General features: G+C 50.9%; 3 protein-coding genes across 3 annotated transcripts; 2 read left to right on the top strand and 1 right to left on the bottom strand.

Annotated features, from left to right (window-relative positions):
* Positions 1-265: 265 nt before the first annotated feature.
* SLC52A2 (solute carrier family 52 member 2) lies at positions 266-12,261 on the bottom strand. The gene is made up of 7 exons (XM_033156036.1): positions 12,163-12,261; positions 11,716-11,848; positions 6,736-6,831; positions 4,886-5,024; positions 2,278-3,136; positions 869-992; positions 266-497 (listed from the first exon to the last, which is right to left on the bottom strand). Exons 4-7 carry the CDS (start codon positions 5,013-5,015, stop codon positions 285-287), a joined length of 1,326 nt encoding a protein of 441 aa, XP_033011927.1. The 5' UTR covers positions 5,016-5,024; positions 6,736-6,831; positions 11,716-11,848; positions 12,163-12,261; the 3' UTR covers positions 266-284.
* Positions 12,262-14,084: 1,823 nt separating this feature from the next.
* FBXL6 (F-box and leucine rich repeat protein 6) lies at positions 14,085-22,692 on the top strand. Its single transcript, XM_033156025.1, has 10 exons — positions 14,085-14,145; positions 15,192-15,764; positions 16,024-16,179; positions 16,370-16,433; positions 16,837-16,968; positions 17,116-17,223; positions 18,531-18,644; positions 19,157-19,388; positions 20,374-20,623; positions 22,232-22,692. Exons 2-10 carry the CDS (start codon positions 15,244-15,246, stop codon positions 22,398-22,400), a joined length of 1,746 nt encoding a protein of 581 aa, XP_033011916.1. The 5' UTR covers positions 14,085-14,145; positions 15,192-15,243; the 3' UTR covers positions 22,401-22,692.
* A 1,277-nt stretch (positions 22,693-23,969) lies between these two features.
* On the top strand, positions 23,970-31,473 carry TMEM249 (transmembrane protein 249). The gene is given in 7 exon segments (XM_033156173.1): positions 23,970-24,025; positions 24,137-24,316; positions 25,500-25,597; positions 25,723-25,915; positions 28,829-28,866; positions 28,868-28,915; positions 31,321-31,473. Coding segments are annotated over 6 exon segments (657 nt in total). The 5' UTR covers positions 23,970-24,025; positions 24,137-24,189.
* Positions 31,474-69,635: the final 38,162 nt, after the last annotated feature.

Genomic DNA, 69,635 nt, shown 5'->3' with positions numbered 1-69,635 from the left:
CAAGATGGCTCAAACTAACCCATGGAGAGCAGAGGAGAGAGAGGCTGCGATCAAGCAAGGTGGGCTGGGGGCCTGTGTGCTTCGCCCCATAGTCTCTCTCCTCTGCCTGGGGGGCAACAGCATGAAATGGTTCAACTGGCAGTGCTGGAGGGGAGCCAGGAAGAGCAGCCAGGTCCTCCCCCCCCCATATGCAGCCAGGACAGCCCCCCCCCCCAAGTGCACACAGCCCTGGAGAGAGGCGGCACAGGGTGGCTCCTCTGAAGCATTGCCTCCTGCTCCTGCTGTCACGACCTGCAGTTGTCCACACAGTCCTTCGCACTCGAGAAGAGCTGGTAGATGCTGGTGAGGGGGAACATGACGAGCGCCCCCAGCAGAGAGCCTGCCTGGATGATGGCGCCACACCAGACCAGGGCGGCGTGGCCAGCCTCGTGCAGCAAACTGCCAATCACCACCTTCAGGTAGGAGAAGAGGCCCATGAAGAGGATCCAGGAGATCACCTGCAGAGAGAAGAAACCCTCGGCTGAAACACCACCACCTGGACAGCTGGGGAGGGGAAGGCAGAGGACGCAGGGTGGGTGGGCTTTGGCCGGGGAATAATCACTTTAAACCGCTATCGTGACTTGGGGATCTGAGTCCACCCTCGTTTTGGTGAACGGAGGGAGACTCACCCTGGGGGCAATGCTGCCTCTGCAGCCTGACCTGGAAAAGGGCCTGCGGAAGAACCTGCAGAATCTGCTCCTGGCCAGAGGAAGGGCACGGACTCAGCCACCGCAGCAGCAGCTCCTCCTTGGGGGAAGGACCAGCATCCTCACTGCCTCCCCCCGTGCCCAGAGATCAGTAGCTCAGCCAGGGAAGCTGCCATACTCACCACCAGAGCAACTCCGGCAGGGCTGCCCACCAGGGGAGGGCAGGGGCTGAAGGCCGCCAGCACCATCAGATAGGCTCCAAACACACAGCCCACGGCAGAGATGATGCCCAGGCCCAGGGACGACCTGGCAAGAGGCAGAGAAGCAGGAAAGCGCTTGACACCTGCAGCTGCTACGGAGAAGGTGGCTTCAACCACGTTACGCTGTCCCCTTCTCCAGGTGTTTGTTGGCGCAAGGGACACAGGCTCCCACCCTAAATTTTTCCCAGCGGTCAAAGTGTCCCTGGAAGCAGAGCCTTTCCCCACTGAAACATTGGCCACATGCTGCCCCCTTGTGGTCCACTGGGGCAGCATCGCCCTACGGTGTTCGCAAGCTGCTCCAAGAATTTTCCTCTAACCTGAAGCAACCCCCCCATATCAGGGTCAAACTGCAGCCTTGGGCAGGTGGGCGTTTGAAGCAGGACTGCAGGGCAGGCCCCCCACCACAGCCCTCATCCCAGAGGTGGCACAGGTCAAAGTGGGGGGGGGGGATCTGTTGGGCCTTTTTCTCAACGCAGAACTCTAGTCATGGTATAGCAGATAAGCAACTTCTAGCAGCTCTCACACCAGGAAGTTGTGTGTGTGTGAGAGAGAGAGAGAGAGAGAGGGAGAGGGATTGATTTGAATCAAAAAACTGTGTTGGGACTAAACAAAATAAAACATAAAACATAAAAAATTCCTTCCAGTAGCACCTTAGAGACCAACTAAGTTTGTTCTTGGTATGAGCTGAAGAAGTGTGCATGCACATGAAAGCTCATACCAAGAACAAACTTAGTTGGTCTCTAAGGATTTTTTTATTTTTTATTTTGTTTTGACTGTGGCAGACCAACACGGCTACCTACCTGTGTTGGGACTGTTGATATAATTGGTCCGTGTCTTGATCAGCCTCCCTGCAAAGTCTGGGTTTTGTTCAGTGTTATCACGCCAGCTGGCATGGGTGGCTTAGAAGCAGGCCAAGGCCGAAGGGCCTAAGCAGGACTCCCCTTCTAAGGACTGTCTGTACATGCAGAAGCCGGTATAAAGCCAAGGCTGGCAAGAGGGAGAGGGATTTGCTCAGAAGAGGAGATGAAGGTGACATGCTGTTTGGTTCAGAAGAGCACAGAGAGCTAAGGGGCTAGTGGATCTCTCTCTTGTAAGACCAGAAAAACTGTATTACAGTAAACTAGTTCACGATGTACCAGTATCTCTTAAAATGCAGCTAGGGTGTTTGTGCTTGTGCCATGAGACAAGGGATAAGAACAATCCTGCCTGATAGATGCCTGTTTTGTGGGAAATGAAAGACGCTGCTGTTCCTGCTGGGTTCACAGCCAACGGCCCAGTGGCCCCCGTTCCAAGGGGACCCCCCCAGCCCAGCCCAGCCTTTGCTCACCCACCTGCACAGCAGGAACATAGCGGTGAAGCAGGCCACGGGGTTGGCGATGTTGCTGAGCACCACAGACAGGTGATAGGCCATGCCCCCATAAGGCAGGCAGGAGTAGCTCTGCACGGAAGGCAGGACTCCGTTGGTGAGGGCGTTGGAGACCCCCAGGAGCACCAGCAAGTAAATGTTTCTCCCCGTCCAGAAGTCGGAAGCCGGCTGCTTGGTGGGCTCTCCGGCCGCGGCACCCTCTGTGGCATGCTTGGAGGAGGGCACGCTCTCCGACTGCAGCGGGAAAGACTCCTCCGTCTTCACGCTGTCCTGGGAAGAGCTCTTCTCCACGGTGCCGCTGCGGCCGTGCCAGAGCACCAGAGCCACGAAGGCCAGCGCCGAGACGACCAGCAGGGCCAGGAGCATCCAGAAGTAAGTGGTGGCCGAGAAGTTCTCCTCCAGAAAGTGCGGCTGGGTGCCGTTGGTGCCGTTCCGGCACTCCAGCTGCCTCACGCCCTGGCCCAGGGCGAGCACGCAAGGCAGGAGGGCGCTGAGGCCCTGCCCAATGAAGAAGGTGCGGATGTACAGCTGGGGAAACTGGTACATGAAGGGCAGGAAGGAGACGTTGGAGGTGCAGCACACCAGGGCCAGCAGGAAGGCCAGCACCAGGAAGGCCAGGCTGTGCGGCTCACCGGCCACCACCACGATGCGGTTCCAGAAGAAGGCCAGGAAGAAGGCCGCCACCACGGCCAAGAGCTGGATGCCGTGGATCAGCCAGCGCTCCTTCAGCTGCCCGGGGGCGAAGTGGTGAGCCAGAGTCACGCTCACGGGGCCCACGTTGCCCAGGGCAATCAGGACGGTCAGGTAGGCAGGCAGGTTCCAGCCTGGGAAGGAGAAGCTCCATTAGGATCAGAAACAAGGTGTCTCTGGCTATTGCATCCTCTCTCTGCAGCTGAACTCCTGCTCTCCAGTCATTCACCAACTGACACACTTCTTGCTTCCCCCCCCCCCAGCTAGAACTCTGCAGAAGCCCAACCACGGCCATTCTTGGAGGCAGTGCAAGGCCAGGACATTTGTAGCGACACGTGGGGAAACGTTCTCCTTTTCTGCTGGAATTACAGAACGTCCCCCGACCCAGCCACGAAGGGTCGAGCAAAATAAGGCAGCAAGAAAGGCCTCCTTTGTCCCCCCCCCCCATGAAGGAGCAAGCATGATGCCTCCACGCAGACGCCAGGCAGGGCAGCTTCTGCCCAGAACAAAGAGTTCTCACAAATAACGGCTTATCACAGGGAGCCTCCCTGCCTTATTTTGTTTTCTAAAGGAAAGCAGCACAATCCCCTCCCTTCCCCAGGCAACATGGCAAAGAACATTCTTGTTTTATTGCAATCACTGGGTTCAGCGTGTGCAGCTTGCGAAGGAAGGAGGGGCCGCCATGGAGACGTCTCAAGTCCCTCGGCCTCGGCACTCGCTCCCAAAGGGCCAGGAAGCCAAGCGTCTCCCTGGAGCTCTCCAAGAGCCTGCTGGATGCGGCCAATGACCCACCAATCAGGTGCCCCAAAGGGAAAGCAGCAAGCAGGACCCGAGTGCTGGAGCAACTGTGCTTTCCAGCCATTGGGATTCAGAAGCATCGCTGCCTCCGACTGTGGGGGCAGAGCTAGGAGCCACCCTTTGCCCTCTCCTCCACGGGTTTGTCTCATTGTCTTCTAAAGGCATATCAGCTGGTGGCCCCCACTGCCTCCTGTGGGAGGGTGTTCCACAGTTTAACAATGCAGCGAATAAAGAAGGCCTTTGGTCTGTCCTCAGTCATCCAACTATCAGCTTCCTTGGAGGGAGGAAAACCTTTCTCTATCCACTTTCTCCATGTGTGCTTAGTTTTGTAAGCTTCTATCGTGTTGTCTCTTACGCACGCTGTGTTTGCATGTCTTTAAGAGGAGAAACCTGTCCCAAGTCTTATGGCTTGCATGGAGGCAGCCTTGGAGGGGGGCCAGCCCCTCACTCTGGACCAAGGGCCGGGGGCCGGATGCAGTCCAATCGCCTTCTCAATCTGGCCCACGGATGGTCCGGGAATCAGCACATTTTTACATGAGTAGAATGTGTCCTTTTATTAAAAATGCATCTCTGGGTTATTTGTGGGGCATAGGAATTTGTTCGTTTTTTCTCTCCAAAATACAGTCCAGCCCACCACATGGTCTGAGGGATGGTGGACGGGCCCACGGCTGAAAAAGGTTGCTGACCCCTGCTCTGGACTTTTCAGAAACATGTCAACAGCAGTTCCTGGTGCCTGTGAGCACCTGCAATTGAGGTGCAAAGTGAGAAGCTGGCTCCTTTTCCACAGGGGGAGGGGAGGCACCTAGAACGCCTGCTTCCAGGCCCAGCCAAAGAGAGTGGGGGCTTGCCCTCTGCCTCTACAGTCCTTTAGGGGCTGCAGCCTGTGGAACCTCCCCAGACAGGATGCCAAAGCCCCTCCCAAGGCCAGGAAAGAGGTGGCAATGGCCGGGCACCCCCCCCAGGGCCCTCCTTCTTTGTGCTGCCCCTCAAGAGCTTGGCTGATCCCTCTCGCCCCTTCCTGCTGCAGCCAAGGCTCCTTCCCTCCCACAAGAGGGGCCAGCCAGCCCCCAGCCCCTGCTCCTCACCTTCTGGCAGCAGTTTCACCATGACGGGGAGCTCCACCCACAGGGAGTTCACGGAGACCCAGGAGCCCATCCCAAAGAGGGCCACGAGGACATGGGAGACCACAGCATGGCTGTTCAGCGAGGCCGACATCCTCTTTGCCTGGGGAGAGGGAGGGAGGGAGGACAGACGACTCAGTGGGCTCCTCGCCTTCACCTGCAAAGGAATCCAAGCCTGCCTAACTGCCCACATGCACCCCCTGTATGCCACCCCGGCCTCGCTGGTCCCTCCCCTCCTTCTCTTCTCTCCTCACTGGCGAACACTAGAGCAGCCACCCCAAGGGGGATATATTGGAGCAGGACCACCACAGGAGGGCGTGTTCTGGTAACCTCTTGGCCAGACGACTGCAACACGCCCTGGAAGATGACCCAGAAGCTGCAGGCAGTGCAAGATGCTGACGGGTGCCCCATAGGGGGCTCATAGGTCCCTGATCTTTAAGGACCTGCAGTGGCTGACTGTTTGCTCCCAGGGCCAATTTAAGGTGTTGATGCTGGAGATTAAAGGCCTGTATGGCAGGTTGGGACAGACTGCCTCTTCTCTAATCTGCCAACCTTCATGCCTTCATGCCTGCAGCAGCGACCAACCAATATAGTTTCGCAGTTAAAGAGCCCGGAGAAGGCCCTCCATGGTCATGGAACCCCAGGGGTGGCGTTTCTGCCTTGTTGTTTCTGGAGTCAGCGTATGACGTACCTTCTCTTCCTGGCATTTGGGGAAGGCTGAGCTGAAGAACTGCTCTCTTCTAATAAAAGACTGATGTATTATTATACCCGCAGGTCTCAGGGCGGCTCACAAGATCCATTACTGGTTTCATGTAATGGTGTATGTCATACTTTTAAGCTTTAGTTTATTGTTTTTAAAAAGGAAGTAATTCAGCTGTGTACTGCCCTGCAAGACCTGAGGTTGAAGGGCAGGTTATAAATGGAATGACTAAATCTGGCTGGGGCTGAAGGGAGCTGTGGTCCAAAACAATTGGAGGGCACCAGGCTGGGGAAGGCTGATTTAGGCAGCGTTTCTCAAACTTGGGTCTCTAGCTGTTGTTGGACTACAACTCCCATCATGCCTCACTAGCAGGACCAGTGGTTGGCCATGTGGGGAGTTTTAAAGTGTTGGTGCTAACCTTTAAAGCCCTAAACGGCCTCGGTCCAGTATACCTGAAGGAGCGTCTCCACCCCCATCGTTCAGCCCGGACACTGAGGTCCAGCGCCGAGGGCCTTCTGTCGGTTCCCTCACTGCGAGAAGCAAAACTACAGGGAACCAGGCAGAGGGCCTTCTCGGTAGTGGCGCCCGCCCTGTGGAATGCCCTCCCATCACAGGTCAAGGAGATAAACAACTATCTGACATTCAGAAAATACCTGAAGGCAGCCCTTTTTAGGGAAGTTTTTAATGTGTGATATTTTTGTATCTGATTTTTTTTGGAAGCCGTCCAGAGTGGCTGGGGAAATCCAGCTAGATGGGCGGGGTACAAATAAATAAATAAATAAATAATAATAATAATAATAATAATAATAATTATTATTATTATTATTATTATTATTATTATTTTAGTCCAACAACAGCTGGAGACCCACGTTTGAGAAGCAGTGATTTAGAGTGCAAGCACCTTGGGGCAGAGCCTCCCTCCCTCCAAGCACACAGCTTTATGCACCATGGGCAGGGGTGGCACTGTGTGAATTCCCCCCTGCCTGCCTGCTTGCACATAGGATACTCAGAGGCCTGCAGAATGCCTGGCAGGGCACATGCAAGCCTGCTCTGTGGGGACAAATGACTTTTGGAAACAAGAGGAATGGAAAGTCAAGAGCAACGCAGCTTTTACCTTGAGTGAAGACAGCCAGTCCGGGAATCTGAAGCAGGGCTGTATCTTTCAGCATAAGCAATGCCAGGAGACTTTATGGGGCAACACTAGCCATCCCTAGAGGGAGGGGGAAAATGCACCTCTATTTAATCAGAGGCCCAATGTGCAGATGATGATAGGAAGCCTTTTTAAGCAGAGCCAGACCCTTGGCCTATCTAGTCTGAGAACATCCAGTTTGGCCGTGGCCCTACCAGGGCTGAGAACGGGCAGAGAGACTTTGGCAGCACCTCCTCTCCTCTACAACCCATTTTCAAACTGGGGGCTGAATGTGGTGCTTGGTGCATGCAGGAAGGAGTCCCAAGTCTCTGCACCCAAAATAAATCAAGCAAACAAAAGCCTGTGTGGTGTAGTGGTTAAGAGCGGTTGACTCGTAATCTGGTGAACCGGGTTCGTGTCTCCGCTCCTCCACATGCAGCTGCTGTGTGACCTTGGGCCAGTCACACTTCTCTGAAGTCTCTCAGCCTCACTCAACTCACAGAGTGTTTGTTGTGGGGGAGGAAGGGAAAGAGGAATGTTAGCCGCTTTGAGACTCCTTAGGGTAGTGATAAAGCAGGATATCAAATCCAAACTCCTCCTCCTCCTCCTCCTCTTCTTCTTCTTCAATTTAGACAAGAATTCTCACTTGCCTGCAGCTGCACTCTGAATCCAACATTAAGAGGTGGCAGCGCATTCTACTTTTCAAGAGCAGTTGTTTGAAAGAGCAGAAGGCCACAACCAGAGTGATACTATAAAAGCCCAGGTAGCCAAAATCTCCCTCATCTGAGATTTTCCAGCAAGCAAAACATAACATCAATACAAAACGAAGTAATCAGTAGAAGACAATATAACACATTCTCTACAGCAGGCACGTCCAACAGGTAGATCGTGATCTACCGGTAGATCACTGGCCATCTGTGGTAGATCACTGGTAGATCACTGGCTCCCCCAAAGAAACTCAACAACTTTGGCTCCCCTTAAAAAAAGCTCATTTTTTTTGCCCTGCACCCGCCAAAAACAGGGCTTTCCTCCTCCCCAAAAAAGCTCAACATCTTTGACCTGAACCCAAAAAGGGGGTAGATCACTGCCAGTTTTTAACTCTGTAAGTAGATCACCGTCTCTTGGGAGTTGGCCACCCCTGCTCTACAGAAACCAAGCAAAATCACTGGAAACAAACACCAGCTTCCAGTTAGTACTTCTGTCTTTCCAAATATGTTGCTGCATGTACATCACTTACCTTATTATTATTATTATTATTATTAAACAAAAGATGATGTGCTGGGAATCAGCTTCTGTGTAGAACGAATCACAGACTGGTAGTTAGCGGCTCTGTCTTTAGTGTCCTTCCATGGTCAGCATGGAGGAAGATGGAGATGGTCACCTGGGCATGAGGCTGCATGGACAGAGTAAGGAGGGGTCCAAGTCAGAGGACTCCTCTGAACTGCTGAGTCAGCTCTTGAAGGAGAAAGGCCGCTCAGTGGCTGCCTGGCAAAGGAGCAGCCAAGCCCTTTGTGCCCACCAGGAGGGGCTCCTGCCCTTTGCTGCCTGGCTGGTCTGACCAGTTGGGTCACCCACGGCAATGAGCTGCTCCAAGCCCTCCTGTGAGTCAAAAGAGGCAGGCGGAACAGAGGAAGCTGCAGTCTGTCTGGCCCAGTGATCTCACCTACGCTGACTGGAAGCAATGGCTCCCGAGGATTTCAGACTCGGATCTCTTGGTCCTCCCTGGAGATACCACTGGGATTTGAAACTGGGGCCTTCTGCATGCAAGGCAGAGATGCTCTGGTCCTTCGCCATCTGGAAGGTGCCCTCATTTGTTGTTTGCTGCACCACCATGTTTTCCGGTTTTGATGTGTCCTCTTCCTCCAGCGAGTTGCAATCCTGTGCACCTCCCTCTCCCTCCCTTTCAGACACACACTCACACAAGTTTCCCCCTTGAATAATATATTTTTTTAAAAAAAAGAACCGTGAAGGTGGCTTCATTTTTACCCTAAGGTTGTAGCGATTAAACACCCTGCATTTAATAATAGGAGTGAAAAAATAATAGCCGATAAGTTCAAAAAGCCTCTGCTCATTTTAAGCTAAGCCTCTGCACGGAAAAGCAGCACAAAACAGGGTTCTTTCCTGCCCATCAACACCCTGCTTTGCCACCCCAATCAAACAACCTTACCTTTGACGAGGGTGTGTAATCAGCAATGGAGAGACAAGAGGGGCGTTTCTTGACTTTCCTTATCTAGAAGTGATGCTCCTCAGCATCATTTTCTAGCAAGGAGCATGAAATCGTTAATTTGCTGCCAAGGAGCATGACATTGCAGATTTCTCTGCAAATCTGTTCCATGCAACTGACTTGCAGCTAATGATCTGTTATGCATTTTGTATTTACTTACTTAAGTGGAAATCATTAAGGGGGCCTTACTTGGAAATATAACAGGCAGAGCAGAGGTTGTGGTGAACTTTACTTCTGAATGGTGTAACAAAGAGTAGTTGCAATTCCCCTTAATTACATGCATAGGCATCACTGCAGGATATGCTGACATGCAATGACATGATGCACAATTCAGTTCAAACCCTCTAGGTTAGCCTTGTAAACAAGCTCACAAACTTTACTAGCCTGGTTTTTTTTTTTTATTCACTAGACTGCTTGTGGCTGGCGGAGGAAGAACACAGATGATAATAATGGTAATAATTTATTATTTCTAGCCCGCCCACCTGGCTGGGTTTCCCTAGTCACTCTGGGCGGCTTTCAACAGAACATTAAAAACAGAACAAAACTTCAAACCTTAAAAACTTCCCTAAACAGCTGCATTTTGATGCTGGGTTTTCCTCCTCTAACTACCTGCTTGGTTTCTAGGCAGAGGAAGGGCAGGGAGTCCCTTCCCTTCTCCATTTACTTGCCTGCATCCAATTCCTGGCTTCCGGGCTTCTGCTTAAAGACAAGGCGGCTGTAGGATTTGCCTCACCTCTGGGTGCAAGGGTTGGGAACCTGATCTGGCTGATAGGCGAGGGTCAGATTCAATGATTGAATTCTTCAAGCACGGTGATTACCAGCCAGCGGGGCTTGCAAAGAGCCCTGCCTGATGTTCTGAAAGGCCTCTGACCCAGTGAGCTTGAAGGCACCACTATCAGCTGATGGCGTCAAGCCTGCTTTGTGCAGTGACTGGCTGTACAATCACGGGGAACTTGATGAAAGTTGTGGGAAGGGTGGGCATGCTTTGAGGGAAACAGTCTCAGGGGGCAAACTGGGACCCGCGTGAGACCACACTCGGCCCGGGGGCTGGAGGTTCACCACCCCTGTTGGATGACATACTTCTGAATGAGTAAAAGACAGACAGACGAAACGGCTGGAAAGAAAGCATGTGTGGAACTGAGTTTATATCACTTTGCCATACACTCAGTATACTTAAAGGCTGTGGCATACTGAGTTCTGTCCTTAATGTCAGGAGGTTCCAGTTCTGTCTGCCAGAAAAGGCTATAGGATGTGCAACTGGAGTTTCTCCTGCGCTAACAGCCCCCCTCCCTCAGCGTTCAGTGCGTACATGGAGAGGGAGGAACAGGACTAGGCACCCCCATTGGCTATAGCTTCAGACTTTTGCATGCAAAGTGGGAAGGCCTGAAGAGGGAAGTTATTGCATCAGAAATCCACTGGGTTTTCTGGTGACATGGGAGGATGGCAAGCTGAACCTGCAGAGATCCTCGCTTCAGATCTCCCTTCTGTATGTGCGAAGGTTGGAGGTGGAGTTGGTTGAGATGGGGGTAGGACTTGTGCATGCGGCCTCGCTCCTCCCTCCACACGTTCTGAGAACATGTCAAGGCAAATGCTCCTACTCTCCGAGTAAACTATGTTCCCTTCAGCCGAGGAGATGGATTGCTAAAGAGAGACTGCTCCACCTGTTCTTGCAAAAGCAACGGTCGCAAAGGAACCAAAATGTTCCCCTCAGTTTCCCCCCAACTTGAATAAGAAAAATCCCCTCTGAACTTTATAAAAATGCATGCTGGGACATTAATGCCACCACTCCCATGTCGGCACAGGCCAATGTAATTCCCCTCCATTTTCCATGATCGTTTACCGTTCCAGAACCACCACCTGTTCCCTGCCTAATCACCGCAGTGCTCTCCAAGTGATGTGTACCAGGCAGTGTTAGAAACGGAGACAGGAAAGCCAGCAGCTAAAGGGCACCTTAAACCAAGGTTATGGGCACCACAACGGAATGTCTAGGCGTACGTTTTTATAACAAGAATACAAAGCTGAAAATCAACGAACTGCAGCTAAAATATTGTGTTCATTTTTCACAGGGTCTGGTCATTCCTCTACCCACCCCCCCTAATATTCCTAAGAGGGTCTCTTCTCCAGTCTTCAGAGAGGAGCTGGAAGTGGGGAGGCAGAAAAAGGTCCTCCTTTCCTTCCACTCTGCAGTTTTACTCTGAAATCTCAGGCACAGGGCTGCACCCAGAGCGCAGAAACTGCTTGCACTAGTCTAGTGAAATTCCCTGTTGCAAACTACGCCTAGAACAATGGGAGTTTCAGACCCTGGAACGAGGCACCTGGATTTGCAGATGAAAGCAGAGGAGGACCTTAGCCTGCTCGAAGAAGCCCCTTGTGCAGGAATAGCTGATGCTCCAGCACAGCTTCCCTTCACCAAAACAAGTTTGCCTTAGAAGGGAAAATGGCAGGCAGGCTGCCTCATCTACCATGGAGCAAGTTTCATCCTGCCTGAAAGGAGTAGAAATTGGGAGTATGTCCAATTCCAGAATGGCACCACAAACATCTGCTCTCCCTGCCAAAATCCAGCCCTAACAGGCAAGAAGCTGTTCTCCCCCACAGCACTTTTAAAATTTATTTCTGCACATTCTAGGGATGGGCCTCATCTGCAGAGATAGTTGCACGGCGCTCTCTTGCGTGTGTGCCTGAAACATTCCCAACTGCAAATGTTGAGGGACACAGAAAGAGAAGAGGCCCAGAAACCTTACCTTCCACCAGTCTCAGGCACAAACCCCTCTGGGAAGGAGAAGCATCACTTCTGAGGTCGGCAACCAAGGAAGAGGACGGAAAGTTCAAGCGATGTCACGGCAACACCGGCTAACTTCTCCCGGGTCAAGGAACCTGGAAGCACAGAGCCTATCAGCAGCAGAATCGAAAGCCAGCATGTGCTGCTGGGATGAAGGTGGTGGCCAGTGTCAAATTCCTGCTCAGCTTGATGGCCTTGGACAGGTTCCTGTTGCCTTCTGCACAAACGGTGCTCCTCCCGGTGTTGTTGGACTCCAACTTCCATCTGCCCCAGCTAGAACTGTCCACAGTCAGGGCAGGTAGGAGTTGGAGCGCATCAATACCAGGAGGACCACAGATGTTCCTTATACTCGCCTTAAGAATAAGGCTAAGATGCAAATGTAAGACGTAAGACCAAAAGGGTAACTCACTCTTCCAATGCATGTCCTCCTTCCCCTGCACTCTCCTCCAGCCAAATCTTCATTCTGGGGTACTACAAAACAGAGTTCTCATCAATCTCTCCAGATTCTCGTAATGCCCTCTGGAGTTCTCTTACTTGCCACCTCCACCAAGCCATTAAGCTAATTTCTCTCATATCCTCAGCACCTAAATCAGGACATCCCTGCTCCCATCAGCCTTTCTCTGAACCAGGCAGCTGCAAGCTCCCCAGCAGCACAGCAGCAGCAGCAGACTTTGCTCCTCATTCCTTAAGTTACTCATTGCCCTTTACAACTCCAAGTGAGAGCTTTATCAAGAGCTTCTGAACAGGAAACCGAGTAAGTCTGCTGCAGCAAAAACAAAGAATCTTTCTACACTTTAAAGTCTACAACGCAAGGGATGAAAGAAAAGGGCCTCCCATGATTTAGCAACTGGGCAAAGAATAGGAAGCAGATGGTAGGAGTAAGCAGACAGTTCCCACAATGGAGGGAAGTAAGAAGTTGAGCCTCTAGTCTAGAGGATCTGTGCTTTTGAACTTGCATGTAACTTATCTGGAGCCAGGAGTGCGCAGCCAAGTGACCTAGTCTGTAGAAAACAACAAGTTATTCAGGATGGCAAAAGGCCAAGTGGCCTCCAGAGATCTCCAAAAGCCCCTCTCCAAAGTGGGTGAATGGGCATTAAAAGGGCAAATACTCCCCACCCCCCAAAACCCATTTGTGTACACAGTCCTGGGGTCTGAACAGGCAGTGACTGACCAGGAAAGTGATCACTGGTGGGTAACTCAATGAAAATGACAAATTTATATGCAATAGCTCAGGGTGAGGGAGAAGGAAAATTCTGTGCTAGGTGTTCTCAGGAAAGGTACCGAAAACATGACTGTCAGAATCTTGGCTATACATAAATCTACGGTGTGACCACACTGGAAACAACGTGTACAGTTCTGGTCACATCTCAAAAAATGAATTGTAGATGCAGAAAAGGGCAACCAGTATGACCAGGGGCAAAGAGCACCTCCCCTACCAGGAAAGATTAAAGCGCTTGGCATGTGTGTCTCATATTTTAAAAGGGGGGAAAACAAGATTAAGGAAAGCCACGATTGCTTACAAAATTATGCATAGCGTAAAGAAGGTGGACAGAGACAAGTTTTTCTCCCTCTCTCATAATTTTAGAACTCAGGCCAGCAAAATTGATTTCAGAGCAGACAAAATCCAGAATTAAATTATGGAACTCAGTGTCCCCAGAAGAGGCAATGGCTACAGGCTTAGGCAGCTTTGAAAGGGGATTAGACAAATTGACGGAGGGTGACAGACAGAACTATTGCTGGCCATAAGCCGTTGTGTCTAAACAGAACCTCCATGTTCCGAGGAACTGTACCACTGAATATCAATGACTGTGCTGTCAGGTGGGGGAAACAAAGAGCCATTATCATTATTATTATTATTAACATTTCTCTCCTGCCTGTCCTGCTTGTGGCCTTTGGCTGGTCCCCGAGGGGCAAAGGGCACTCACTTCCCCAGCAGGCAGACTTTGGCTCTGATCAGGCCCTTCCCTCTGCCCTGAAGGAACTGCCGAGGGAGCTCCCAAGGGCTGACCTGGCCTGACCCCGCGGAGGGCAGCACCCGAACCCAGGGCTTCCAGGGGCAACGGGGGAGGAGGAGGAGGCGGCGATGGGGACTCGGCGTCGGGAAGCCCTTCCTTTCTGAGGGCCACAGGGGTCTCCTGACTGGGAGGCACTGAAGCAGAGACCCCGAAGGCCGAAGCCTCTCCTCGCCCCAGAGTCCCCCCCTCCCCTCCCCTCCCGCGCTCCCGGGAGACTCACGTGCTGCTGCCGGCGGAGGCGGCGGCGGCGACCGGGACGCAGCCTGGCCACGAGGAGGACGGCCTTGAGGCCCCGCCCTCCGCCGGAAGCCCCGCCCCTTCCTCCCGGCTAGGCCCCGCCCCGGCTGAGGGGACGCGGCGGAAGCCCCGCAGGCCAGGTAAGGACCTCCGCTCGGCCCCTTTCCCGGCATCCCCCGCAGCACGGACGCGCTCCTTCCCATAATGCCCAGCGGGCCCTTGGGCCGCCCCCCCCCGTCAGGAAGCTCCTTCCCTCCCGGCGCCCCACGATGCCCCGCGCCCACCGCCTTCCCAGGCTCCTCCGCGCGCGAGTGGTCGCCTTCCCACAATGCCCGGCGGCGCCTTGTCCTGGGCGGCCTCTGTTTCCCCTCCGTCTCCCCCTCCGCGGCTCTTTCCCAGCATCCCCTGCGCGCCCCTCAGCCCTGGCTGCCTTCCCACAATGCCCCGCGGCGCCCTTGACCGAGGGTCCAAGGGAGCATCTCCTCCTTGCCAGAGTCCTCAGGGCTGCCCTTGGTCCCTCTGTGAGGAGCCAGGCTCCCCAGCGAGGGACGGGGCTTGGATGAGGCAGCCTCTGGGCACCAGGGGAGGAAGAGGGTCCTTGAGCTGCCCTCTCCTGCCCTGTAGGCATTCATTATTATTATTATTATTATTATTATTATTATTATTATTATTATTATTATTATTATTATTATATTTATTTATACCCTGCCCGTCTGGCTGGGTTTCCCCAGCCACTCCATTGGCATTTGGCAGGAAAGGGGGCTCTGGAAGGCGGCTTAAACCTGCTTGTGCCCTGGCAGCAGGAAGCCTGTAATCCTGGGTGGTTCAGGTGTGGCCATAATAAAGAAGGGGGTGGCATCCTGCTCTAGTCAGACCTTAGACTTCCTTGAATGTAGAGAAGATTCTAGTTGCAAATAGGAGCTGTGAGGTGGAAGGCCCCAGCTCAGCTGAGTCGTCATCTCATGATGTGGCCTTAAGCAAGTGCCATGGACACGTGTGTGTTTGCGCACGCACGCACACACACACAAAACACGGGAATAATGAGACAGGCCTGCTTTACGACATACTGAAATAGTACATTTCATTGACTTGGATAACTTGGGGGAAAGAACTGTATAAACACCAGGTGTATATGAACTCTGTTATCCCTTCTTGCCACAATGGTTGTTCTTTCACATTTCCCCAGGAAGAATTCACTGGACACCCTCTTATGATCAACCATAAATGAGAAGGCCAGTATGGATGAGAAGCCCGGAGGGAGTGAGCTGTCTCCAGGGATGCCCCCTGCCTCTCTGAGACGGGTTCCCCGCAAGAGGAGGGCAGAAGTGAGTGGGAAGACAGGGCGTGCTGGCCAGGCCCCAGCCAAGAAGAAGAAGAAGGCTCGCAAAGCCCCTCGGAGAGTTGCCCCTCATTACCTTGTGCACGAGACGGACAATGACATGCTGCTGATAGTTTCCAACGTGGAGGAGGCACGACAGCGGCCGCTCCGGAAAGTGCCCAAGAAGAAAGGGAAGCAGAAGCAGCAGAAGAAGAAGGGGTTGAAGAAGCAGGCAACACATGGGAGGAAACGCGTAAAAGGAGAGACTTTGGCAAAGCGGCATGTGGCTGCTGAGGATCGAGGAGAAGAAAGCAAGGCATTCCCCCTCAGCACGCAGCCAGCAACTGGAAGTTCCTGGGGCGAGTGCCTCCCAGTGGAGATCCTGGTCCAGATATTCCATCACGTTGTGGCATCAGAAGGCTCCGTGCCGTTCCTCTGTAGGTAAATGGAGCACTGTGGGCACAGCCAAGGGGAAGGAAAGCATCTTGTCTGAGGAGAAGCAAGAGATCCTACAGAGCAGCCTTTGTCAACCTGGTGCTGGCTTCGTGGTTTGGACTGTGCTGTGCGGGCTGGGACTGATGGGAGTTGTAGTCTGAAACATCTGGAGGGCACCAGCTTGGCAAAAGCAGCCATAGAGCATGCATTATTTTGCACAGTGGCCCCGTGAGGACGTGACAGTCATTGCTGGTTTTATCTCTAGGGTGGCCCGCGTGTGCCGGCTCTGGAATGGAGCAGCTTCCAACCCTGTACTTTGGCAGAAGGTGTCTGTTGGCCACTGCTGGGTAGCCCCAGGCCAAAAACATTCTGTTCTAGAGAAGAAAGTCCTAGACACAATGGGGTGGCTGGTTGCCAACCGGTGAGTATTTGCTTTTCCTTTGTTGAGGGATACAGTCTTCATAGGTGAGGAGCAGAAGTCACCTGCCAGATTTCACTGCCTTTTCTTTGGCAGTGACTCTGTGGCTTCCCTGTCCGACTCCCTGCTCCTCTGGAGACTATATGCACCAGGTGCGGAATGCACAATCATTTTATGCGCTTGCTCCTTGCAGGTTTTCTCTCCTCCGAGACTTTGCTCTTTGCCACTGGAAAAGCCACGTGCCTTTTGTCCTGAAGGTGAGTGAGGCTACTGCAGTCTTACGCCTTTTTACTGGCATACAAAAACCCGAATTTTGGAAGTTGGCAAAAGATGCAAAAAAAGACAAAAGCTACTGTTTCTGAAGAAATGTGCATGCACACGAAAGCTCATACCAATAACAAACTTAGTTGGTCTCTAAGGTGCTACTGGAAGGAATTTTTTTATTTTGTTTCGACTATGGCAGACCAACACGGCTACCTACCTGTAACTGCTACTGTTTTGTTTAATTTTTGTGATATAGTGCTGTGTTTTTCTGTAATATATAGAGTACATTGATGCCGGAGGCAAGGTTAATGTGTTCTTAATGTGTAGAACACCTTGACACCTGAGGCAAGGTATCTTCTGTCAGCTAATCTCCCTTTCCTGTCCTGGACTATTTAGGCAATTGGCAAATCCTGCCCACTCCTTGCATCTCTCAAGCTGTCCCATTGCCGTGGGGTGACCACTGAGTCTCTGTGCACACTGGCCGGATGCTGCCTGCAACTGGAAAGCCTGAACTTGCAGAATTCTCAGGTAAATGATGGCTGTGCTCATGAGGGCAGAGTGCCTGGATCCCACTGGCTTGTGCCTGGATCCCGCTGCCTTCTCTTGTAGATGTTCAGCTGCAAATTGGTTGCAATATTGAGCTCCATAACTGATATCTCTCTTCTGCGTTTCCAGGTTGACCCTTCGGCCGTAGTCAGCTTTCTGGAAGCTGCTGGCTCTCGGATCCGCCATTTATGGTTAACGTACAGCAGCCGGCTGAATGCCATTTTTTCTGTGCTTTTGGTAAACTTTGCTGAAACCCCATGGAGGGATTGGCTTGTCACAGAATAACTATTGTAAACAATGTTGAATCTCTGACTCGGGAGCAGTCCTCCCTGAGGGGGCAGCTCACAAATGATAGAGTTCAGCCCCCTGGGATTCAGTGCAGGACATGCAGAACTGAAACACCCCCAGCAGATGCAATCCTTAGGCTGTGCTTGAAAACCTTTTCCTTTTTTGGAAAGAAAGTGCTTTGCAGTCTCTCATTCAGTTGGCCTCATAGCAACACTTTTGTTCCTAAGGTTAGGGTTGGAGAGAGAGTGTGGTCCAAGGGGTAAATGTAGATCTGGAAGAACCAAGGTAATAGAATTGCTTATCCAATGGACTCTCAGGGTCACGCTGCATTTGTTATGTACCTCTCTTCCTGGGAGTAATGGTGGCCAACTCCATAGAGTTGTAAGGACAGGTGGGAGGGTGTAATGTGCACAAAAACAATTAGGATTATTGTATAAAAATGTAATGCTTTTAATGATGTGTAGTTGAAGTACTGCAGCTTACATTCAAAAAGGAAGTCTCTTAAGGACTACACTCTGGAGGTATTGTGATGCATTTTTTGCAGTTTGTTCAGCTTCAGGATGTGAAAAAGATCCTAGGAAAGTTTGAGGCAAACCACCTGAATGCTTGGCTCTTGTCCACCCTAGCAGCCTAAAGCATTTAGTTCATCCAAGCCCCCCTCCCACGAACTTGTCAATGGAAATACTGGGTGTAAATGTATTTAGTCTTAAACCAGGAATGGGGGGAGGAAGAGGCTGCATCTCCCTCCCATCAACCCTAACCATTGGCCATGTGGCTGAAGCCAATGGGAGTTGGATGTCCCAACACCTGGTGTGCCACAAGTTAAATAAAAAGGTGCCAGAATGAGATTGACTAAATGGGTTCACAAGGTAGGAAATGTCTCTTTATCATAAGGGGAGGTACCGGAGAAGAAAGGTGTGAACCCTTATTCTTTTTGAGCTGCATTGGCTCACAGTCGGTTTCCGGCCCCAATTCAAAATGCTTCTAATCATGTACAACCTCCGGAACGAATTAAGTTCATAACTAGAGGTACCACTGTATTAAGAACAGCTTTGGCTCAGGGTGTCTGAAGGAAGACTTCCTGGCATATGGTGCTGATCACCGGCTGAGATCTTTAGAGAAAGCTTGATTTGTACCCCACTGTTGTCTGAGGCTAGGCTGGTGGGCATGCAGGATCAGACCTTCTCTTGGAATCTAGTCCTGCTGGACCCCAGTGCCACTTTCGGTTGTCATTTATATCTGACTTTGCTTTCCAGAATGGCAGCTGCCCAGAACTGCAGCTTCTAGAGGTGAACACAGAGATAGAGCAAAGCACTCAGCACTTCCAGCTTCCAATTGAACAGCTTCAAGTAGCTTGTCCACAGCTGCAGGTGTGTGTGGATTAACTGGGGTTGTGGGGCTGCCTTCTCTTATTCTGAGATGTGTAACAGGGAGACCTTGGAGCACCCCACAATCGCCTAACCTTGACTCCCATGGGTTCATGTCCGGGGTCACAACCAAGAGTCTTCAGCCAGGACAGGGAAATACTTCTGTGTGGTATATGAGTGTGTGAATGGTTTGGTAATGTGCAGCGGAGAGTCTTTGTCTTTGCTTTGTGGTGTGGAGAGGCAAGCCTGGGGGGGGGGTGTCTCTCCCCCCCCTTCGAATTATCCGGTAACAGATGGCATGGCTTGGCTTTCTTGCTTGAGTCACCTGGAGTTATTAACCGCTCCACAGATGCACAGTGTGTGTGGGATTATTTGTTGGTATGTCTGAGAGAGGAACTCAGGTGGGAAGATTTTCCCTCGGGGCAGGGATTTGGGTTTGGTGTCTCCTTGCCCTGTGGCTGATGAGTAATTCAGGGCTGCCCTCCTGACACTCCTGTTCTGCTTGTTCCTTCCAGGTGTTGCGCTTGCTCAACCTCATCTGCTACCCAAAGCCCATTCCCCGCTCAGCTCCGACTTCCCCTGGCTTCCCACAGCTGCAGGAGCTGTGCTTGGCCACAACCTCTTTCTCCTTCGTCGATGACAGCATGCTGAAACGGATCCTGTGCACTTCGAGCCGACTCCGTGTGCTCGACCTGCGCGGCTGCTTCCGTGTGACACCCAAGGGGTTGGAGCTGCTGCCCTGTCCAGGTGGGTGTGAAAGAATCTGTGGCCTCTGTGTTTTCTAGGCCACTTTCTGGGCAGCCTAATCATCATCATCTTCATCATCCCATCACTCATGCTCATACTTACCTTTGTTGGCAAATCTGCTTGTTTAAAACAGGGCCTGGCTCAGTCATTTATAACATGCAGGTTGGAACTCCTCCTTTTAGGAGCTTCTTTAGGCTGAGTTGGATCATTACCTAATACTGGTCTCCTCTTCAATATGGGTGCCTTGTTTGTGTAGGAGGCCGAGTCTTCCCCTTACGCGTGCATTATCTCTGTTCAGCCACTCTTTCAGGCATTTATTCCCCCAAAAGATTAAAAAACTCAGTGAGGGGAAAGGGGAGTTTGAATGCAAAACCACAGTGAAGTAAATTGTGTGTGGAGCACACAGACCTGCTGTTGTTGTGTGTAGTTTTAAAGTTGAGGTTACACAGATCTTGGATGTAGGAAAGTCCTCTTGGCCACCTCATAAGGGGCCCTTAGCAGAGTTGTCCGGCCTGCAGTTTATGACAAGAGGATGGTACATAGGGTTGGGTGGTGAGACATAATTTTTAGAAGTTATCTGTTGGCACTAACAGGACCGCCCCAGTCAAAACCAAGTGGCGGTAGTGATGGCGATAATTGTTTCAGTGAAACACGGCTGTATCACTGGATAATGTGTTTGGCCTTCCAATCCTGGTTGCTGTAAGATACACCCATGTTCGACATGAGCTGTTTGACAGTGGAATTTGCTGCCAAGGAGTGTGGTGGAGTCTCCTTCTTTGGAGGTCTTTAAGCGGAGGCTTGACAGCCATCTGTCAGGAATGCTTTGATGGTGTTTCCTGCTTGGCAGGGGGTTGGACTGGATGGCCCTTGTGGTCTCTTCCAACTCTATGATTCTATGATTTTATGATTTTATGATTTAATCGTTGTACTACGTTTCCTTGTTGTCAATACGCTTATCCCTCCTGACACCAGATGTCTTCTGCAGACCTAGAGCAACTCTACCTGGGCCTATACTGTAGCGCCAGCCACCTGCACCTGCCCCTCCAAGGCAGTCCCCTCATCACCTGGAAGTGGAACCATAGCTTGAGAGAGCTGGATCTGACCGGGCAGAGCTTCAGCGAAGGTGATCTGGAGCAGGCAATGGCTGCCTTCACTCAGGGAGAAAGCACCAGAGGGGAGCCAGTCCTGCGCTCCCTCAACCTCACGGGAACCAAGGCTGCCCTCCCTACAGTCAGGTGAGCCGGGGGGGGGTGTCCCCCCGATATAATCTTTTCCCCTCCTATAATTAGCTCCCAACCCAGCTCTCTTCAACTCTTGAGGGAAACAATGTGGGGGCCACTTACATACTACTTGGATGCTACCTTCCTTAGAGGAAAGGTGAGAGAGGAGTACAGTTGACGAGTTGCTACTCTTTGAACAGAACCACTTCTGGGCTGTGTCTTGCCACTGTTGAATATATCTATGTAATCATTTAATATCCCTAACCCCTCAAAGTAAAAACAAGCAAACTATTTCACTATGGCTTGAAACATACATCTCAATAATTTTTTTTAAAGAAAATAAAACAGCAAGATAAAATGGCAATAGTCGAAAACAGTTTCACCACTATTTGGATCTTTGGGGAAATGAAAACACGCTCTGTCTGGTGCTGAAAGACAGCAGTGTAGATGCCAGAGGGGCCTCTCCAGGGGAGCATTCCACAAGTGGGGTGCCACAGGTAAGGCAAATGTTTGTGCTGCTGTGGTGGAGAGTGGTGGAATTGTGAGAGATGTTCTGGCTACAGTTCTCATCACAGACTGACAGCAGTACAAAAGCAGAGGCAGTGGGTTTCTTGCAGTTTGTGTAGGGTTATGGTTAGACCAAGTGCCACTCACAGCATGACCTCTGCTGAATGCTGCTCCCTGTTCTGGCTTCAGTTTGCATGGCAGGCAAGTCTGCCCTGGGAATGCCCAGACCCACCACAATTCATTGGCTTGAGCTCCAGGCCCGGAATGCTGCACCTAGCAGAATTCACTTGTTGCTTGGCCTGGCCCAAATAATGGCTGCTTTTCACGCCAGCTTTTCCACCCACAAGCCCCCTGTCCCCGATGGGACGGAAGCTAGACTGGTGCCTGGGAGCAGCCACCAAGACCGCATAACACCGGTCTTGAAAGACCTACATTGGCTCCCAGTACGTTTCCGAGCACAATTCAAAGTGTTGGTGCTGACCTTGAAAGCCCTAAACGGCCTCAGTCCAGTTTCCCTGAAGGAGCGTCTTCACCCCCATCATTCTGCCCGGACACTGAGGTCCAGTTCTGAGGGCCTTCTGGTGGTTCCCTCGTTGCAAGAAGCCAAGTTACAGGGAACCAGGCAGAGGGCCTACTTGGTAGTGGCATCCGCCCTGTGGAACGCCCTCCCATCAGATGTCAAAGAAATAAACAACTATCTGACTTTTAAGAAGACATCTGAAGGCAGCCCTGTTTAGGGAAGCTTTTAATGTTTAATAGAATATTGCATTTTAATATTTTGTTGAAAGCCGCCCAGAGTGGCTGGGGTATAGATAAATTATTATTATTACTATTATCCACATTTCTGAGTAGTTGGGAGGAACTTTGCACTATTTTCCCATTTATGGAATCTCTTATTTTAAATCATTTTGGAAGGGAGGTGGGTTGATCAGGGGAAAAGCACAGGCATGTGAACCCTTTGGAACCCTGGTAGTGTTTCCTCCTGCTACTGACCTTCATATTACGAGTGGCCTTGTGATAATCGAATGTTTTGCCAGTTCCCCACACTAACAAGGTTGAGAAGGAGGAAGCCTGGGGTGCTGCTTAACATAGATCTCCTTTCCTTCTCCCCATAAGCACCCTGATTGCCAGCTGCCCTGCTCTCAGCTACCTCAACCTGTCATCCTGCCGCCATTTGCCACGGGGCATGAAGAAGGCGTACCGGGGTTATGGTGAAATCCGGCAATGTTTGCAGCAGCTCCTGACCAGCTCGGAAGAGCCAGCCACACCAGGGGATGCCTCATAGCCTCTCCAGGAATACTGTAACAGGAGGATCAGTTCTGTCTCTGCTTGCCTCAGCAAGCCAAGTTCCTGTCCTTTTCAGCACCTACACCTTTCCCAGAGGGGTCTTACACCTTTCTCAAGGCAGCAGAGGTGCAGGATCCGTCCCTTGCAAGGAGAAAAGAGACTGTTCTCGCTGCACTACTGGGAGGGGAAACATTCTAGTTGCTCTGTCCCCACCTTTTTTGTAACTTATTTCTGTCGTCTTTTGTATTGTTTGTAGCTCTAAACTCTACCAGAATAAAAGAGTTTTTTTTTTAAATTTCCACAGTGGGTATGACCCTGTTTTCTCTGGGCCTGGGTTGTAGAAAGCTGGTTGCTCAAACAGGAGTTCACCAGCAACTTCCAGATGGTTTCTTATCCTTGCACCTGGAACCCCCAAAACACGTTTGTCCAATCTAGACTAGGAAGGTAAGGGGAGCTGCTATTTGTAACAGCTGGGAGAAGTTGCTCCATTGAACGTTGAAATGTTTTGCCTACCTGTCAGGTTCTCAGTAGTTACCCATGAGTAACCAGTCGGACTCCGCTGTTTCTTTTAGTTTTCTTTATTGTGCAAGTATATACAGTGCAGAGCATCAAAGTTCACGTCTGTCTCATCCTTCTGCAGAATCCGGGAATGACTCTTTCCGGTTCTTTGCCCAACATAAAAAGCCGTGGGATGCGGAACCCCCTCCTACCATCCCTGCGCCTGGTCCCTCTGCGCAAGTGGGGAGACGGAAGAGGTGCGTCTCCCCCTGTGCCTGAGCGGTGCGAGTGCTCTCCCACCTTCCCAGAGCCCTGGTCCGCACCTCCCTGGGCAGTCTCCCCTTCCCCACTAGAGGGACCGCTGCTTTCCCCGCTGGACGAAGAGGAAGCACTGAGAAGGTGTTGCGGGGGCTCTCTATACCCTGAAAGCCCTTGCGCCACTCTACGCTGAGGCGAGGACAGTTCCCTGACACTACCCATGCCAGGGATGTGATTTAGAAGATCCTTCAGCGAGCTTTTAGTGTCATTGGCCCAGTCCTGTGGAACTCTCTCCCACTAGAGATTCAGTGGGTGCCTTCTGTGCCAACTTTCAAACGCCTGCTGAAAGCTTTCCTGTTCCACCAGGCCTATGCAGGCAATTAAGAATACATCTTTCCGCAATAGTCAATTGATGTCTGTTTTTATCTTCCGTTTTATTGTATGGGTTTATGTTTCACTGCTTTGAAGCGCTTTGGTATGTGTTTTAATGGCACAGTGGTATACAAATGTTGTTAATAAATGAATGAATGACTTTCCAGTTTAGCTCTAGCAAGCTTCCCATTCATGTTGGTGGGAGGTGGCCTTATGTTCAGCTCTTGGGGGGGGGGGAGAAAGTGACGGGGGGGGCAGCAGCTGTGGTCTTGTCTGTGGTGTAAGCCCGGTTTCCATGGGGATGAGGGATTCTGTTGGCCACCGTTGCTACGGAAACTGTCCCGTGACTGTCCCACACCTGCTGCAGGACCAGGTGGGAAAAGGTGCACACAAATAATTTGGGCCCTGGCTCTTGGTCCTGCCTTTTCCTTAGCAAAGCCTCCTCTGAAAGACAGAGGCAATCTTTACAAGGAAAGGAAGTCAGAGTCTTAAGGGGTAAGTAAGAATCTGCAAATGCAGATTACCATTGAAAAAGGACTGATAGGAGTTGCAGCCACAGTCTGTCCGGCACGTGACAAGGGTCCTCCTCCCTCTTCTCCCCAGCAGTTCTTTTCCAGGAAGGAGAAAGTGCCGAGACGCTCCCTTAAAGACCCAGCGGGATGGCCAAGGCTATACTCAAGGGTCCCCTGGTCCTCTGGCACTGCAGCTTTGCCAGCAGAGAGAGAAAACTCCCTGAGCTGCTCAAGGAGAACAAGTACTACCCGTTCCAAGTGCAGCAGCCCAAAGGTGAGGAGCAAAGCCTCAGGAAGGCTTCTTGGGTCTTCTTGATTGTGCTGAGGACTGTTGGAGGACTCTCTGAGATGAGCCACTGTTCTACTTGGAGCCTGCTCTAGCAACCATTGCACATATCGTAGGCAACCATCAAACGGGATCTCCCCACACCCCAGCCTCCCCAGTGTTGGAAACTGCAGTCAAACATAACTATGCATGAGGGCTAGTTGATGCATGAAGGAGTTAAGACTACAGAGCCATGTTCCTAGACTCAGCTAGGTCATGCCTCCTCCGTGAGGGAGGAAGTGGAAGTGCTTCTCTTCCTTTCTCACACTCTCTTCCAGCCATGTAACCAACCAATATGGACGTGTCTGAACTTGCACCAAGTTCAGATGGCATGTTTGAAACGATATTGTGCAGTTTGCACCCAAGAGTAATCTGCCTGTGTTATCCTTGCTGCTGCATGGATCAGTGCATGAACCAGACCTTTGGATTTAGTAAGGAAAGCCTTTAAACATACTGAACAGTGTGTGTCATTGCTACAGGGGTAGAGAGAGGGGACATGTGTTTTATGGCAGACTAAACAGGATATGTAGAACCCATGTTCCACACTATGCTGCTGGTTAACTTTGGAGTGTTTTTAACCCTGCTGGGGGCTGTCCTCCCCCTTGAGAGTGTGCAAAGCCCCGCATTTTGAATCCAGGCACCCAGCCGCTTCTTTTGTCAATTTACCCACACATCCCACAAACCCAGCCCTATTCCTGTCTCTTGACACGGGAGAAGATAGGAGAGGGAGCTACTCTCCGGAGTTACTCTCCTGCAAGATGCGTGTCTGGGGTTGGGCAGGGAAGTTGAGCTGCTTAAACCTTCCGTGTTTCAGAATATATTCATGATAGCAAGGGGGAGTCTGTGTCTTAGCTTGCCTAACGTGTCTAAACAGTTCTCCACTGTTGCATGTTTTGTGTCATTGAAATATGGAACACAAGTTCAACTGTATGAGCACCAGGGGCTCTAATTTTGTGTTTTCGGTGCTTCCCAGCTCTGGCCACGGGGATGCTGGGTTCTGTGGCCTGGGCTGAGGGAGGGAGGTTGGGGACTTGGGAAGAAGGCTCAACCCTAGCCATTTCAGCCTGGCGTGTGGCGGACTGTAGCCCTGAATTAGCCCTGAATTTTGCCCTTCCTGCCTCCCCCACTGCAGTGTTTGTGATTGAGTATTACAAGGACATGATCTGGAAAGGAATGGTGATTTTCCTGCTTTGTTTGGTGATCAGCATACTTCACTTCAAATCACCACAGGTAGGCGCATGATTCTTGCTGCCACTATTGATCATCGGGTACCAACTAGATGTATTTGTCATGCCACAATTCAGCTTTCCCCGGAAAGTACTGAGCTAGTCACTTGGCCCGCACTCTCCTTTCAGGGCACCCAAGACTTCACAGCTTTCTTTGTCTTTGGCATGTTGACCGGACTCTGGATGGTCATCAGCAATATCCACAAGCGCAGGCTGATCATCAACCACGTCAAGTCCGTCTACCAGTTCTACATCAAAGGGATACTCTGGCAGGAGGGACCGCTGCACCAGATCTACGTGCGACTCACAGCCCAAACCGATGGTACCACCAGCATGGCGAGGCATGGCGGGGGGGGGGGGGGACGGACATGGAGAAGGCACCCTTGTCACCTTGCCAGTGTGGTGTAGTGGTTAAGAGCGGTAGACTCGTAATGTGGTGAACCGGGTTCGCGTCTCCGCTCCTCCACATGCAGCTGCTGGGTGACCTTGGGCTAGTCACACTTCTCTGAAGTCTCTCAGCCCCACTCACCTCACAGAGTGTTTGTTGTGGGGGAGGAAGGGAAAGGAGAATGTTAGCCGCTTTGAGACTCCTTCGGGTAGTGATAAAGTGGGATATCAAATCCAAAACTCTTCTTCCTCTGCTAAACTCCTCCTCCTTCTCCTCTCCAGGCCTTCCCTCTCCTCAAATCTCTCTCCCCCCCCCCCCTGCTAAGCTACTTGCTAAGTCCCACTCAGTCTTATCCTATTTTTGCATTTTAACTAAAAACATTTAATGACCGTCCGATGGGAATAAAACCTGCAGGGGTGCCCAAACTTTTTTCAAAGAGGGCACCAGATTTGATGAAGTGAACATGCGTGAGGGCTGGCCAAAATTGTTGAGCTTTTTAAAGGATTGACGTTGGTTTACCCTGCGAGCGGCCTGCACGTGATTGAAATTCCACGTTTAAAAGACAATGGAAACCCAACCATAGGTTTAAAAGACACGATTCAGCTTTACAAGTCTGGCTAGGCCTTGCTTAGCAGAAAATCAGGGACCCCAAAGATTACAGCGAGGGGGCACCTAGCTAGTTTCAAGAGGCAGGGAGTTCCCAAAGTGAAGGTGCTGCCACACTTTCCCACTTCTTACAAGTGCGGAATGAGGGCGATGTGGCACTTGAAAACAGCGCCAGCTCCACAGACTGTAGCGGTGACTGGGCACATGGGGGGTGAGGCAATATCACAGGTTAACTGGTCCCAGTCTGCTATGGGGTTTATATACAGTGGTCCCTTGGTTCTCAAACTTCATACCGTTCCGGAAGTCCGTTCCAAAACCAAAGCGTTCCAAAACCAAGGCGCGCTTTCCCATAGAAAGTAATGCAAAATGATTAATCCGTTCCGGATATTTATACACAAGCCCCTAAAACAGCAATTTCACATGAATTTTACTATCTAACAAGGTCCATTGATCCATAAGATGAAAGCAAGAATCAATGTACCGCAATATAAAATAAATTAAGACAGGTATTGTAGATGATAAAAGTTAAAATTATTTTTCTTTCTCTTACCTGCCCTGATGATAGTCATTGTTTGTGTGGGGGGGCTTCTATCCATTTCTGCAGTCACACAATCGATCAATCAGTAGCTGAACTGGGTTCCACGCAGTCACAAAAAACAAATTAGCCGAAAAAAGCCTCAAAAACAAAAACGCAAAAATGAATAGCAAAAGCAAAAGCGCCAAACTAATCCGTTCTGGAAGTCCGTTTGACTTCCGAAATGTTCAAAAACCAAGGCGCACTTCTGATTGGTGCAGGCGCCCCGGAAAACAATAGCCGACAGCTGCATCGGACATTCGGCTTCTGAAAAATGTTCAAAAGCCGGAACACTTACTTCCAGGTTTTCGGCGTTTGAGAACCAAGGTGTTTGAGAACCAAGGTACCACTGTATTAGGAGCAACCTAGGACTTGAGCCGGGTAGCAAAATTGGCCACAGAATGCTGGACTAGATGGGCCATGGGCCTGATCCAGCAGTCTGTTTCTATGTTCTTAGGAAGGCTTCACTTAAGCCTTGCAGTTCTGTTTTTGACTGCAAACCCCCACCAGCCCCCTGAAGGAGGAGGCATGCGCTCTGGGGGTGCTCCTGGAGGTGCTCATTGGCGGAGGCCCAGGTAGGCTCCGTGGCTTGACACGTGCCTTTTAACCAACTGCACCTGGTATGACACCTGCGGGCCGTTCCTGTGTTGCAGCCAAAGGATAACTATCATGCTTAGGGCTAGTTAATGCATGAAGGGGTTAAAGACCACAGAGTGCTATTCCTAGAGCTTCACCTCACCGAAGGAGGAAGTGAAGCGTCTTTCTTCCTTTCTCATTCCACCGTTGGAAACTGGACCACGCAACAGGTCTGGGCTTGACTGCTTCAAGCCCCGACCGTGTGGTCATAAATATTAGAATCATAGAATTGGGCAGGGGGCCCTGAGGGTCCTCTAGTCCAACCCCCTCCAATGCAGGGATCTCAGCTAAAGCTAGCCATGACAGAGTGGCCATTCAGCCTCTGCTTAAAACTTTCAAGGTAGGAGAATTCACAACCTGTCAAAACACCTCTTACTGCCAGATGTTTGAAAAGAGCCTCTGTTCTTCTTGGTCTGCCTGCATGGAATAACACATGAACCTGACCTTTAGAGTTTGTAGTAAAGCATTTAAACCAGGGGTCACCAAACTTTTTCAGCAGGGGTCCACTGTCCCTCAAACCTTGTGGGAGGCCGGACTATATTTTTTTGGGGGGGATGAACGAATACCTATCCCCGCACAAATAATGCACATTCTACTCATGTAAAAACACGCTGATTCCTGGACAGTCTGCGGGCTGGATTTAGAAGGCATTGGGCCAGATCCGGCCCCCGGGCCTTAGGTTGCCTACCCATGAGTTAAACCTACTAATGGTGTGGTCTGTTTATTGAGAGAGGGGTAGAGATGGGGGAGCCCTGTAAGCGGAATAAACAGGATTTTAAAAATGTCCAACAGCCTTTATTCCTCACTCTCACTGTGCTGTGTGATTCTGTATTAATACTCTGCTGGGGTCCTTTCTAAAGTGTGTTTAGCCCACAACTTTGGATCTAGGGATCCAGCCAAATTCTTTCATTAATTACCCCACACAGGTGATTTACACCTAATATATTTCCACCCCACATCCTGGACCAGGAGAGCTCGGACACAGCAAATGGCAGGCCTCCATAGTAACACTCTTTTCCTTCTCATTCCAGCCTACGGAAAACGCTACTACAGCCTGATTATCAACGGATTACCGCTTGGAGGTGCTCACTCTGGCTGCACTATCGGACCAGTTTGAGGTATGGGGGGGGGGGACCTTACTGGGCCAGTTATGGGGCTCTGTGTCTTGACCAGATGCACGGCACATGGAGGACCAAAGGTCCAGCTTTACACAGGGTATCTGATGTATTTATTGGCTTGATATACATGTAGATACTCTGCTTCCTCTCCTAATGGTGTGAAGCACCTTCCAAACAATCTGAATGCTAACTGCAGTAAAGAAGTTGGCCCTAACCTTAATGGTTCTTCATTTCTTGGTCTCTGCATCTAGGAAAGTGGCTGCCTTACCCTTTGCAAGCAACACTCATTATTGTTATTGATATTATTATTGTTTTGTTATTGTTATTATATTCAATTCAATATTTTAAAAGTTATGCTAAATAAAGTGAAAAAAGCAAAAAATATATATATATATATATATATATATATATATATATATATATATATATTGTTGTTGTTCAGTTGTGTCCGACTCTTCATGACCCCATGGACCAGAGCATACCAGGCACTCCTGTCTTCCACTGCCTCCCGCAGTTTGGCCAAACTCATGCTAGTCGCTTCGAGAATACTGTCCAACCATCTCATCCTCTGTCGTCCCCTTCTCCTTGTGCCCTCCATCTTTCCCAACTTCAGGGTCCTTTCCAGGGAGTCTTCTCTTCTCATGAGGTGGCCAAAATACTGGAGCCTCAACTTCAGGATCTGCCCTTCCAGTGAGCACTCAGGGCTGATTTCCTTAAGGATGGATAGGTTTCATCTTCTTGCAGTCCATGGGACTCTCAAGAGTCTCCTCCAGCACCATAATTCAAAAGCATTAATTCTTCGGCGATCAGTCTTCTTTATGGTCCAGCTCTCACTTCCATACATCACTACTGGGAAAACCATAGCGTGATAACAGCAAGAACCTTTGTTGAACTACATAACTGGGAACCAGGGGCAAAACAACTGCTTATATACATTTCTGAAAGCCTGGGCCACTCCCACTCCCAACATGATTGGCTGTCTAAACTTCCAAGCTGCGAATCACAACGTGTAGTTCAAGGGCCAATGGCAGAGGCCCAAATTTTGAAATGTTCTGTGATTGGATATCATGTATCGAATGAGAACACAGGAGCTCAGAATCCTTAGTTCAGACTCAAGCTCAGGCAAACACAGACCACTGGATACATAACAGTATTTATGACTGCATTCCAAAATATCATTAGCCCTCTCAGATAAGAGCTACTATTTTTACTGACCCCACCCCAACCCTGTGATCTAGATGTGGAATTCTAAGCACTAATGCCCACCTGTAGCCTCTGGTCATCCATCATGAACATCTCTCTGTGTGTAAAAGGGGAAAGGCTTTGTCCCACATGCTAGATTTATGAATGAGAAATGGAGGCGGGTTTCACATTATCTTTTCCACTGAATCACGGAATCGTAGAATCGTAGAGATGGAAGGGACCCCAAGGGTCATCTACTCCAACCCCCTGCAATGGTCATATTTTAGTTTTCTGTTACATTGCTTTGAGTGTATGCTCTATATTTGACTTTCTTCAGATTGTTTCATTTATGTTTTATTGAATTAATATGTAAACCGCTTTGAGTTTTTTCTTAAAAATATAAAACGGTATAGAAATTCTTAAATAAATAAATAATATGGGCTGCTATTGGACCGCTATTTTATCTGAAGTCTACTCCTACTGATTCTGATGGTATTCACTTCCCAGAAGCCACCTTGTCTTCATTTCCACTTTTTGATCTGACTAACATTTGTATAAGGGACGCAGGTGGCGCCGTGGGTTAAACCGCAAGGCCTAGGGCTTGCCAATCAGAAGGTCAGCGGTTCGAATCCCCGCAATGGGGTGAGCTCCCATTGCTCAGTACCTGCTCCTGCCAACCTAGCAGCAGCAGAAGAAGAAGAGTTTGGATTTGATATCCCGCTTTTCACTACCCGAAGGAGTCTCAAAGCGGCTCACATTCTCCAAACGTGAATGTTCAAAAGCACGTCAAAGTGCAAGTAGATAAACAGGTACTGCTCCAGCAGGAAGGTAAACGGCATTTCTGTGCGCTGCTCTGGTTTTGCCAGAAGCAGCTTAGTCATGCTGGCCACATGACCCGGAAGCTGTACGCCGGCTGCCTCGGCCAGTAAAGCGAGATGAGCGCCTCAACCCCAGAGTCGTCCACAACTGGACCTAATGATCAGGGGTCCCTTTACCTTTAACATTTGTATGGAAAAAGTGCCTTTCTGTCAAGTAACCGCAGAGGTCTAGCAGAAGGGGCGATGAGGGTTCGGGAGCTCCCTCTGCGTCCCCCGCAGGCCTCAGGTGCCCCCTGGGGCTCGCTGCCCGGCCCTCCCCACCTTTGAGAGTTGGAGGGATGAGAACAGGCTCCATCCTTTTCAGGCCTCCTCACCCTGCCCCACCCTGCCTGTGTCTCCCCCCAGCTTCTCGATTCCGTGGGGCGCCGCATCGCTCGCAACCTCAACCTCAACTTCTTTGACTATGAGGATGTCTCCACGCGCCACGTCATCAGACACCTTCCGCCGGAGAGGGACGAGGACGACGACGACGACTACGGGGACAACATGAGTGTGTGAGGGGGGCGGGCAGGGGTGGGTGGGTGGGTGCTTGGCTATTAAAGGTGGGCACCCTGTTCTAGATGGTGGTTGTGTCCAAAGTGTGTCCTTTGCCAGGCCCTGCCTGGTTCCTTTTGATATAAATAATCCTTTCTCCTTATATGGGGTACCCAAGAGCCCATATAGAGTCCTTTTGTAGGTTCCCTATCAGTAGGAGAAAATAACAGAGGCCAACCAGAGAATATTGAGAAGCAAAGCAGCTAGTAAGCCTGATCTTTATTAAAACTGTTGCAACAGGGTCCTCACTCACCCCACACAGGAGGGGGGGAGGGACCCAGAACAAAGGTGTGCCTGCCCTTATATAGACATTTTAAATTGCCCACCCTGGAGTCCAAGACAACCCCCAGATACATCATACCTACATTACAGAAAAGGCAGTCTACGACAGAAATCTGAGTGTGTTGTTTATCTCCTGTCTGGCAAGTTACCCGATTGCATTATCTGGGTTTTGGCCACTCTTTTGTTATTTTCGTTGTTGTTTAGTTGTTGACTTTTCGTGACTCCATGGACCAGAGCACGCCAGGCACTCCTGTCTTCCACTGTCTCCCGCAGTTTGGTCAGACTCACGTTGGTCGCTTCGAGAACACTGTCCAACCATCTCGTCTTCTGCCGTCCCCTTCTCCTTGTGCCCTCCATCTTTCCCAGCATCAGGGTCTTTTCCAGGGACTTTTGAATTTGTCATTATAACTACTTAATTCCTGAATCTAGGTCACAGGCTCACATCCTGTTCATATCTTGAATGTGTCCTTAAGACAGGATTTGTGAGGAAAGAGACAATGGGGAGGTTTCCCACTTTGACCTTGCAGAGAAATTTGAGCTCAAATTGTTCAGGACATTTTCTATGGGGTTTCAAGACACGTGGTTTATATATACAGTTATGAACATTGCATATATATCACCTTAAAATTCTTATAACAATTTCTTCTCTGTCCATCAGCAGATGTCTTCTGAGCTGCTTTGTGGCCCAGGTTCAATCCTGGGGAGATCTGCATAGAATGGGAGAAGGGGGCATGGCCCAAAGGAACTGGGAGGAATGGTTCCAGCATGACCAGACCCCAAAACCTCTTGGTGCTGGAGTGGGAACAGTCCAAGAGGAACTCCACCCAAATTCATCATCCTGAAAGCCTGCCTGTTGCCCAGCTCCTGTTTAAGAGGCGCTTAACCCTGCCCTGTGGAGCAGCCAGTTGAGTCTGACTCTCCTGTAGTTGCTGCTATCCCCGACTTTTGGGTGACCTACAGCCCCCCAAACAAGGAGAGAAGCTGGGGGGGGTGCAGCAAATGAATGAATTTTTAAAGCAGGCTGTGAGCCCGGGCACTCTGCAATGCTCAGCTCTGCCTGCCCACAACTCGCTGGGGGGGGGGGGGGAGCAGGGCTCGGTTCCTTCCCATTCCTAAGCCCCCTGCTCATTTCGCTAACGCGAATGACAGACTTTGGGTAGCTTGAACCCCAAGCCTCTGAACCCAGGTGTGCTTGCTTGCGTGTGGATTTCAGAACCCTGGGGGGGGGGCAATCGCACTCATTTCAGCGGTCCAGATTGTGGGACTTTTCTCTTCTCGGGCTAAAACTCCCACCGCCCTCCCTGAGCACTGGCCAAGCTGCCACGGGCTGCCCCCTTCTCCCACTAGATGGCGCTCCTTGCCTTTGACTCGGGGCCGCAGCACTGAGAATTTGGGAAATCTCCCTGCTGGCTCCCCAGCCCAGCTCCATCCTCCCTTCCAGCAGAAGGCAGGGACCAGCCAAGGGCGGGCGGACAGATGCTCCGGCCGGGCATAGGGCACTTGCCGTTGGCTTGGGCGAGGCGAGGGTGGGGAAGGGGGCTTTAGGAGAGAGGGGCTGGAGGGGAGCAACTTTCTCTTTCTGCGCGTGGGCCGTGGGGTCCCCGTGGCCGCCCGCGCACCTTCCCGAGGCGCCTGCTCAGCTCTCCCACTGCGGTCCATTGCAGCACTGAATCCGATCTCCTCCCCACGCTGCTGCAGCGCGTCGTCCTCCAAGCACCTCTGTCTGGCAGCTGCAGTCCCCGCCTCCGCTCGGCTCCCAAGATTGCGCCACTTTGCACAGAGAACCGTAGAGTCGGCACTCGGATGCTAAAATACAGCCTGGGGAGGCTCTGAATGTGCTCAGGGCAGTGGTGGGGGCTCCTGATACCCCAAACAAAATCCCGCCCCCCCCGTTAATTTTCTCCTTGCACCGGAGCAGGGCATGAGTCCACCCACGTGCCATTCCTCCGACTGGTGGTTTGTGGGGGGAAAAGGTTTGGGAGCGGCTGCCCAAGGTGGACCCCAATGAAGAGGGTATTCCATTAGTAGGGAGCCCCCTCCCCAAACTCCCCTCAGAGGAGGCACCCAGAGGAAGGTCTCAGGTAAAGATATGGAAGTCGGTTCCTACTGGGAGAGGCTCCCTGAAAGTTACTGGGGTCCTGATCCGTACCGGGCTGGCTTCATAGGTCAAAACCAGCACTCGCATGGGGTTTGGCAACCTCCAGACAGACAGCTCCGCTGTGCCAGGACTGGTGAAATAGGATCTGCTTGCCTTGAGCCCGCCTGGGACTGGGCGGGCCACATTGCACACCACTTGCAGTTTCTGAACCGACTTCCAAGGCAGCCCCACAGAAAGCGCATTGCAGGAATCCGACCTCAAGGTTACCGAAGCAAAGGTGGCGGCTGCAGGCAGGTTGTCCCAGTTTAGGCAGCTGAAGCTGCTGGGAGGCCCTCTGATCCACTATGGACACCTGTGTCCCCAAACGACAGACGGGCTCATCATTCAGAGGATCAGCCCTCAGACTCTGAGAGTTTGGATGTACATGGAGCACAGGGGTTGGGGTTAGAAGACTGTCTGTGAACCTCCAAAAGGTCAGTCTACGTCCTGGCAAAGGTGATGTTCAAAATTGACTCATTTAAAGACCCAGGAACCCCCCCCCCACCTCCACTCCCTTCCTGGGAATCATTCCATGCGCATAAGAACACAAGGAGAGCCTGCAGGATCAGGCCAATGGCCCACCTAGTCCAGCATCCTGTTCTCACAGTGGCCAAGCAGGTGCCTCAATGGGAAACCAGCAAGCAGGATTCAAGCACAAGAGCCCTCCTCCCTCCTTGGGGTCCCTTCTCTGTTTCTGTGGTTCATAAAAACCTCCGATTCCTCTTCCGGGGAACCAGCGAGCCAGACCTGAGCACGAGACCAGCTCTCCCCTCCTGTGGTTTTTGGGAAGCATGGCTGCCTCCGACTGTGGAAGCGGAGCAGAGCCAGCCTGGCTGGGAGCCACCCACAGCCCTCTCCCCCTCCGTGAATTTTCCCAGTCCTCTTTTAAAGCTGTCCCGGTTGGTGGCCACCCCTGCCTCCTGAGGGAGAGAATTCCACAGGTTAACTGTGTGCCGCATGAAGAAGGACCTCCTTTTCTTTGTCCTTGCTGTCTGCCGTGGGGGCCAAACCAAGGCCTTCAGCATTCTAGTCCCCCAGATCTTCCCAGCGCTCCCAGGAGAGGAGTCTCTCTCTGGGCTCCTGCTTTCATTAGCCTTATCGCTGCGGCCACCTTCACCCATCCATCTTTCAACCCCTGCTCCCTGGGGTCAAGGGGGTGATCAGGCTTGGAGTTGCAGGTGTGTGTGTGTGTGTGTGTGTGTGTGTTTGCCTGGCCTCTCCTCCTCCTCTGCTCTCCTGAGGGGGTGTGATGGTGTAGCTCCTGCCCAGGTACAGCCACTGTCCCCCCCCATCACATCTTCATCACAGGGGACTGAAATGGAAGTAATTCTTGCCTGTGTGCGAACATTATCAACAGAAGCCTCTTCCAGGAGGATCCATCTTGCCTGGAGCTCCTGGGACATCCAATCAACAGGAGAGTTGGGCATTTGCACCAGACCAACAGGCCACCTGCTCCAGCATCCTCCCCCCCCCCCCGTGGCCAAGAAGATGCCCTTGGAAAGCCCACAGGTAGGGCATGAAGCCAACAAACCTCCCTCCCTTGTTTGTCTCCCTGCAACTAGTGTCCAGAGGTAGACTATCTTGGACCATGGAGGGTCCATTTAGCTTGTCTTCGGGATTATTGATTCATGGCTAAAGATCCTCGAACAAAAGTTCACGGAATTTGCAACTCTGAAACTCTGAATTAAAAGCACAGGGTTTTTGTTCATCATCTCAGAGCTAGAAGTTCAAAGGGCGGTGGGGAGGGGAAGGACATTTGACCTTCAAACAGACTCAACAGCAGCAACAAAGTGGCAAGCTTTGCTAACACTTTTTTTTTCAAATAAAAAACAAAACCCTTCGGTTGCAGTTGCCGCAACTTGATAAAAATTATTTGTATAAAGTGTGCCATGTACTCAGTCAGTTGCCCTGAGTGAACCTGGAATCTAGTATTGTGACCAGTGCTTTTTTCTAGAAAAATAGGTGCCTGTCCTCACCATGAAGTTGTTACAGCAAGTGCCACATTTTTAACAGCAAAAAGGAGGTGCTGGTCCTGTGTACCCTTGGGTACCCCCTGGGAAAAAGGACTGACCGTCACAGAGGGAGCGAAGCATCGCCTCCCAGTTTCCCCCAGCTTGCAATGTCCTTTCCCCCCGCATCTCGGAGGGTGTGTTTGTTCTGCAGGGCTCTGCAACATCTTGGGGCCCCGCTGGACACATTTGCAAATGGGAGGAGACAGGTGTGAGCACTGTGTGCCCACCCTGAACCTTCTCCTACAGGTAACACCTGCATGCTTATTTCAAGCCTAATTTCAACTGGGGAGAGGGGGCAGTGTGGGATGTGAAACACGGGAGCAGTCAAGTACAACATCCCTAGACTGAAAACAAAATAAAAAATAAACAATTCCTTCCAGTAGCACCTTAGAGACTGACTAAGTTTGTTCTTGATATGAGCTTTCGTGTGCATGCACACTTCCCTAGAGTGGATATAGAAAGCGAATGTCTGATCCGGCCAGTTGGAACTTCCTGTTTCTTCTGGGCTGGGACAGACTTGCTCTGCATGTGACTGGAGGTGGGTGTGGCCTCACCTGTGCAGGTAAAACAGAAGCAAAGAGGCCAAACACCATCTCTCTCTTTTGACTTCGCTCTCAAGGAAGCAACATCTTCTTAGCCAAAGATGCCCAAGAGAGGACAAAAGGAGCTTTCTCCCTTATGGAATAGACTCCAACAAGCATATAACTTTTACTAAGCTAAAGTCTGCCTTCTGGGATCCTGTTGTGAACAGATGTGTAAGTAAACTATTTTTATACTTTTATAAGAACACTGTGTGGTGTCTTATCTTTTAGGAGGGATTAAGGGGGAAATACCAGGACAATATTATTAGAGGTTTTAGCGAACCTGAGCAAACGTATCCGCTGTGTGTTTAAAGGGGGAATGTAAACTCTGCTGATATTGTTGAACTTGTTAACACAAGTTGGAATAGGATACTATATCTTAAACAATACTGTATCCCCTCCTGCATCCCTGAACATTCCCACAGGCAGGGACACACCCTGTGGACGCCAGGGAAGACCTCTGCAGGTGGCTCACTGGTGCCTGGTTGGCATATGGGCCTGCTCATGAGGAAATTTGGAGATGTCGGAGGCTGTAGTCCAAAGCATATGGAGGGCACCAGACGTTGTTGCTGTTGTTGTTGTTTTGCATTGTTTTATTGATTGCAGTCATTCCCCACCCAGCCATTTCCCCCAAGGAGCTCCAGGTGATGTGCGTGGCTCTCCTCATTACACCAACACAACGACCCTGCAAGGTAGATGAGGCTGAGAGGCAGCAACGGGCTCTTTCATGAAGCAGCCCTTTTCTCTCACTTCCAGCAACTCCAAAACCCCTCTTTTATCATTTCCTGCTGAGCCAGCCCACGCCCCACCCCAGTTCACCCGCCCCACAGGTTGTCCGGCACCCAGGAAAACGGGACATGACTGTGGGTGCGAAGCAGCACGGGGTGGTGGTGGTGGTGGTCTGTGAGCCTTCACACCTCTCCCTCCGAGCTCTGTCGGGCTCCCTGCAAACCCAGAGGGAATCCACAGGGACTAGTAACCTGGCAGCTCCCCCCCCCCCAAGTTGGGAGGGAAGGCGCTCCAACAGAGATTTCATGAGGAGCCCCCACTCCCGACTTCCCGCCCCAGCCCACCCCTCCCACTGCAGCAGCAGCCGTGCTGGTGTGGCAGGCCATGTAATGGAGCCCCCCCCCCCCGGCCGTTCAGCTCCACGGCTGTGCGAGGCGACCCCCCATTAATTGCTTTTATAGAGTGAACAATGAAACAGACTCCATCCACAACTAATGAACTCTCCTTCTCTCCCCCCCCTCTCCCTCCCCTCCCCACCCTGCTGGGCGGGCGGCTGCCTGCGGCCTCCCCGGAGGAGAAGGGGGGGCCAAGCTGATCTGTTTCTTTATTTACCGCTTCATTTGCGGCCAGTGACAAGGAGCGGAGCACAAAGGCGCGGGCGGGGGGGGGCAGGAGAGCTGCGTTGGGTCCTAGCGCCCAACCCTCAGGTTCTCCCCCCCAGGCATGCCGGGGTCTCCCTAAGAATGATAGAATTGTAACGTTGGAAGGGATCCCAGGGGGTCATCTAGTCCAACCCCCTCCGATGCAGGAATCTCAGCTAAAGCATCCATGACACATGGCCGTCCAACCTCTGCTTCAAGACCTCCGAGGGAGGAGAGTGAGTCCACCACCTCTTGTGGGAGTCTGTCCCACTGCCGAACAGCTCTTACCACCAGAAAGTTCTTCCTGACGCTTAGTCGGAATCTCTTGTAACCTGAAGCCACTGGTTCGAGTCCTGCCCTCCAGAGCAGGAGAAAACAAGCTGGCTCCATCTTCCAGGTGACAGACATCTCAATGTCTTTTTTTGGGGGGGGGGTGTTTTCCCCAGGTCTGCCTCCAGGCCAGCTCAAACCTCTGCTGTGACCCTTGCAGGAAGCCCCACCGAAGAGCCAGAAGGGAGGCAGGGGGGTGGGGTCCTCAAATACCTGAAGGGCTGCCGTGTGGAAGATTATTTGCTCCTGTTCCAGAGGGCAGGAATTGAACTAATGGATTCAAATTGCAAGAAAGGAGATTCCATAATAATAATAATAATTAAAATAATAATTTATTTGTACCCCACCCATCTGGCTGGGTTTCCAACAAAGATTGAAAATACATTAAAATGTCACACATTAAAAACTTCCCTAAACAGGGCTGCCTTCAGATGTCTTCTAAATGTCAGGTAGTTGCTTATCTCTTTGACTTCTGATGGGAGGGCGTTCCACAGGGCGGGTGCCACTACTGAGAAGGCCCTCTGCCTGGTTCCCTGTAACTTGGCTTCTCACAGTGAGGGCACCGCCAGAAGGCCCTCGGCGCTGGATCTCGGTGTCCGGGCTGAATGGTGGGGGTGGAGACGCTCCTTCTGGTATACTGGGCACACCTTCCAACTTGTCGATATTCCATTGGGGAGATAGCTCCTCTTAGCTAAGCAGATGTTGCTTGCTTGAAGATCGAAGTCAAAAGAGGAAGATGGCGTCTGGCCCCTTTGCTTTTGTTACCTGAACACAGGTGAGGCCACACCCACCTCCAGTCACATGTAGAGGAAGTTCTGACTGTCTGGACCAGACATCCCCTTCTATGTCCACTCTAGGGATGTTGTACTTGACTGCTCCTGTGTTTCCCGTGTTGCCGCTGGGACGGGCTAGTGTGTGTCCTTGGCGTTTGGAAGCCGGAGCTTTCGCTCAGAGGAGGGTGGTCTTCCATTTGGGGGGCACAGGCATGTCAAGGACCGGGGTGGGGGTGGGGGTGGGGAAGGGGGCTGTGAGCCAGCTGGCCCGGCTTCCCCCCATCCCTGCCCCCTAGTTGCAGAGGCCCTTCTGAAATGTTCCAGTCCAGGGTTAATCTGTCGCACGAAACGGAGAATAAAAATGCACGGTTGCACCTAAGAGACTCTCCCGTTTGTTCGCTGTGGCAGGCTGCTGACTCTATCAGATGCACAGAGAACCGTATCATTTCCTTCCTTGCTTGCCTTTACATCTCTCTCTCACCACACACACCTTTTAAAATCAGCTTTTGGGTCCTCTCTGGTGATGAGGTGAAGGGGGCAGGGGTGGGGTGGGGTGGGGCTACAGCCATTCTGCAAAACTGCCTCCCTCCCAAACTCAGAGGGCTGTTCCAATCTGATGCGGGTTTTTTTTGCAGGTGTATTTCCTGCAACATGTCATTGACGCAATAACAGTGCATTCTGGGGGATTTGTACTGGGCCGCCCACATGTCATTCTCTCATTTTCTATTTTTTGATGCTTCCCCATTGCTACTCCCCACATGCACCCCCTTGACCGCTTTGATCTGCAGAACTGGCTCTGCTACAGGTAATTGGTAAGAAACCAATGTTTTAGTGTGGCAGCACATACACTCTGGAACTCCCTGCCTATTGACATCAGCAAGAATGGTCCATGGCCAGGGATGGTGGGAGTTTAGCAACTTCTGGAGGGCCAAAAGTTCCCCACACCTTCTGTAAATCTCCATTTTCTTCATACTTTTCTTTTTTCAAGCTGTGTTGTGACAGTCTTACCTCTAGACTTTTCTAGTAAGGAGTCAGGCTACCTTGTGCTGCCCTCAACCCACAGGTCCCGCATAGCAAGGGCTGTTCTTTTTGCCTTCCCCAATTCTTCTGCCTTTGTTGGCCCATCACTCAAGGGGGTTTGTGCAGCATAAAAGCACCAGACGAAAAGCTCACCATTTTCTTGCCTCATTTTCCTCCCAAGGTTAACATTTTCAAAGTACAGTAGACTTACACACATTTAATTTGTGCAAATTCAGCTCTATGCAGGGGGTAACATTACCAATCCTTGGGAGAGTGTCCTGAGGTGCAGGGAGGCTATACAAATTTTTGGCTTTATGTGCTATCCCTGGACCGTAAGTTGAGAGTCGACTGCATTTGCAATAGTGGCTGGTTATTGTGGAAAATGGGATACTGAACTAGGTAACCAGCCTTTGATCTTAGAGTCATAGAGTTGGAAGAGACCCCAAGGGCCATCCAGTCCAACCCCCTGCCAAGCAGGAAACACCATCAAAGCATTCCTGACAGATGGCTGTCAAGCCTCCGCTTCAAGACCTCCAAAGAAGGAGACTCCACCACACTCCTTGGCAGCAAATTCCACTGCCGAACAGCTCTTACTGTCAGGAAGTTCTTCCTAATGTTTAGGTGGAATCTTCTTTCTTGTAGTTGGAATCCATTGCCCCGTGTCTGCTTCTCTGGAGCAGCAGAAAACAACCTTTCACCCTCCTCTAGATGACATCCTTTGATATATTTGAACATGGCTATCATATCACCCCTTAACCTTCTCTTCTCCAGGCTAAACATACCCAGCTCCCTAAGCCGTTCCTCATAAGGCATCGTTTCCAGGCCTTGGACCATTTTGGTTGCCCAGAAGGCTCTTCTAATCATGGAATCATAGAGATGGAAGGGACCCCAAAGGTCATCCAGTCCAACCCCCTGCAATGCAGGAATCTCAACTAAAACATCAATGGCTGATGGCCATCCAACCTCTGCTTAGAAACCTCCAGGAAGGAGAGTCCACCACCTCCAGTCTGCTGTTCAACTCTTCCTACGGTTAGAAAGTTCTTCCTGACGTTTAGTTGGAATCTCCTTTCTTGTAACTTGAAGCCATTGGCTCAAGTCCTACCTTCCAGAGCAGGAGAAAACAAGCTTGCTCCATCCTCCATGTGACAGCTCTTGAGATATTTGATGATGGCTCTCATATCTCCTCTCAGACTCCTCTTTTCCAGGCTAAACATACCCAGCTCCTTCAACCGCTCCTCATCAGGCTTGGTTTCCAGACCCTTGGTCATCTCGGTCGCCCTCCTCTGCACACCTTCCAGCTTGTCAACATCCTTCTTAAACTGTGGTGCCCAGAACTGGACACCACAATTGTCAACACAATTGTTTTGCTTTGTATTTATATGCAGCACTTAATCCTGCCTTTATTTATTTATCATAATATTGAATTTATTTTGTGTTTGCCAGTCACGAAATTAGAAGACGCCTGCTTCTTGGGAGAAAAGCAATGACAAACCTAGACAGCATCTTAAAAAGCAAAGACATCACCTTGCCGACAAAGGTCCGTATAGTTAAAGCTATGGTTTTCCCAGTAGTAATGTACGGAAGTGAGAACTGGACCATAAAGAAGGCTGATCGCCGAAGAATTGATGCTTTTGAATTATGGTGCTGGAGGAGACTCTTGAGAGTCCCGTGGACTGCAAGAAGATCAAACCTATCCATTCTCAAAGAAATCAGCCCTGAGTGCTCACTAGAAGGACAGATCCTGAAGTTGAGGCTCCAGTACTTTGGCCACCTCATGAGAAGAGAAGACTCCCTAGAAAAAACCCTGATGTTGGGAAAGATGGAGGGCACAAGGAGAAGGGGACGACAGAGGATGAGATGGTTGGACAGTGTTCTCGAAGCTACTAACATGAGTTTGGCCAAACTGTGGGAGGCAGTGGAGGATAGGCGTGCCTGGCGTGCTCTGGTCCATGGGGTCACGAAGAGTCAGACACGACTGAACGACTAAACAACAACAACAATTTGTTGAATTTTGCAATTTCTGAATTTACCAATGTATTTCCAATGCCCTGCATTTTGATGTTTTGAATGTTTGGTGTAAGGCACGTTGGGCACAGCTCACTGGGAAAGCAGCATGCAGGTAAACCCAATCAATCAATCAATCAATCATCAATCAATCATCAATCAATCAAGAGGACAGGAGGCAGGGCCCTGTGATCTCAGCATTGCTTTGTATCCTGTAGCTCCCTTCCCCACCCAGGTTTTGTCAGTATTTTCTCCACGATCATAAGCGTCAGAAACTTGTTTCCCGTTTTCGCAAACAAAAAGCTAAGTTTCCCTGGAAGCCAAATCCTGTGGCAGGTCCCGAATCCTATACATGCGCTGCAGACTTGCAGGGACGCGAAATATGTGTGGCCGGAGCGTGTTTGTGTGTGCCAGCAGAATGGCGCACGGACCGATGCGAAAGGGATGCCCCAAGCAGGTGTGGGGAGAAAGTGAGCAGACAGCACAGCAGGAGGGGGGAGCCGGAGCAATTAAACTGATTAACAACGGCAACATCTGATGTGTGACGAGGCAGAGTGGGACAGGGCCTGCCATGGGGCGCCCCCCCCCCCCCGCCTGCCTGGTTCTCATGCAGAACTGCAAAGCTGGCAAAGCGAGGCAGGCTGCAATGATGCCACCTGGAGCTGGAGAAGAGGACTCTGGAAATCCTGTGGTGGAAAAGGGAAGGCAGGCAGGCAGGCAGGGATTCAGGCTGGGCAGGTTCCAAGAGGTGGAGGGGGGGGCTCTCTTAATATCTCAGAAGTGTAGGAAGGCACCCGGAAGGCCAAGCAGGCCAACTCTCTGCAGTACAGGAATCACGACTAAAACACCCATGACAAATCTGACCTCTGGAAGGAGAATCCACCACCTTCTGAGCAAGTTCAGTAGACTTCTTTAGCAATTGTGGGCTGGGGTGCGTGTCTGTGTCTGGGGGAGGGTGCTGCAGAAAGTTTATTCCTTCAGCTGCCTTGTCCACACCTTCTGCAGGTGGGGAGGAGAGAGGGAGGGAGGGGGGTTTGGGGGAGGGGGGGGAAACTCACCCCCCCCCTTTGACTCCTGTATTGGCCCCTAGGAAGGACTTTCTGAGGTTGAGAGATGTTCAACAGTGACAACCTTGGAAGGTGTGGTCTCACCTCTGCTGGAGGTTTCTAAACGGAGGTTGGATGGCCATCTGTTAGGGATGCTTTGGCCGTGGTTCCTGCATTGCAGGGGGTTGGATTAGATGACCCTTGGGAACCCTTCCGATTCCAGGGTTCCGTTATCTCATTTAGCTGCTCAGCAACCAGGTTTGCTGGCTCTGGTTTTAGGGGCTGGAGGTGTAGCTCTGGCACATTGCCCACCTGCTGGGCAAAATCCCACCACCCTTGGTCACTGTTATGGGAATTCTAAGGCCTCATATATATAAACCATATGTTAATAAATGTACAAGGCAAACACATACATAAGTATATAAACCACGTGTCTTGAAATAGTACTGGAGAGCAATCCTGAAGCCATTTTGACTCTTCCAGTGACCTCAAATATTCTCTGCAGTGAGGAAGGAAATGTCCCTTTGCTCAATTCCTGCCTTAAGGGCATATTTGTGTATGAATAGGGTGAGCCTGTGACTTGGATTCAGGGGCTAAGTATTTACCACCACAAAACAATGGCCAGACTGCCCAGTAGAGGAATCAGTGGCCATTATCAGGTATCCTGACAAACAGGAGTTTTGTTGGAGACTGCCCCCTTCTGTGATGTATGGATGATGTTTTGGGGGCTGGTCTTGAGCTACAAGGTGGGCAACTTCAAAAGTCCATATAAGGGCTTGCACACCTTTGTTTGGGGTCCCTCCTGCGTGTGGTGAGTTGCAACAATTTAATAAAGACCAGGCTTAATAGTTGCTTTGCTTCTCAATATTCTCTGGTTGGTCTCTGTTATTTTCTCCTACCGACAGGGAACCCACTTAAGGCCTCTATACAAACTCATGGATACCCCATAAGGGAAAAGGAGCAGTATTTTCTTGTAACAGACACATTCTGAACTGAGCCCACAATCTGGGGCAGGGGGCTTTCCCCAGCCTTTCCCACTGCACCCCAAACCTCCCCTTTCCATGCCCTGCCCCCAACCCTTGCCTTTTTTGATGTCTTCCTGGATGCTTTTTTTGGGGGGTGGGCGCAAGCGGGGAGAAGAAGGGGAGGGTTAGGGAAGGAGGATGAGGCTGGCACCGCTCAGGGAACAATGAACCGGCCCCCTAGGGGAGCCAGGAAGATGCGGGCAGGGAGGGGGTGATGAAGATGGGAGCTGGCAGCCGTGCTGAAGGAGGAGGCTAATGAGGGCCTGAAACATCTGTTGGGCCTGGCAGGCACCTGCCAAGATTCCTGCACAACACGCACCCCCCGCCACCTGCCACCTGGCCACCTCTCCCTTGCCCACTGGGCAGCTGCCCCCATGGTGGTCACTTGCAGATCGCCAGGCAGACCACTCGTGGATGGGGGTGAGGGGCAAGGCTGGCTTCTAGGTCCACGGGGCTCGGCCTGGCTTCTTGGGCAGCAGGATCCTTCCTGTGGGTGCAGGAAGCTGCAAGTCCCCCAAAGCCCCACAGTCGGGGGGGGGAGGGTAGCCTGCTGTAGGGAAGAAGAGGCTCAGTGGGAGAGTATTTGCTTGCTTATTGTATTCGTTGCAGCTTTGTTCGTCCAAGGAGCTTGAGGTGGCACGTGTGGTTCTCTGCCTCCTCATTCAATCTCCACAATGACCCTGTGAGGGAGCTGAGAGGCAGTGACTGGTCCAAGGTCACCCAGTGAGCTTCACGGCTGGGGGCGGGGAATTTGAACCCTGGTCTCCCAGGTCCCAGCCCAACACTCTAACCAGGACACCACACTGTCTCTCCAAATGTTCCTAGTGTTGGGATGTGACTAGATGCTTGGAGAGGATATATTTCTTAGATATTATCCTTCCTTCCTTCCTTCCTTCCTTCCTTCCTCCTTCCTTCCTTCCTTCCTTCCTTCCTTCCTTTCCTTCCTTCCTTTTGTGAGTTCAGCAGAGTGCCATCCCTTTGCAGCTTAAAGGGGAAGCTTTGATAGACTACTCTTAGTCTTTTAGCTCAAGTGATCCAGGGTGCTTTAAGGCAGACTGGATTCTCCTAGTGTTTCCTCCTTTCCTCCCCCTTAAAACAAGAATCACACAAACAGTCTTGCGAGAAGTAAAATTAACACTTACTCACTCGGAATACTTGTCGAAGAGTAACAGATAAAGCAGCTTTGTTCAGGCAGGCTTAACGTGGTAATTCGGCTGCTTAAGTCTAGCTTTAGATGGAGCCTCAGCTTGGAGCTCAGGCTCTGCAGGTGTTCTCACATGGCTGGCAGAGAGGAAAGGAATGGAAGGAGAGGAACAGGGTGGAGCCAGGCAGGTAGGAGAATAGATAGCTATGTCAGGGCACAGAGGGAGGGTTTGGAACACAAGAGCATCAGAAGCTCCTTTATCAGGCCAGTGGCCCATCGAGTCCAACGAGATGCCTCTGGGAAACCTCCAAGCTGAATTTGAACACAGCACTCTCCCTCCTGTCTTTTCCAGCAACCAGGAGGCAGAGCATAATCCTGTTGGTGGCCACCCCTGCCTCTTGAGGGAGGGAGTTCCAGAGTGTGACTCTGCGCTGTGTGACCAAGTCCTTCCTTCTTTCTGCCCTGGATCTTTCAACCCGGCTTTCCAGGTGCTCTCGACACCCTCCACCCCCAGCGGACACGCACAGCTCAGGGCCAAAGCAGCCCTCATTAGCAAGGAAACAGCTGGGCTGGTGTCTGAGCCCAGAGGAGCCAACCTGTAGGCTGGGGGTGAAGCTGGTCGCTGCACAGACTCGCAGAGGCCCTGTGGGGCTGGAGCTGCGCTTTGCGTGACCTAGTGGCGGGCTGCGCCAGGGGCTCCTGCCTCTCTCCAGTGGCTCAGTGGTAGGAAATCCTGCTTCCTTTTGCACAGGTGGGAATCTTTGCCAGAGCTGGTTTCTTTTGCAGGAAGAGTTTCCCAAAGTCTTCATGGACATTGCAACAAAAGTGAGGTGGTAGGGGAGAGATATCATCATCATCATCATCATCATTATTTTATTATTTTGCATGTGTGTGCAAATGCTTTCACCTGCTGGTGCCCCCCCCCTTCTGCTACAGAGAGACGGAGGACCCCCTTGACTGTGTGATGTGGAGACATTGCATTTTAGGGTTTGGCAAAAGGGAACCTTGACTCACAACAGGACTCCAGGTGTCCGGAAGAGGGCAACCAAAATGGTCCAAGGCCTGGAAACAATGCCTTATGAGGAACGGCTTAGGGAGCTGGGTATGTTTAGCCTGGAGAAGAGAAGGTTAAGGGGTGATATGATAGCCATGTTCAAATATATAAAAAGATGTCATATAGAGGAGGGAGAAAGGTTGTTTTCTGCTGCTCCAGAGAAGCGGACACGGGGCAATGGATTCAAACTACAAGAAAGAAGATTCCACCTAAACATTAGGAAGAACTTCGTGACAGTAAGAGCTGTTCGACAGTGGAATTTGCTGCCAAGGAGTGTGGTGGAGTCTCCTTCTTTGGAGGTCTTTAAGCGGAGGCTTGACAGCCACCTGTCAGGAATGCTTTGATGGTGTTTCCTGCTTGGCAGGGGGTTGGACTGGATGGCCCTTGGGGTCTCTTCCAACTCTAGGATTCTAGGATTCTATGCTACTGGAAGGAATTTTTATTTATTTTTTATTTTGTTTTGACTATGGCAGACCAACACAGCTACCTACCTGTAACTCATGCTAGTGAGTCATACATATATATAGCAGAGCTCATTCCCCGTTTTACACAACAAGAAGCTAGTTGCAGATTCGTTTGGATCTCTTTAGTTATGCAATCCATTGGCATGCCCAGATTGTAGTATATTCCTGCTAAGACCCCTTAGATTCCCTCTTAAAAGAAATAAAGACACAAGAGTCTTCCTTATAAGTAATGAAAGTTTACGCACTTCAGTTCACAGTATGATCCCTGAAGGCAGGCTTTAGCTGTGGTTAAAGATACAGTGTGGCTTACATCCTCATAAGGATGGGCCCATGTGCTGCTGGCAGAGAGCAGCAGACAGCATCAGGAACAGTGGCCAAAATGGAAGAGGGGAGCATCAAGAGAGGAAGAGGGCTGCGTGACTGGACCTTTTGTGGGGTCTGCAAGGGTCACGCCAGCCTACCTGGTCACATGCAGGGGGAGGGTGCCTCCAGACCAGGTGTAACAGGAAGTTCAACTGGCTGGATCCACCCTGTCTGTGTCCACTCTAGGCAAACAAGGGATGTTGCATTTGACTGCTCCAATGGATTACAACCCACACACCTTGGTGCCATCCTTCTGTTCCAAGAAGCTGTGCCTCCCCAGCAACCCCACAGCCACTTTCCCCCTGCCTCCTGCCCCCTACAATCATACTTACAGATGCAGGCAAAGGCTTGTCATGCCACAGACCCTATCACAGAATGGCAGAGTTGGAAGGAGCCCCAGTGGGGCATCTAGTCCCACCCTCCGCAAGGCAGGAACCACAGGCAAAGGACCCCCGACAAGTGGCCATCCAACCTGTGTTTGCAAAACCTCCAACAAAGGGGGGGTTTTCCTCCAGTCTCAGTCCCTACTTACTGCCTGAGGCCCCCTACACTCCCTCCCTGGCCGAAGGAAGAGGGCAACTCAACAGTTCCTTTAGGCCAGCGGAGCATCGCTTGCCAAATCGTGGCCAGCAGGAGACTGGAGAACAAAGCAATGTGGAGGATGCTTCAGCAAAGCCTGCCCCCCTCCGCCTGCCCCCCCATGGCCTACGGAACCCCCTCCTTCTTCGCTCTGAAAAGCCGCTTCCCCACCTGCTCCCTCCCGGCGTGAAAAGGCCCTCGCCATTAGCCCACAAGAGGCCTGCGGAGGAGCCCATTGTCAGAGCTGGGGGCAGGGGCAAGAGGGGGGCAGGAGCATCAGCTCCCCATGCGCCCCACAACTAACACCCCCACCCCATGCACGCTCCCTGCATAGGATGCTGGAGGCAGGATGCAACCTCCGCACTTGTGTGTGGGGAAGGGGGTGTCGGAATGAAGCAGGCAGACCCCCCCCACCGCCCACCAGCCTTCATTGACAGGGTGGGGGAAGCCCACCCCCCAACACCTCCCCCCCTTTCAGCTGCTGAGTACAGAGGAGTGGATAAAAGGCTAATGAATCTTGTGTTTGCTGATCTGGAGTAGGGAGTCCTTGGAGAGAGCATGCAAAGCAAGGGCTGGGGGGCTGGGAGGGGGGCAGATCGGCATGGCCTTGGCTCCACTCCTCGCCTCCTGATTGCCTTTCTGGTATCAGCCTGGCCCGGCTGGCTCCCCCTGGCCTGGCTGCCCCAGATAAGGCTGTGTATGCCCTCCCTGCCTAAGCCTGATTAGTGGGGCTGGGAGGGGGGCAGAGGGAATTAGCTGGGAAGGGGCTTTGATGGGGGATTCCTGGGCAAGGAAAAGGGGGAGGAAGGGGCTTCTGGACCCCGGCTGAGTCTGCGTGATAGCAGAGGCCCCTGCTGCCTGACTCAGGAGGGAGGCACAGAGAGGAAAGGGAGGGGTCTGGGGAAAGGGTGGGACTGGGGGGCTGGCACCAAGGGTGGGTGGGTGCTTCCTTCACGTCCTTGGATAGACAGGTCTGCTATTGCTGCTGCTGCTGCTATTGTTGTTGTGATACCTAGAATCATAGAATCATCGAGTTGGAAGAGACCCCAAGGTCCATCCAGTCCAACCCCCTGCCAAGCAGGAAACACCATCAAAGCATTCCTGACAGATGGCTGTCAAGCCTCCGCTTAAAGACCTCCAAAGAAGGAGACTCCACCACACTCCTTGGCAGCAAATTCCACTGCCGAACAGCTCTCACTGTCAGGAAGTTCTTCCTAATGTTTAGGTGGAATCTTCTTTCTTGTAGTTTGAATCCATGGCTGCAAACCTCTTAGAAGGCCCACTCCACCACCAATCAGCTGATTGACACCAGAAGTCTGCCTTCAGAGGAAGTTTCTGTGACCGCCCATCAGCTGATCAGAAGCTACAGGGAGCTCCTTTGAACTCTGGCAGGTGTCAATCACTTGATGTCATTATTACCTCTGGGATGGAAAGGTGAGTGGTCCTGCCTACTCCTGAAAGTTGACCCATGGAGGGTGTGGGGCCTGCTGACTTGATCTAGTTCCAACAGCCCTGCTTTGGAGGAATCCACTGTCTGCCCCCTGATCTGAGGCAAGCCAACCTACGGCACAAGCCCTATCATTGGGCAGAGCAAAGCTGTTGCTTCAGGCAGCAGAGCGGTTTGAGCATCTGTCATGAAAGGGCGGCAAATGGTTACTTATTACACCGTGGGGTTTTCTGCCCCAGATTCCAAACTAACTCGGCCAGCCTCATTGTCAACCCTGCGCCTTGTTGGGTGGGTTTAGATGAGTAGGAGAGGATATTTTCTTAATTAATTATCCTTCCTCTTTTATGTAAATACATGTACCTATTTCAGCAGGGTAAATTCACCATCAGTGTGCAGCTTATCTCCAGAAGTTTTAGGACAGGTTTGCATCAATTTCTAGAACTATGATGATATCCAAGGATATCCAACTATTAGGATATCTCAGAACCTTGATGGGAGAAGAAGGCCCCCACTGGAGCTTCACGGGGTCTTCCTGTGCCCCTGGTGGTCTCCTCCCTTCTCCCCCCCCTCTCCCTCTCCCTGCATTGCTCAGGTGCCTTTCCCTCTTCTCATCCAGGCGGGGACCCCCTCTTTCCACCCGCCTGCCTCCGGCTACCTGTTTGGGAGTCTGGCAGCCCCCCAGGGCTGGTAGCTGTGGGGGCAGGCTGTCTGTGTTGCACGGGCAATTACGGTTGGGGGATAGGAAGGGCTCAGTATCACAGCTGACAGCGGCCAAGGGCCCCCCAGGGAAATGAGGGCGATGGGTCCGCGAGGGCCCTGGGCTAATTAAAGGTGGGGAGGCGCATGTGGGAAGAGGCCTGGCTGGCGCTGGGGCCTGATAGCGAGTCAACACACACATCTGCTCCACGCCAGCTCAGGGCAGGGCGATAAATCACAGCAGTGCCACCCCACCCCCCCGCTCCACTCCCCTGCACCCAGCCTGGCCTGGAGCAGGCCCCTCTCCCGCTCTCCACACCCGCCCATCCTTGCCTGCCAAAGGGGCACATGTGTTGAGATCCTTTGCCATTAAGGGAGAGGGAATTGGCAGGGGAGACGGGTTTAGAGAACATTAACCAAGCTGCCACATGTGCTTTTCAGTTGATTATCCTCCAATTAGTCCTGCAGGCGGGGCTGCCCGCTGCCAGCTCCACAGTCATGCAACACTGGAGGAACCCGGCCGGCCACCCAAGCCCCCCCCCTTGTGCAAGGTGCGGGGGTGGCTTGCATGTGGGGAGACCTCACTGGACTCCCATGAAACTTCCTCCTCCTCCTCTTGGCTGCATGTCACCCAAACTGAAATGGAAATGGTTCGCCTCCAAGGAGAGAAGTCCCTCAGGGTGTCTGGGTGGGTGAGTGAGAAAGAAAGAGATGGGTTGGCTGCGGATCGTGAAGTTAAGGGGTGGGGCACAGAATGGCCAGTCGGTCAGAGGGTGGGTGCAAAGAAGGCGCCCACCTGAACAGGCACCCTTGGGTCTGCGTATGGAAGCACAACTGGGCACAGGGATGGAGCGGCGTGCAAAGGGAAGCGTGAATGAACCCTAAGAGCCATTTGATGGTGGAACAAAGTGGAGGTTTTCTAAAACAGGGTTCCGTTAGCTGTGATCGCAGGGGATCGGACCAGATGGTCCCTTGGGGTAACTTCCAACTCTGGAATTCCATGTCTCCATGGAATTTGTGCAAGGAATGGAGCACACAGTGAAGTCCTCTGCCCTGACTCTCTGCCCTTCCCCAGGCATCTTCAGCCTGCATGCATCTTGCAAGGCCAGCTGCCCGACTGTTCCTGCTCCTCCTTGGCCAAGCTGCTGGCACCCATGTGACCATGTGCATAGGCCCTAGCTTGGCATCTGCAGCTGCCTGTAGAGCGCAAGAGAGACCCAGCTGGGCTCTGGCTCCTGCGATGAGAGGGCAGCTCTGACCCAACACTGAAAAGCCCGAGGTGGTCTGGGCAGGACGTGCCCAAGGGAAGAGGTCTTAGGGTCAGTTCAAAGTCTGGCCTTTCCATAGCAGATAGGAGGCCTTGCCAAACCGTAGACAGAGGGATTATTATTTTCCCACACAAAAGCAACAGTGTTTGTTCTAAGCCCTTCTCTGGAAAAAGCAGATGGCCAAAGCTGTGATATAGTTCTAAAGTTTTGGATTGAGCCTGGGGCTTAGTCCAAACAAGGGCTGGAAGGGATAGAGGCCTGGAATTGGGTTTGAATTTCAGGGCTTATAGCTTTGGAACATACAAAGTTGTCATGAAGAATCCCCCTGAGCCTCTCAAGTTGTCACATTATAAATGATTCACATCATGCTTTGAGGTAATAGTTGGCCAGACCACACCTGGAATATTTACTGTGCCCATTTCTGGGAACCACAGTTCAAGAATGGTGCTGACAAGCTGGAAGGTTTGCAGAGGGGGGGGGGGCGACCAAGATGACCAAGGGTCTGGAAACCAAGCCTGATGAGGAGCGATTGAAGGAGCTGGGTATGTTTAGCCTGGAAAAGAGGAGATAGGAGAGCCATCTTCCAATATCTGAAGGTCTGTCACAGATGGAAGAGCGAACAAGCTTGTTTTCTCCTTCTCTGGAGGGTAGGACTCGAACCAATGGCTTGAAGTCACAAGAAAGGAGATTCCAATTAAACATCAGGAAAAACTTTCCTTTTCCTTTCACAGAATTGTAGAGTTGGAAGGAACCCCCACAGGGTCACCCAGTCCCACCCCCTGCAATGCAGGAATCTCAGTTAAAGAATCTCTGCCCCAAAGGGCCATCCAACTTTCTGCTTAAAAACATCCAAGGAAGGAGAGTCAGCCACCTTGTGAGGGAGCCTATACTCGACTTGTCTCAACAGCTCTAAACAGTCAGCCAAGTTCTTTTCAATGGTCAGAACGATCTCATTCATGCAGTTTGAACTCATTGGTTCAAGTCCTGCCCTCTGGAGCAGCAGAAAGCAGCCCTTCATATACTTGAATGTGGCTATCATATCACCTCTCAGTGATGCTAGAACCCAAGAAGGTCATCCACTGAGTGGTGGGAAATTCTGGATAGACAGAAGGAAGCCCTCATCCTCCCCATTACAAATGATTCTCTTCTGTAATCGGCTGCCAGGAGGTTTGGAGCTGGCCAGCGCCTTAATGGCTTTTAAAAGAGAACAAACTCACGAGGGGAAGTTGGGCAGATGGGTCAATCTCCCTTTCTCTTGCTTCCTCATCTCCCCAGTCTTTGGTTCTGCACAATTCCACATACCGGTACATATTTTTAAGCAAAAGTTCTCTGCGAATTTCTCCTAATAAGCACACCTTTGCATGCAAATTTTCCTAACAGGCTCACTTCTGCAAAGCAATTCCCCCCCATCACGCTGTATTTTTGTATGTTGTCTTCACAAATATATGCATTTGATGCACACTTAACCCTCATAAGATGCATTTTTTTACGCATTACTTGGCTGGAGAAATGCGGCGGAAAAATCTGCATAAGTGTGAATTTTCAAATTATGGCTGTTTCCTTTGGCATGTTGTTGCAGAATATGCTGATTGGGTTCATTTAAATATGAACTGGCTGGAATCTCTCCCCCATCCCTATGCAGGAGCCGGAGGGTTGGCTGCCCACTGCTCATAGCTGACTGGAGCTTCCGTGTTCAGAGGTTTCCTGTACCTCTGAATATCAGGGCTGCCTGCACTCGGATCCTGCTTCCAGCCTTCCCAGAGGCAACTGGCTGGCTGCTTCGGAAACAGGATGCTGAACTAGACAGGCCCTTGGTCTGATCCAGCTCCAGGGCTCCTCTGATGTTTAGGCAAGCGCAAAGAGAACTGCAAAGGAGAGAGGGAGGGAGGGAGGGATGGATGTGCTGCGAGTAACTTTATGGAATCTGGAGAGAAGAAGCGGGAACGTCCATTCCCTGAACACAGGACAAGCGGCAACGGGGTTAAGGGCCAGGGAAGTGGATTTGGGGAGTGCATATTACATGCCAAGAAGAAAGAGGAAGAATTCTGCCTTGCAGCAGCTCGCATTTTGCATATCTGGAATTCTGCATCTTGTGCGCAAATTGACACAGCTGAGCGTATCTGCAAATCTCTATGAGTAGTCAAAGGCAGCATTGCATTCTTTGGGGATGGTTTTAAACAGACGGATGAGGTGTCAAAGCACAGAACATGTACATTTGCAGAAAGCCATTGTCTCTGAATCAGATTAACGAGAAAGAAAGAGAAAGTAAGTACCGGTAAGTGTGTGTTTCAGCCTTTGAAACATTTGTAGTTATTGGGTGCTCTGGGTTCAGCTGGCTGCAGGAAGCTCTTTCTAGTCTTTGGGTTCAGCTGTTGCAGTGCTATGGAATGTTCATAAACGCCCCAACTCCTCAGGTGTGTTTCTTAATTTAAAAAACTGACAAGGGATGTAGGAGAAATTCAATTCAGTTCACATTTAAACCCAAATTTATCATAAACATCCCAACCCCTCAGAAGGCGTATCGCTGTATCCTCTTATCATATTTGCACTTTCTGGAACAATATGAGAAGCGAAACACAGTCATCTGTTAAAATGTTCACTTCTCTGAATTTTGCAATGCAGTTCTTCAAGCAAACAATGGAGTAGACCAGTTGAAGCAAACTGACACTGGTTCATTAATGGGTCTACTCTGAGTAGGACTTAGCTAAAGGCTGAACTTTCTAATTCTGCTTTAGGACCATTGGGCATGGAAAATGGGGGATAAGTAGAAACAAACAAACTGTTAATATATAATCATTATTATTTGTTAATGTATATGGCACCATTGCTTTGGGAAGAGGACAGGCCCCTGCCCCAAGGAGCTTGCAGTGTAAAATCCCACTCAGGGAGCATCACAGAGGAGGGAGAGGGAAGTGGAGGTGGCTGCTGCTGGTGACCCAAGGAAACAAGATACAGCTGTTTCAGATAATGGCACAGAATCAGGGAACTGAATCGCTCCTGTTCTCATAGCCCAATGGGCCTCTGCTGCCCTGGAATATAACCTGCCCTACCAGGGTCTTCAACTGCCAGACTCCTAGGTGGCTCTCCATTCTCCTAGTCGGATGCCACACGCTTATTTCCACCCATCATCTTGCTTCCTTCACAACTCAACACTCACATTCATACAGCCCCCCTCATGTCCCCTCTGGGCCTGCCTGCACCTCTCCCTCCAGAGCAGCTGTAGGAATAGATATAGACTCTAGGAGAGGATATGATTTAGTTATTTTCTTCCTTGCTTTCCATGAGATCGGCAGAGCAGCATCCTTTGCCGGTTTAAACTTGGAAGCTAAGGCAGGGTTGATTTAACCTTCTAGAAAGAATAATCCAGGATGCTTTGAGGCAGACTGGATTTTCCTGGTATCACCCCTTTCTCCCTCTTAACATAACAATCACATGAACATGGTTTTGTGAAGAAATAAAAGGAATATTTACTTACATAATCTAGGTCTTGAAGCAGGAATTACAGTGGCAAAACGAAGGCAGGTTTATAACCGCTATCTAAGGTGTCTGAGCTGCAGAGCTGAGACACACATGTGTTGTCATCTTGGAAGCATGATGAAGAAGAGAGAGGTGCCCAGGCAGGGAGGAAGTATGCAGGGCTAAAGCTTCTTGCCAAGGCAGACAAAGGAAGTGATCTCACAGAGTTCTCTCTAGCAAATTTTACAGGAAAGCTCTGAGAGCGCCAGCCCCTTGATGGGCCCATCTGGCAAAGCACTACCGGTAATTGTTGGCCAAGGCAAAGAAGACTTGGGGTGCAAAGCTTTGCCCACTTGCAAAGAAGAGCTTGACTATTTCAGACTGCTGCTATTAAGAACTGTTTTCTTCTTCTGTCTTGGTGTGTTGCTTGACTCACTGTCAGTGTGCCTCTTAACATCAAGTGGAATTTGCTGCCAAGGAGTGTGGTGGAGTCTCCTTCTTTGGAGGTCTTTAAGCGGAGGCTTCACAGCCATCTGTCAGGAATGCTTTGATGGTGTATCCTGCTTAGCAGGGGGTTGGACTGGATGGCCCTGGTGGTCTCTTCCAACTCTAGGATTCTATGATCAAGTGCTGCGTCAGTGAAGGCACCTGTCTGAAGCAAACCTGCTCTTCCAATGTGCCTTGCATTGTGAAGTCATGTGGGAGGAAATGGTGAGTGGGCAGCTCTGCCCTTTGAGAAAGGACAGGGTGGCAGCTGCCCTCTCTCCTCCAAACAATCCCAGTAATAGTACCGCTCTGTTGATGCCTTGGTCAGTTCCCCGCTCAGAGTCCTGTGCCCAGTTTGGGGCTCCGTTGTTTAAGAAGGCTATTGACAAGCTGGAATGTGCACAGGAGAGGGCGACGGAGATGGTGAAGGGCTGGGAATCCAAGCCTTATGAGGAATGGTTGAGAGAGTTGCGCATGCTTAGCCTGGAGAAGACAGGGAGGTGATATGAAAGCCATTTTCAAACACCCAAAGAGCAAGATTGTTTTCTGCTGCTCCAAACCAATGGCCCTCCCACAAGAAAGGAGATTCTGACTCAATGCTAGGAAGCCGTTTCTGACAGTGAGAGCTATTTGACTGTGGAACGGAAGGAGGGTGGACTCTCCTTCATTGGAGGTTTTCAAGCAGAGGTCAGATGGCCATCTTTCAGGGATTCTTGAGTCCTGCATTGCAAGACATTGGACTAGATGACCCTTGGGGTTCCTTCCAATTCTGCAATTCTCTGATTCTATTTCTGGACCAGCCCAGCTGCCCAAGTGACCCAAATGGGTTGCTTGTGCTTGCAGTATTTGTAAGCACACCAACGTAACAGCTGTTCCTTGCCAACTTCTGCCTCAATGCCAGGTGGGCTCAGGGGGCATATCTCTAGGATCATGCGGTGCAGCCTTTCGGTTGTGTGTGGGGGGGTAACAATTATTGGGCCAGTCCTGGGTCTTTTCGGTTGTTGCTTCGGTCCACCCTGCCCTTCGTCTTCCAGCTGCAGACCTGAGCTTCGACAGTGGGAGCCGGTTCTGGGTAAGCTGGGAGAGACAGCAGGACTTGCAAAGAGATTTCAAAGGGGATCCCGGTGCAGGCCTCTTGCAGGGTCTGTAACGATCACCACCAAGGCCAGATGGTGCCCTGCCATCTCCCTGCGCAGCCTGCTGGAACAGGGCTGGCGGACCTTGGAGGCTCTCATCAAAATGCTAATGTGGGAGAATCTCTCTCGCCTTCCCCCATGCAGCAGCCTAACCCCATCATGTTACACCCCCTCAATCCTCTGTTCTTCTGTGCTTCTGTCCCTGAGGCTCCCAGGCTTTCCTCTTGCTCTGAAACCCCCCCTCCCCCACCGGACAAAGTTGGTGCTGGTGGGAAGGATGATCATCTCCCCAAGATGAAGTTTCATGTTCTTAGTCCTGGCAACTGGGTGGAGAATCAGGGCAAAACTTTTTACATAACACATTTTAATTCAAACATTAAACATCCATATCTGAAGAAGTCTGCATGCACACGAAAGCTCATAGCAAGAACAAACTTAGTTGGTCTCTAAGGTGCTACTGGAATGAATTTTTTATATTTTTATTTTGTTTTATCCATATCATCATTTAGGACTCCCTGAATTCTTCGACTCCGCCCTTCCATGGTGACCATTATCAATCTTTTTTTCAACTGCTTCCCTTGTTTTCTCTATATTGTTAAGAAAAATAGTTCATTTTTACCATAGTTTTTGTACATTACAAACATTAATCAAATCCTGCCATAGTTTTAGTTATTTACAGTGTCCTCCTGGATACATTATGAATTTCCCCCATTCTTTCTTCAAATCCTTCCTGGTTTCTGATTTTCCCAGTCAATTTTGCCATTTCGGAGTGGACCATCATCTTCATCAGCCACTCATCTCTTGTCGGGTCTTTATCTTCTTTCCATCTCTAGGCCAGAAGTATTTGTGCTGCTGTCATCTCATACATAAATAGTCATTTCTGCTCCTTCGGAATTTCTGCACCTACAATACCTAGTAAAAAAGGCTTCTGGGTGGTTGTTGTTGTTTTAAACATAAGAGGGCAAAACAAATTCCAGCTGGTTGGGGCCTGGGCTAGATGACTCTTGGGATTCCCTCCAACTCAACAATTCTATGAGTCTACCATTCAGTTTAAGGACCCCCTCCAGACTTGTGGCATTTGGTGTGGGGGCCCACTTTCTGAAACATGTCATTGGTTCAAAAATAATGCATTAGCGGTAGAGATATTTTCGACTGCCCACACCTCATTCCGCTTTAAGAGTTGTTCTGTGATGGTTTCTCAGTGCTAGGGCATTGTTGCTGTCCATGGGGGGGGGGCGGGGAGGACAGCTATAGTGCAGCAAAAGCAGGACGAGGCAACGCCAACCCTGGAACATTTGTGGCATGAAAAGTTGCAGAGTTTCAGCAGGAACTTACGGGACATGCACCGGTTGGAAATGAAGGGGTACACCTGCCCCAAAACTTTACCAGGTGCAACGAGTATTGAAATTGGGATGGCGTATAACTGCCCCAATGTCATCCTGGCCACAAATCATCACGGGTGCACAATGAAAAGGATGGGGCCCGAATCTTTTACAATGTACGCACTTGTGAGTGGAAGGCAATCTGCCTTTTGTTCCAGCAGCCAAGCTCAAGAAGCTCGGGGTGCAGAGCAGGAAAGTGGCTCAGGGCCGGCAAAGGAGCATTTGCTTAGCCCTGCTTCGGAGGGGTGGGGGGGGGGTTGTGTCCAGAGGCATCCTGCCCCACCCCTCTTCAGCAGGCAATGGGGGGTGGTGGAGCAGCCTCGGACCCCCGGCTCCTTGATCCCGGCAAGCCTGGCCACGCACTGTGCTGCCATCCCTCCCCCCCCCCAAGCCTACGTGGGGCTGGGAGGGAGGGACACAGCTTTGTTCCCGCGTCTGGAAGAAAGGGCTGCCCCTGGGGACCGGTGACAAGGATCAGACACTCCATTTGCATAGTGGAGGCGCTCCCCCGAACAACTTTCCCACACTGCACAGCCGAGATAAAGGGGACCGGTCCCTCCTGGCCAATCAGGTGGCTCAGCTGCCCGGCCTTCCCCTCCTCCCTCCCCTCCAGGGAGTGGTTATGACAAATAAGATTAATGTCGCCCCTGCCACCTTGTCCAGGCTGCACAAAGGGCTGTGCACCAGGCAACACAGGTTACAGCACCCACAGGCCTCGGAACCAGCTGGGCAAAACAGGGTGTGTGTGTGTGTGTGTGTGCACATTAGCTCCACATACACACCCTGGGATGTGGATACAAAGGTGTGCAAAGCAAATCTGGGTTTTCACGAGTGTCTCCGCACCAATGAGCAGCTCGTTCATTTGTGGCAGCTTCCGTGTCCCCCTCTGCTACAGGTCCTCATGCCGCAGGCTGGCTGATTCTCACACGGCAGGGATATTGTCACAGCAGAGATGTGATGGGGAGCAACCAGCGGGTTTTTTTTCCTGGCGGTACTCAATGTTACGCGGTACTGGCACCTTTCCCCCCTAAAGCGGCGGGGAGGGGGAGATGCTATATGTTTTATGTCTATGGTGCCTGCTTTAGCCTTTGCAGCTAAAACTCTTGCATTGCTCAGAACCAGTAGCCTCCGTTAGTTCACCCAAAAGCAGTGACACACTCTCTCGCTTGCTTCGCTTTTGAATAATAGTCCTGTGGCCCACTGAGAAAGGGCAATGTCAGTGGCGGGAGGGTGGGATGGCGGGAGGGTCCCTCTCCATTTCCTGTCCCCCATTGCAACTCAGCCAGGCCACCGCCGAGCTGTTCTTTAAGGCCAGGACTGTAGGCACTACCAGTCCGCTGGTGAGGTGGGGTGGAGGTCCTGCTCCTTCGCTTACGGTCTTTCTATGGCAGCTCCTTGCCATTTCTTCTTGTTCTGACAAAATAGAAAATTCTTTTCAGCAGCACCTTAGAGACCAACTGTGTTTGTTCTTGGTATGAGCTTTCGTGTGCATGCACACGAAAGCTCATACCAAGAACAAACACAGTTGGTCTCTAAGGTGCTACTGAAAAGAATTTTCTATTTTGTTTCGACTATGGCAGACCAACACGGCTACCCACCTGTTCTTGTTCTGAGTTGGTGACCCCGAGAACAGCAGGCTTGCGAATGGGAAAGTCCCTGGGCTAGCAGTTCCACTTGCGACGCAGGATCTGGGTCTGAGGTAGTTCACCCCCCCACACCCTTTTAGGAAACGTTTTTGTTGTTTCAACAGCAAAAACAGAACAAGAAGATACAGTGCAATGCTACAAAGAAGTACAGAGACTGGTCAGTAACATCCCATATCCCATCACTCCTAGTCCACTTATCCTAAGTGTCCTCTCCACAACGTGTGATAGGTATCGACAACAGGTGATATCTTCAAAGGATTTGAGCCTCTGACAAAAAGCCACGCCAACAGCCTGCAAATTCTTTCTCCTTATCACCATGCCTTATTGCACTTGTTAGACTTCTTCAGACTTATTCTGCCTTATTCTGCCTTATTGCACTTCAGACTTCTTCTGCAAACAAAGGATGAGATTTGCAACCAGGGCCATCTTAAGCATATGTGGCGCCAGGGTACAAAGATCCGTGCAGCGCCCCCCCCCCCGTGTTGCCCAAAGTTGTTTTTTTTTTTTAAGGAAATAGTTGTTGACCTTTAGAACGGTTGTGGGATGCAGAGACTCATGACACCAACCAACGGGGGTGCCAGCACCCCATGCACAGGGCATAGGAAGGTGTGTGTGGGTTCCATGCTGGGGGGTGAAAAAACATTGGGTGGCACAGTCGCCGTGCTGTCTGCCCGCTGCCTCCCTCCCCGCTGCATGGCGGCTAACTGTTTTGGCTGCGCCTGCAGCGCCATGTAATGTCGTGGGTGCTGCGCGACGCATCCTGTTGCATGCGCCAAGCTGCAGGTTCCCTTGCTGGCTTTTCTGCTGATGGCGCACATTCCCAGCGCCGCCCAACGTGGGGTGCCAGTGCAGAACAACAGGGAATGCAAGCGGCAGTGGAGGTAAGATCTGCGGACAGGATCCGCGTGCTCCTATTTGTCGGGTTTTGCTGCTGGATACAAAGTGCTCCGATGGGCTTCGCTCTGCTCGGCTGTCGGTGGCTCTTCCCTGGACTCCAACACTCTGCCCCAGACTCTCGGCCTGGCACCCCTGAGAGCCCGGTGCCCAGGTGCTGTGCACCCCTAGCGCCAACGGTTAAGACTGCCCTGTTTGCAACCGAGCAATGGTGCTTTCCTTTCTGCAAAATGTGTCAAAGTCCCTTCTTCTGGGCGCACTGCTGTCCAACTGACTTCCCCAAAAGGAGCTTCTCCCATGGCAGCCATGGACTCCCTTCTTGCTCAGGAATATATGGGGCCCACTTTTCAGTGCTGCTGTGGGAAAGAAAGAGAGTAAGATTGCAAAGCCTTTTGGAAGCACCAGCAATAAAACCTGAAAAGAGACACATCATTTTCTGCAACGCCATAAGGGTCAGAGTTCTCAGGTCAGAGTCCATCACATACCAGGCAGTTCGGGTTGTCCAATTATAGTTGCTTGGCAGGCCTTGTGCAACAAGCCTGGATCCCCAGAAGATCGGACTTTTTGTGATGGAGAAATGCAAGGGACAGCGGAGGACAGCAGCGCTTGCTTTGACACAATGCCATCAAATCAGGATGAAGGCTTCCTTAACAGGCTGCCTGGAAGTGCCATAAGTTGCCCAGACCAGATTGAGGAAAGACCTTTCACCATCCTTTGTTCCTGAAAGCATTTCCCCCTCCTCATTGATGCTGCGGAGGGTCATGGGGGAGGGGGGAGCAAATAACTCTCAACAATGCCCCATGCCAGCAGGGGAGAGGGCACAGAAACACCACGCCAGCCTGCCCCCTTCTACCCACTACCAACCACCCAAATTGCATCTGTGCCAGTGTGGCCTTTCTCAGAACTGTGGGCGAAACCTTGGTGTTTGCATCTAGCTCTGACTCCTGGTGCAACAGACAAAAGGGACTTGGGTTCCCTGTTTGGATTCCCTGGCAGAGAGGGATCTTGATTGGAGCGCTGCTATGATTAATATATTTCAGGCAGAGATAAACTCTCTCCCCCTCTGCTCCTGCCTGGGGCGACCTGCTTGCCTCCTCCTCCTCCTCCTCCTGTGGTTCACATTTCACTAACTGGCTGATTATTCGGAGGAGCCTTGTCATCAGGAGACCTGACTTCAAAAGCTTCTGCTTCTTCAATCCACCAGCGCTGCTTCCCTGGGAGCCCCTCCTTCCCTCTCCCTCCCTCCCTGCCTCCCTCCCTCTCCCTTTCCCCCAAACATTTCTCGTTAGGGGGCAGAGCTGCCTTCAAAGCACTTGGGCATGCAGGAGGAGGGCTGGGACTGGGGTGGGGTCTCTGCCACTGCTGCCCAGCAGCTCCCTATTTGCCCCTACAGCTTCACACCAGCCCAGGGGTATCAGGATTAGTGCCCGTGGGCTTTCCCTCTTCTGCTTGAGTCACCATCCCTGCTACATTCATGCACACACCCCTCCATACACCTCTCTCCTTTCTTCTGTACGCAGCAAAGCATTTCAACTTGTTGGCTTCCTTACGCACCTCTCCAGTCTCTGAGTGGTGAGAGTCTCCAGGGGTTCCAGGCACAAACCCAGGTTCAGTTTCCTGGGAATGAGGATCAGCAGAGACTCTGCCATCTTTAGGATACACGGTTTTATAGGCACATCTATACAACCCGGGGAGGCTCCCAGAATTAACACCCCAACAGATCGTGCTTCTCCTTTGGCCACGGCTTTGGGTCCAGTACAGACCAAGCAGGCCTCTGTGTCTCCAGCTTCCAGCCTAATTCTCACACACTGGCTGTTGTTCTCCTACCTAGCATGCAGGTGTGGGAGGGAGGCCCACTCCAATGTCCTATGGCACAGAGCAAGTGGTTTGGTTATGCTAATCGTGGCGCTTAGGAATTCAGTCCATATCATTACCTAGGTCCCAGACAAAGGGACTGGTTTGGCAAGCTTGCTCTTATACATTCAACTCCAGCAGATGCAGGATACCAAGAACAGGAAGGGACTTGAGGCATCATCCAGACTGACCCCCAAGCCCACAACATCTTAATTGTTCAGCCACATACTTTCAGAAGGGTGATGGAAAAGGCAAAGAAAGGAGGAGGGTTTAGAATCATAGAATCCTAGAATCCTAGAGTTGGAAGAGACCCCAAGGGCCATCCAGTCCAACCCCCTGCCAAGCAGGAAACGCCACCAAAGCATTCCTGACAGATGGCTGTCAAGCCTCCGCTTAAAGACCTCCAAAGAAGGAGACTCCACCACACTCCTTGGTAGCAAATTCCACTGTTTATTAATATATTTGAAACTTGTTTTTCATAGGCTGGAGAAACTGGACCTGTTATGGCAGGCAGTGATGGGGAACCACAAGCCCAGTTGGGTGGAGGGCTGAGTGGGTTCTTCTTCTAGGACTCCCTTAGAAATTACACCAGGTTATTGTGGGAATGTTCGGGGATGCAGGAGAGGATATATTATTTTATTATATCCTATTCCAACTTGTGTTAACAAGTTTCACAATTTTAGGAGAGCAACATTCCCCCTTTAAAGTCACACAGCGGATGCATTGCTCAGGTTCACTAAAACCTCTATAATAATATTGTCCTGGTATTTTCCCCTTTATTCCCTCCTAAAAGATAAGACACAACACAGTCTTCTATAAAAGTATAAAAAGAGTTTACTTACACATCTGTTCACAACAGGATCCCAGAAGGCAGACTTAGCTTAGAAAAAGTTACATACACTTGGAGACTATTCCATAGGGAATAAGTTCCTTTTTCCTCTCTTGGCTGGAAGCCAATAGGGCATCTCTGGCTAAGCAGATGTTGCTTGCTTAAAGAACAAAGTCAAAAGGAGAAAGAGATGGCGGCCAGCCTATGCTTTTGTTACCTGCACAGGTGAGGTCACATCCACCTCTAGTCACATGTAGAGGAAGTCTGTCCCAGCCCAGAAGAAACAGGAAGTTTTGACTGGCTGGTCCAGACATCCCCTTCTATGTCCACTCTAGGGATGTTGTACTTGACTGCTCCCATGTTTCACATCCCACAGTTATGCCCCTCAGAAGCCCTGCCTGCCTCCAGTGTTAGAAACTGAGATACGAAAACTAGGAGCTAAAGGGCACCTTAGACCTAGGTTATGGGTGGAGCGACAGAATGTCTAGGGGTTTTTCCCCCAACAAAAATACAAAGCTGAAAATGAATGAACTGCAGCTAAAATATTATGTTCATTTTTCACATGGTCTGGTCCTTCCTCTGCCCACCCCCCTAATATTCTTAAGAGGAAACAAAATAGGAAATTCTTTCCAGTAGCACCTTAGAGACCAACTGAGTTTGTTCTTGGTATGAGCTTTCGTGTGCATGCACACTTCTTCAGATGAAATGGAAGTCTTTTTGGTATCTGAAGAAGTGTGCATGCACACGAAAGCTCATACCAAGAACAAACTCAGTTGGTCTCTAAGGTGCTACTGGAAAGAATTTCCTATTTTGTTTCGACTATGGCAGACCAACACGGCTACCCACCTGATTCTTAAGAGGGTCTCTTCTCCAGTCTTCAGAGAGGAGCTGGAAGTGGAGAGGCAGAAAAAGGTGCTCCTTTCCTTCCACTCTGCAGTTTTACTCTGAAATCTTGGGTACAGTACTGCGTCCGGAGCTCAGAAACTGCTTGCGCTGATGAAATTTCCTGTCGCAAAATGCGCCTAGAACAACGGGAGTTTTGAACGCTGCCTGGAACATGGAATGTGTCCTTGAACTGCGGCCATGCATCTTGCTTGCCTAGATATAGGATGGAGGTGTGTGTGTGTGTGCATGCAGAACAGAAGAGCTCGCAGGATCAGGCCAGTGGCCCCTCTCGTCCAGCACTCTGTTCTCACAGGGGCAGCCAGGTGCCTCTTCTGAGAAACCCTCAATCACCACCAGTGCACAAGAGCAACTCTCCCACCCTGTGGTCTTCCGCAGTTGGTATTCAGATGGAGGCCAAGCAATTACTGCCTGTGACCCTGGAGGCAGAGCACAGCCATCACGGCTAGCAGCCATGGTTAGCCCTTTCCTCCCTCTCCATGGATTTGCCCCGTCCTCCTTTACAGCCATCCCTGCCTCCTGCGGGAACGAATCCCACAATTATACTATGTCATTTCTCCTTAATCTACTGACATTCATCTTCATTGCATCTCCCCTTGATCATTTTGGCTGAACCTTTTCCAGCTTTAAAATGTCTTTTTTTGAAGGGAGGGGACCAGAATACGGTACACAGTATTCCAAACGCCGTTGCACCATAGATTTGTATAACAGCATTATGCCAAGGGCAGATTTATTTTCTGTTCCTTCCCTGATGATCCTTAGCGTGGAATCTGCCTGTTCCACAGCTGTTGTTCCCTGAGTAGACATCTTCATTGAGCTGTCCAGGATGACCCCAAGGTCAAGCTAATGACCAGTCACCACCAGTTCAGACCCCATGAGTGTATATGTGAAATTAAGATTTTTTTTGCCCTGACACTGAACTGCATTTGCCATTTTACTGCCCGTTCATTCAATTTAGGGAGGTCCTTTTGGAGCTTTTCAGAATCCCTAGTTCTGTTAAAGACCCTGAACAATTTAGTATCATCAGCAAAGCTTGACCACCGCACTGCTCAATCTTAATTCTAGACCGTTTAAGAACAAATTAAAACTATAGGTCCCAATAACAATCCTTGGGCTCCACTTCCCACATTCCCCCAGATTCCAAGAGGGCACTCTGTGACATACATCCCAAGTTTCTGTCTTAATGCTGCAAAAGGTGGCATATTTTAAACTCTACTAAACTAGGCATGAGGGTGAAAGAGGAGAGCGCAAAATATGGCCTGAAGCTCAACATCAAAAAAACTAAGATCATGGCCACTGGTCCCATCACCTCCTGGCAAATAGAAGGGGAAGAAATGGAGGCAGTGAGAGATTTTACTTTCTTGGGTTCCATGATCACTGCAGGTGGTGACAGCAGCCACAAAATTAGAAGACGCCTGTTTCTTGGGAGAAAAGCAATGACAAACCTAGACAGCATCTTAAAAAGCAGAGACATCACCTTGCCGACAAAGGTCCGTATAGTTAAAGCTATGGTTTTCCCAGTAGTAATGTATGGAAGTGAGAGCTGGACCATAAAGAAGACTGATCGCCGAAGAATTGATGCTTTTGAATTATGGTGCTGGAGGAGACTCTTGAGCGTCCCATGGACTGCAAAAAGATGCAACCTATCCATTCTGAAGGAAATCAGCCCTGAGTGCTCACTGGAAGGACAGATCCTGAAGCTGAGGCTCCAGTACTTTGGCCACCTTGTGAGAAGAGAAGACTCCCTGGAAAAGACCCTGATGTTGGGAAAGATGGAGGGCACAAGGAGAAGGGGACAACAGAGGACAAGATGGTTGGACAGTATTCTTGAAGCAACTGGCATGAGTTTGGCCAAACTGCGGGAGGCAGTGAAAGATAGGCGTGCCTGGTGTGCTCTGGTCCATGGGGTCACGAAGAGGCGGACACAACTGAACGACTGAACAACAACAAAAGTGTCATGGACTAGCCGGATGCTGAGGAATGGTGGGAGGCACTGGCTGGGGAACCCCTGAGGGAACCCCCAGGGGAAGAAGGCTCAGAGCCAGGGGATTGGTGGTGGGACGATGATGCGTGGACAGAGGGAGAAGAGGGAGCAGACTGGGAGGAGGAGGCGTTGGAAGCTGAAGAGGCAACAGGGTTTAGTGAGCAGGAAGAGCAGTCCAGTCTCAGAGGCAGCAGTGGAGGAGAGTTATTGCTCTGTTGATGACCTGCGCCTGACTCCAGCCCTGACCTCAAGTGGGGGAAAAATGTGCTGGCAACATAGTCCATGTGGCTGGCATCTCCCTCTGCCTGAGGCTTTGGAGAGCTGCTGCCTGTCAGAGAAAGCAAGAAAGCAAGCAAATGTTTCATTCTTTCATTCATTCATTCATTCATTCATTCATTCATTCATTCATTCAGAACCAGAGGAAGACACTTCCTAGTCCTGCGCATGCAGAGCTGTATTATTTATTTTATTACTTATCTTGCACCTTTCCTCTAAGGAGCTCAAAGTGTCGTACCTGTTTGTCCTGCTCCCCAGTTCACCCTCAAAACAACCGTGTGAGGTAGGTTAGGCTGAGAGATGGAGTCTGGCCCCAGGTCACAGCCCGTGAGGCTTCAAGGCTGAGTGGGGGTTTGAACCTGAGTCTCCCAGACCTTAAGGCTGCACCCCATGGACTCCCTTTCCCACTTTTATAGCACATGTTGCTTCCTTGAAAACCATCCGGGGGGGGGGGAATAGAGGCTTACTAGCCACGTCAGAAGCCCGAAGACAGAATGAGATCGAGGTCAGCTTCTTATGTGATTTGCTAGTTGCTAATTTTTGCACATGGATGTGATCAGACACAAATGGGGGGGGGGTCTTGCATCCACATCTCACAATGATGCCCCTCACCATTTGAACGAATTCTTTCCACCTTAGCTGATATCCTCTCATCCTCCCTCCCTCCCATAAGGGGTTTTAATTAGCTGTTTTAAAAAATGGATCTGATTGTTAATTTTCTCTATTAGGAAATTAGCCCCCTCCCCTTCCTGTCACTAAACACCCTGCCAATTTTGGAGTGGGGAGGGGGAAATCAGAGGTGGCATTTCAGTGCCCTCACCTCCTTCCCCCTGCTTTCATTGCACACTTTTGCACCTTTATTGGTATACAAGAGGAGTCCAGCATCATATCTTGAGCGAGGCTTTTAAAAAGCACCTCATCTACTTAGAGAATGGAAAGATCAGGCCTTCCTCTTAAGGTCAACTATCCTGCCAGCGCAGGATCATGGCACCCAAGAATCTGCCCCACAGCAAAGCAGGTGCTCAGGAGAGTGAAGCGAAGCTGTGCTGGGTCAGGTTCGGTCCCTCATTTCGGGGCGCAGGCAGAGAGAGATGTTCGGCACAGCACCCAAGATTTACCTGGGCTCTGCGAGACCCATCTGTGCCCACCGCAAGGTCTCTTCATTGAAGCACCGCTGGGGTTGGCTCTGCATTGCTGCTTCTGAAATAAAAGCAGCCCGTTGTGGCCCTGGGTCGGGGGGGGGGGGGGAGGGGGGAGGGGGAGGGAGCAGGAGTGGGCTGCTGAATTGGTCCCAGCTGCACCTTCTCACAGAAGCCCTTGGGCCACGGATGCTAATGCAGATCAACCTCCATTGCACAACCTGACAATAAAGTTAATAAGCTATTCAAGCACAAGTGCCCTCACCAAACATGATGAGGCAAAAATCAAGTGATCAGAGGAGTAAGGGAGTTAACTGAGGCCTCCCTGGGGGAGGCAGGGGGGGGGAGGCAGGAGTGGCGGCAGCACCAGAGCGCAGATGACAGGTTGCTCCAGACCCCTTCGGAAGGGGCAGAAGAACGCAGGCAGCCCCCCTTGCTGCTAGAGACTGCTGCAATTGCGGCTGCTGCATTGCTAGAGACAGACAGCACAGAAAGGGCCCAGGCAGCGAGGGGGGGGGAGACTCCTGGGCCTTTGGGGATTCACTGGGGGGGGGGAACTCTCAGGTGCAGCATTTCCACCAGAGCACCTTCCACCCAACTTGCTTTCTCCAGTTGCCAAAATGATGCTGATCTCTCCAAGTCCCCCCATGATAGCTGGTAAAATGTGGGTTGAACAAGGTCACTGTTAGGTGGATTTGTAGCTGGTTGACTGACCGAACCCAAAGAGGACGCATTAATAGTTCCTCGTCGTCATCCCGGGGAAAAGTGACAAGAGGGCTGCCTCAGGGTTCTGTCCTGGGCCCGTTGTAGTTCAAATTCTTCATGAATGACTTGGATAAAGTGATTGAGGGGATGGCCATCAAAACTGCAGGGGACACTAAACTGGGAGGGGTAGCTAATGCCACAGAAGACAGAATCACAATTCAAAATGACCTTAACGGATTGGAGAACTGGACGCAAGCTAACAAAATGAATTTCAATAGGGACAAATGTCAGGTTCTGCACTTAGACAGAAAGAACCAGATGCACAAATATAAGATGAAAGATACTTGTCGTACTAGTAGCACATGTGAAAAGGATCTAGGGTCTTGGTGGACCACAAGCCTTAGCATGAATCAACAATGTGATGCAGCACCAAATAAACCCGATGTTATTCTAGGCTGCATCAGCAGAAGTCTAGTGTCCAGGTCAAGGGAAGTAACAGCACTGCTCTATTCTGCCTTGGACAGACCACACCGGGAATACTGTGTCCAGTTCTGGGCACCACAATAGAGTGCATCACGGCAATCCGGTCTTAAAATCCCCAGTGCCTCAACTACTGCTGTGATGCTTCTTCTCTTTCCTTCCTCCCAGGGTTGCGACCAGTTTGCCCTTGTTGACTTTCAGCATGAAGGATCATCAGATCCCGAATGATGTGTGGAAGAGCCCTGCTCAAGACCTTTCCAGCCCTGTTAAAGGAGAAATCTGAGGGCTCCCTTGGACAAAATTAAGGACACCAGCCAGGAATACCAGAGCAAAACAGCAGCCAGTAGGCTTGGTCTTTATTGAAGACTGTTGCAACAGGACTCCCACCTGCCACCAGGTGGAACAAGATGGCCACCAACCAAGAGAGACCCCAACTTTTATTAGTTCCTAATCCCCCAGTTAAGGGACCCAGGTGGTGCTGTGGGTTAAACCACAGAGCCTAGGGCTTGCTGATCAGAAGGTTGGCAGTTCGAACAGGGTAAGCTCCCATTGCTCGGTCCCAGCTCCTGCCCACCTAGCAGTTCGAAAGCACATCAAAAAGTGCAAATAGATAAATAGGTACCGCTCCTGCGGGAAGGTAAACGGCGTTTCTGTGCGCTGCTCTGGTTCACCAGAAGTGGCTTAGTCATGCTGGCCACATGACCCGGAAGCTGTACGCCGGCTCCCTCAGCCAATAAAGCGAGATGAGCGCCGCAACCCCAGAGTCGGACACGACTGGACCTAATGGTCAGGGGTCCCTTTACCTTTACCTTTAATCCCCCAGTTACACCCCTAAAACTACATCACCACCACTACATCACAAATACATCATAAAAGGGAGGGTTCAAGGTGGAAACCTGAGTAAGTTTACAGGTGTCCTGCTTCCTCTTCTCACCCCTCCCAGACACACACTCCAGAGAACAAAGAGATGTTCACAGTTTCCTCTGCCCTTCCAGAGAGGGTTTGATCACTGTCCTTTGTTTCAGTTCATGTTGAATCCATTCCCAAAAGGTGCCTCTTTGTAAGTGAAATGATCCACAGTCCGGCACCTGAGCAGAGGTTATGCTGCCACATCCAGGAGACCATGGCTTCCCCACACTCCAAGTCCTCCCTCCATGGTGAGAAACAAAGGCCGAATTTATAGGAATTTATAACAGAAACATCACAGATAAAAAATACTTTCACTCAAGTGTGTGTGTGAGTGAGTGTGTGTGTGTGTAGTGCCTGTGGAACTGGGTGGTTCGGGGAAATTCCTGTAAGCAGCAGAATGAGATTTGAAAGTAGCCAGAGGTGAAGGGCCCTTGCTCAAGGGAAGACTCCTT

This window comes from Lacerta agilis, chromosome 7 (genome assembly GCF_009819535.1).
Source record: "Lacerta agilis isolate rLacAgi1 chromosome 7, rLacAgi1.pri, whole genome shotgun sequence".
In the NCBI taxonomy this organism is placed as follows: Eukaryota; Metazoa; Chordata; class Lepidosauria; order Squamata; family Lacertidae; genus Lacerta; species Lacerta agilis.
Note: the sequence above shows the minus strand (reverse complement) of the source record. Positions and strands in the feature narration are given on the sequence as shown.

What these genes read in the sequence shown, in the direction of transcription:
- FBXL6 (XM_033156025.1), top strand. Translation starts at nt 15,244, where the DNA reads ATGGATGAGAAGCCCGGAGGGAGTGAGCTGTCTCCAGGGATGCCCCCT. An exon ending in CCATTTTTTCTGTGCTTTTG is followed by an intron (nt 17,224 to 18,530) that starts GTAAACTTTGCT and finishes TTTGCTTTCCAG; the next exon opens with AATGGCAGCTGCCCAGAACT. An exon ending in TAGCTTGTCCACAGCTGCAG is followed by an intron (nt 18,645 to 19,156) that starts GTGTGTGTGGAT and finishes TGTTCCTTCCAG; the next exon opens with GTGTTGCGCTTGCTCAACCT.
- SLC52A2 (XM_033156036.1), bottom strand. Translation starts at nt 5,015, where the DNA reads ATGTCGGCCTCGCTGAACAGCCATGCTGTGGTCTCCCATGTCCTCGTG. An exon ending in GGTGAAACTGCTGCCAGAAG is followed by an intron (nt 3,137 to 4,885) that starts GTGAGGAGCAGG and finishes TCTCCTTCCCAG; the next exon opens with GCTGGAACCTGCCTGCCTAC. An exon ending in CTGCCGGAGTTGCTCTGGTG is followed by an intron (nt 498 to 868) that starts GTGAGTATGGCA and finishes TTCTCTCTGCAG; the next exon opens with GTGATCTCCTGGATCCTCTT.